Source organism: Oncorhynchus mykiss, chromosome Y (genome assembly GCF_013265735.2).
Source record: "Oncorhynchus mykiss isolate Arlee chromosome Y, USDA_OmykA_1.1, whole genome shotgun sequence".
NCBI lineage: Eukaryota > Metazoa > Chordata > Actinopteri > Salmoniformes > Salmonidae > Oncorhynchus > Oncorhynchus mykiss.
The window spans coordinates 4465024-4537112 of NC_048593.1; the positions used below are offsets into that span (position 1 = coordinate 4465024).

The window sequence follows — 72089 nt, forward strand, 5'->3', positions numbered from 1 at the left end:
GGCATGGGAAACATATGTTTACATTACCAAAGCAAATTAAATAGATAATAAACAAAAGTGAAATAAACAATAAAAAATGCACTGTAAATATGACAAAATAATAAAGCCATTTCAAATGTCATATGTCTATATACAGTGTTGTAATGATGTGTACAAAAATACAAAAGGGAAATTAAAAAAACATAAATATAGGTTGTATTTACAATGGTGTTTGTTCTTCACTGATTTCCCTTTTCTTGTGGCAACAGGTCACACATCTTGCTGCTGTGATCACACGTTGTGGTATTTCACCAAATAGATATGGTAGTTCATCTAAAGGATTTGTTTTCTAATTATTTGTGGGTCTGTGTAATGTGAGGGAAATATGTGTCTCTAATATGGTTATACATTTGTCTGGAGGTTAGGAAGTGCAGCTGTTTCCACCTCATTTTGTGGGCAGTGTGCACATAGCCTTTGTTCTCTTGAGAGCCAGGTCTGCCTTTGGAGCTTTTCTCAATAGCAAGGCTATGCTCACTGAATCTGTACATAGTCAAAGATTTCCTTAATTTTGGGTCAGTCACAGTGGTCAGGTATTCTGCCACTGTGTACTCTCTGTTCAGGACCAATTAGTATTATAGTTTGCTCTGTTTTTTTGTAAATTCTTTCCAATGTGTCATGTAATTATCTTTTTGTTTTCTCATGATTTGGTTAGGTGTAATTGTGTTGCTGTCCTGGGGCTCTGTGGGGTGTGTTTGTGTTTGTGAACAGAGCCCCACGACCAGCTTGCTTAAGGAGCTCTTCTCCGGGTTCATTTCTCTGTAGGTGATGGCTTTGGGATTCGCTTCCTTTAAGGTGGTTGTAGAATTTAACGTCTCTTTTCTGGATGTTGATCATTAGCGGGTATTGGCCTAACTGTGCTCTGCATGCATGTTTTGTTTTTTACGATGTCTCTCTCTTTCTCTCTCTCTCAAACACACACACACACACACACACACAGATACATACATCCGGTTCCTTCATTTCAGTTTTAGATTCACTCACAAGCGAGTTAATCAATTAAAGAAAACATGCATATCGAATAACGATATCTGGATGTAACCTAGTCGATGCCATTTAGGCCTACAAACAAAACAGTTGAGTTGATTCCTGATTGTAACCTAAGCAAATTAGGCTAGTTTATAGCAAAAAAAAGTGGCTCCCGGCGTTGATAATACATTTAATTGATGTATTTTTTATTCCATTTGAAATCGTTGAATATTCCATATGTTACGAGTATGTTATTATTAATTAGAATCTCCATATGAAGAAATATAAAGTATATATTAGCATCGGAATAGTACAACTGACATATGAATGCACTCGACCCAGAGCTTGCCACTGTGCCATATCTGGAGTGGAAACACGCACGCGGTCATCATGAATCCAGAGACCCCCAAAATTGCTAAAGCCTTGGTGCTAAAGTGCATCGCGAATTACGCGCGAAGGGAATCCAAATTGACTTTGACTTCTAGCGCAAAGGAGGTCAGAGCAAGCTTTTTGAACACACGCACTGAGATATTAAACAAAGCAATATCACTAGAGATAAACAGCAACATGAATACATAGAATACATGAATAACGGGTTTGAAAGAACTTTATACTTTTACCAATAACACATGAACTGACAAACAGGAGAGGAAGCTATTACTTTGGTGGTGGTAGTGGTGGTGGGGTGACGTGTGTGAAGGTCGACCAAGGTAATCTCTCGTTTATCCACGGGTGATTATTTATTTAAAGAAGACAAGAGCAAATATTGGAGAGCGAGGATACAAGATACCACTAAACTCTGTTCGACTGAACCTCACAATATCATATTTCATCCATGAGCACAGACGTGCTGAGCCACGCTTTGTTTAATGCATGAGCTTATTCCAGACAGACGACCTAGATGATAAATATGCATTTATTCAATTAAGGGTATTACATGAGTTTTTATTTGCATACGGATTTAGGACGTACCAAGGCTCTTTCGTGATTGTGCTGCGAAGGGGCCTTTTCGGCACCACGTTGTTTTAATGGAATAGATTATAGGCTCTATGTGTAACTACATCCTACCACGGTGCACCTTCATACACGTCGAAATCACGAGGTATTCAATGTAAAGTCCTTTAGAAATGTTGTGACGGTTTCTTTTAAACTGTTGTCGTTTCATTGTTACAGGTTAATGTATTTCACTGTTCTTCATTGGGTTCTTTGTTAAGCCTGCCTGCATAAGTTGTTGTAATAGGCTATACTACATATTGTTGACTGAACATAGAGTCAAATCATTAGTAAGTGATATCCGGGTCACTTATACCTGAAACAAGTGGAAAGGACTCGAAATGCTCATTCATTTAATCAGAGTTTTGCTTTAAAAAAATTCCGTCGTGCATCAAGTGGTTTTCGTTTGTTGTTTTGCAACTTCTTTCCAAGGCCAACTTCTATCCTAATAAATCAAATTTGACATTATTCCAGATGTTAGTTTATTGTCCCCTCTTTTAAACTACTAGTTGATAGCTGAAAATACGCACTTGACTTTTAACATCTCTCACATTCAAAGGCTCAGCCAATCACTGAAATAACCACAAACACGATATAGTCCCACAAGTTTCATGTCTTGGAATTAACATACAGAGTAGGATGAAATGAATATTCGATCATGCAAACAAACATGCGTTATGTTCTGAAACAAATCCAACAAATTAAATAATCCATGCTGTGTCATTTGGCATCCTGCAGCAGCCAGCTATTTCCGCAATATCACTCCTTGTGAGCGAACAAATACAGCCGCTGGCCCCCGCAAATCTGGTCTCCGATGCCAGCCTCCGATGCCAGCCTCCTATGCCAGGGCTCACCTCTGTGTTCAGCGGGTGACGCTGTAGCTTCACACACGCACACACGCGCACGCACACACACGCACACAAGCAGTAATTATTCAAATCAGAAGCGAGTGGTTGAAGTATTCAATGAAGAGGGAAATTATAAGCTACAAAAAGACCTCAGTTCACGTCGATTTGGAAACCAAAAGACACAGGCCATATTAAGGGCAAAAGTAAGTGTAATTTGCATCAAGCTATTTTGTGTTTGTTTAAGGATTAGTTCCAAAAATTTATTGCTACATCAAAACTACATCATTGTTACATCAAAAACCCAAATAAAATGTGGTAGGCCTAACTCTTGTGTTGAATGGTTGGATAAAAGCTTCACGGGTCATTATTTTTGTTTGTTTAATCGTTCTCCAACCCCGTTATTTTCTCAGACTCTTCGGGGGAGGTTAAGTGATACACAATAACATATCCTTTGAATATACGGCCTAAAATGTGGCATATGCTTCGCTAGTCTTGGCACTGGCAGCATACACTAGCGCCTTTGGCAAGCGCAAAGACTCCAAGCCTGCCAAAGTGAATGTGTTGGACATGCTTAAATGTTAAGCCTGCGGAGCAACACAGAATCAAAAACACATGTAACCTATCAATGCATTCACATCACAGACCAATTCTCTCGTTTGACATCGACCACGCCTACTTGAATAGGCCTAACCAAACAAATAGGCTAGTTCAGCAACATTTTACTCGGTGATTTAGCAAAACGTCATATAGCGTTTCCCCGCCCTTTCTTTCTCTTCACAGACGGGAAATCTTCCCTAGATCGATGCTGACAGTAAATATTAAGGATGTTAATACGCCACTTCTCGGCAAGATCAAATATCCTGTTTGAAGCGCGAGACCTGATAAATAAGGACCGGAGCCGCATACAGGCCACTAAAGATGCTCTAGCATATATTGCCTGAGAGGTGACGTTTCTGAGTTTGAAGAGAGTAGAAGAAACGTAAACAATGTGGTGGACATAACTGACATTATTCTACATTTAAAGTGTCAATCTGCATTTTTAAACAATAACTGCCACTGCCACTGTTTCGGTAAAAAGTTGAGTGATGGACCTGGAGAAATGTAACCACTCTCAAATTCATAGAGGATACAAGGACAAATAATCCATGAAATTAAAATTATAGTTTTCACCATGTTTACATTTACTTTGTTTAGAAACATTGGAATAAAACAAGCATATATTTTGGGTTCTGATGGGTTACAACAGTTGAGCTAAACTCATGAGGCATTTATAAGTTATATTCTTCAAGAATCACTTAATGTCATGACGTGGACGATGTAAATATGAAAATGACCCCAATTAGAAACTAATTTTGTAGCATAGGCTACGGCTTCCCTGACACGCTCATGATATACTAAACATCATTAAATACTTGAATGTTGATAGCCTACTGAAGCAAGTCATTACAGTGGTGATATAGGGAACATGTCTCGTGTGCGTTTTTTTCGCTAGATGTATGATAGGACATGATATTTAATGTGACATTAAATTGACCTAGATTCTGTATAAGGCAGATGATGGGGTATCCTCAAAATATCCGATTAATTTGATCATCATGAAGTAGAAAAATACGAACTGTGCCTTGCTGTTAATTTATTTACCACGAAACTGTAAGAAAATAATGCAAATTAGTCGATACATTTGGTTATAGCATAACCATGCAAATAAATAGGCTATAACATGGAAATATATAAACATAATCCACTACTTGATAATGTAACCCATACGATAATGGAACACTATAGGCTATTGAAAGACGATGTTTAGATATTATATATGATATGATATGATGGATATTATCAGCGATTAGTATGCTAAAACTATTATCTTTATAAGTCATTGTGTTGACTGTGGTCGCTACTGTGAAATGTAACTAATTGCAATTTAAAGGTACATCATGGATCTTGAGATCGCAGGGTCGTGAAGTAGCAGTATGTGCAATGTTCAGGGACTACAACATTGAGCATGTGAAATAATGGTGGTTGTACAAATAAGTTATGGTATAGGGAGGGGAGGGGTAAAAGTCCTTGAGATGTCAATTTTTGTTTTTGTTTGTTCATGAATGTGAATGTTTTATGTCATGAATTCGTTTCCTATCGCAGTGCATTTTCTTGTACTAAAACAAATAGCATATCTGTGAAAATCAGACACTAAACAAATACCTAATCTATCTAATCTACTGAAATTGAACATGTTTTTTATTTGTTTTATGGTACGCTGCATCTTACTCTGTTTGCATGCTATAGGCAGAATACTATTGTGCCATTATGGCGTTATTACATGTGCGGACACCGAAGTCCGGACCTTGGTAATTGTTTCTAATAATGATATAAACTATATATTTTGTACACAAAGAAACTAAACGACGGGTCAACATCAAACTATTGCTCCCAGCGTTGATCAAAGCTCAGAACGCTAATACTATCGATCTGCCTTTGCAAACGAGGGATATCATGATCAGTGATTTTTCGTTACATTCGCCTGCGTCCCCCGGATTTGCCTTATTAGCAGCACATTCACCACTCTCTCAAACGGTTTACTCCGCCCGCAGCTTGCGGTTGGCTCAAATCGGCACCTTGAAACGCTGCTGACAGTTTGTTGGCAAGATGCTGGACAAAAGGCCATTTTAAAACCATACTGCGACTGCTGCTATGGCTACAGACATCCCCCAAACAAACAAAAACCGACTCCCGGAGAATGAGTGCACAACTGGTGAATAGTCGCTTAAAAATAAAGTATGTCAGTCAGGTGGCTAGCTTCCGGCAGAGACTTCTATTGCAGTAATGTTGAGGGGTCTAGCTAGCATTACTTTGCCAGCTAGAAGGATGAACGAAGTAAGAAGCTAAAGTTTACATTAAACGGAGCCTCCTATCTCAGCAAGAGCAAAAAAATATGCTACTGTACTAAGTTCACATAACTTTGTAGGCTACAACAGTGATGTGGCGCTCAGTGTGTGTGTGTGTGTGGGGGGGGGGGGGGGGGGGGGGGGGGGGTGGGGGGGGGTGGGGGGGGGGGGGGGCAAGCTACAATGCATGCAGGAGGGTGCAGAGGAGACAGAGAGAGAGAGAGAGACATAGAGAGAGAGGAAGCAAGCAGAGAGAGGTTAGTACAGTGGTTCACAAACTCGGGTTCGGGCCAAATGTGGCAATCCCTGAGAATCTGTACTAATATTAACAAACACGTTTTGAACTTAAAAAGAAGATGGGCCATGTGGAGATGTTGATATTGAAGCATATCTTCCCTATAGGCCTACCTTACAAGGCAATCAAAATGCAAACAGTACAATTCTAAAAGTTTATCTCAATACTTTGTTATATACCCTTTGTTGGCAATGACAGAGGTCAAACGTTTTCTGTAAGTCTTCACACGGTTTTCACACACTGTTGCTGGTATTTTGGCCCATTCCTCCATGCAGATCTCCTCTAGAGCAGTGATGTTTTGGGGCTGTTGCTGGGCAACACGGACTTTCAACTCCCTCCAAAGATTTTCTATGGGGTTGAGATCTGGAGACTGGCTAGGCCACTCCAGGACCTTGAAATGCTTCTCACGAAGCCACTCCTTCGTTGCCCGGGCGGTGTGTTTGGGATCATTGTCATGCTGAAAGACCCAGCCACGTTTCATCTTCAATGCCCTTGCTGATGGAAGGAGGTTTTCACTCAAAATCTCACGATACATGGCCCCATTCATTCTTTCCTTTACACGGATCAGTCGTCCTGGTCCCTTTGCAGAAAAACAGCCCCAAAGCATGATGTTTCCACCTCCATGCTTCACAGTAGGTATGGTGTTCTTTGGATGCAACTCAGCATTCTTTGTCCTCCAAACACGACGAGTTTAGTTTTTACCAAAAAGTTATATTTTGGTTTCATCTGACCATATGACATTCTCCAAATCTTCTTCTGGATCATCCAAATGCTCTCTAGCAAACTTCAGACGGGCCTGGACATGTACTGGCTTAAGCAGGGGGACACGTCTGGCACTGCAGGATTTGAGTCCCTGGCGGCGTAGTGTGTTACTGATGGTAGGCTTTGTTACTTTGGTCCCAGCTCTCTGCAGGTCATTCACTAGGTCCCCCGTGTGGTTCTGGGATTTTTGCTCACCGTTCTTGTGATCATTTTGACCCCACGGGGTGAGATCTTGCGTGGAGCCTCAGATCGAGGGAGATTATCAGTGGTCTTGTATGTCTTCCATTTCCTAATAATTGCTCCCACAGTTGATTTCTTCAAACCAAGCTGCTTACCTGTTGCAGATTCAGTCTTCCCAGCCTGGTGCAGGTCTACAATTTTGTTTCTGGTGTCCTTTGACAGCTCTTTGGTCTTGGCCATAGTGGAGTTTGGAGTGTGACTGTTTGAGGTTGTGGACAGGTGTCTTTTATACTGATAACAAGTTCAAACAGGTGTCATTAATACAGGTAACGAGTGGAGGACAGAGGAGCCTCTTAAAGAAGAAGTTACAGGTCTGTGAGAGCCAGAAATCTTGCTCATTTGTAGGTGACCAAATGCTTATTTTCCACCATAATTTGCAAATAAATTCATTAAAAATCCTACAATGTGATTTTCTGGATTTTTTCTTCTTCTCATTTGTCTGTCATAGTTGTAGTGTACATATGATGAAAATTACAGGCCTCTCTCATCTTTTTAAGTGGGAGAACTTGCACAATTGGTGGCTGACTAAATATTTTTTTGCACCACTGTATATATAGCTTAATCTAAGGAAGTTGGATCAATATACGTTTTAATATATACCACTCGGGGAACATAAAGTTTAGAGAGAAAACATTTCATGAGTTTTTAATATATGTAGTACAATTTAAATTATATTTGGGGCAGAGCTTGCAGGTGTAGAAAGTGGATGTGGAGGTCCCTAGACTGCAGTTGTGAAGCCGGTTGGATGTAGATGCTCTGTATGTACAAAGCCATGGAACCTTATGACTATCAGATGAAATGAACTACATTTTTCTGAGGGAAAACTTGTAAATCGGTCCAATTCGACCGGAACACAGCAGGAGGGTTATTATTTAGCAGTCTTATGGCTTGGGGGTATAATTTGTCTCGGAGCCTGTTGGTCCGAGAGCGGATGCTCCAGTGCCGTTTACAGGATGTTAGCAGAGTGATGGCTTGGGTGGCTGAAGTCTTTGGACATTTTTCGGGCCTTCCTCTGTCATGTTGTTTCTATTGAGGATTATTGCAGTGACATTAACATGCTTATAGGCAATGTTTATTTGCATACTGATTTACCAATGTAAATTTGGCCATGAGTCCCAAAAAGATCACCAATGTAGCCACTCTGACAGATGAAGAAATATGGAGGTAAAACCAGTGTAAGGCAACGCTCAATGGCTGTTATTACATGGATTAAACAAAGTATTCTGCTGTAGCCCCCGCGCTGGTGGTAAAATGTCTGGGGTGACAGAGAGCCCTGTCCCCCGCGGCCGAAGGCGTTGTTCTTTGTTGGAGTTTAGTCACGGCTGTAGCGAAGGCGCTGGTCCAGGCATTGTGTTGTCCAATGTGCTGGTCGGGGTTGCTAACAGATGGAGTCAGCGGCTGCAGCGAGAGGATGACGTTGCTAAGAGGTGCAGTGAGGTAATGGGAGACCTGTGATTTGTTCACCTGTCACTTTCCCTTTGTTGAGATGAATGCGCTCCACGGTGGAGTCAGACACTGGCCGTTTGTTTGGGGTGTAGTCTGCCCTATAGTTTCATTTCGATTTTTGAATCAGTCTTCTATCACACAATCAATGGTACAAATTGGTATAATTATTTAAAGTAATTAAAACAACAATGGTGCTATTAATAATGTAGCGGTAATATCAATTACAATGACATAACAAGACAAGCACACACACACACACACACACACACTGTCCACGGCACTGTGCCAGCCATGCTATAGTGCACTCACCGTCCAAGATGATAAGCTCAGAAAGCGTGATAACATCCAATTTGAATCAGTCTTCTGGGTTCAAATTCAATCAGTAGGATTGATATGAACTCACTGTAAACAGTATTCTATTCGTTTCAGTCAAATACAATTGTTCGTAAGACTATTTCTAGACTAGTTAGACCCCTCATATGCCTCTAGTGTAGTTAGACAAAGACACAAATGGGAGTGTGATTGAATTCTAGCATCTATAAATGACTAATATGTATAGCCTTTGGTTTAGTGTATCGTTATGGTGGCATACACATTGGCAGCTATACGAGCTGAATTGCAGTGTACAGTCCATATCTAAACAAATAATGAAATAAACAAAATGTTTCTTCTGTAAGTGTGGATACCATGCTGCAAATATGTGTTCTGGCATCACACAATTTCCAATAAGTGAACGAGACATCAAAATAATATTTTACCCTCAAAATACCTGTTTTGAATAGGTTATTCATGTTCGCTAACTTGTATTCATTGTAATGTAACCATTAGTCTAAACGTCTGAGATTAAATTTCTTGAAACGACAAGTTTTTGAAAATGGTCAAAACATAGCAATAATCCTTATCCTATTAGAGAAATCATAATAAAGGTTTCTGACTCATCGATGCCACCACATAGGCTGTTTTCAAAAGAAGAATTTGCTTTATCGATTCAGTCGCTTTTGATTCAACCGCTCGAGCTACGGTACATTGTAATACGGATCATTTTGGTGACATTTGTAAACCAATGAACGACTGAAAGGGCTATACGTGACGTAGTCTACGAGTCCCCGTAGAAAGGCGCGGAGTGTAGCTATAGGTACGGAGGTGCGAAGCAAAACGAAGCTGAGACCGCTTCCGAGAGTCTTGACAAGGGATTTGTACACGTCGAATCAATAGTAATCCCCTCTCCCTAAATTGCACACATACATAGGGCTCAGTGCTCGCCTTGCCGAAGAGCTTGATACCCGTAGGAAAACAATGTATGTTTTGCAATAGCCCTTGAACTCGAACAATTGTGTGTTTTTGTGCATTCGTTCGTCGTCTTTGCTATTATTTTATTTTCGATTGATATTCGTTTTGGGTGTTTTGCGTCAGCATCCACGTGTAGCATTGAACGTCGCTGTTATGATTCGAGGCTTGGAGCAACTCAAGAGTGGAGGCCAGGATACCAACCACAAGTCATCTACAATTCTGCCGTGTTTTTAGTTTTCCCCCTCCTTTCTCTGTTGTTTCTGGAATACGTATTTACTCCTTCATTTATTCCTAATGCAAGTTGAACATTTGCAGTAGCTCTCGACCACTTTTGCCTGAAGACATAGAGAAAATGGTACATTTTTGTGCATCCTGAAATCTGCATATTGAGAGAGATTATTTGATTCAGAATTCACTTTGTGGTTTGCTGGTATGTTTATTTAATTATTCTCATCTATTGGTTGTAAATAGTAGGCTATTTTGTATTTGATCACGTGTTCAAATATGGTGTAAACTATAGCCTATACGCCATATAGAAAACGTAATATTTACTATAATCATGTCTGAAATTAAAGGCCTATATTTGAATACGAATCAAAATCACAGTGTTGGAAAGGAAAATATGTTTTTCGTAGCCTACCATCTTTTTTGGCTTGTATTTTTTGACTTCCTAAACCAATAGATGGGAGCCATTCACTTTAAATGCATGGGCGAGATTTGCGTCTCATGGAAGTTTTGGCTTGCAGATCTGAGGGAGACGCTTGCAAGTGTAGCTCTCCAGCCTCCACGATGCTCTTCCACGGGCTGCTCGGAGGCGAGATGCAGGGGGTTATCTACGAGATGGGCCGGAGGGCGAAGGGCGATTCTACCGCCATCAGTTCGGCTATAGACATGGGAGAAACCGAGACGGTGGGTAAATGCTCTATTAAAGAAGGACCTGTGCTGTTCAGACATGTGGAAGCACAAATAAAGCGTTCATTTCGAGGGACTACGGTCAGAAAGTAAACTGCGATTAAAATATATTTATTTATAAACTAGAAAGCAGTACATTGCTTGCATGTTAGCGTTCACATTTACTAACCATGTGTGCGTAAAGTGTAATTATTCATGGGCTACTGGCTACTATTTCGTAGTCCTACGAAACAAGATGTTACAATAACTAGAGAATTTTATTCACGAAGTTTCCTTTCAGATGCATGTTGACTACATAGGCCCACTTAGATAACAAAACAGATATATACAGTACAACCTCAAAACATTTGATTTTACACTGCAAGGTATGTCTGTTTGTCCGTTTTAAGGCCGTGCATGTTCATTCACAACCCAATAATTATTTCTAACAGATCATCTTGATCACTTTGATAGCCTATTTAGGTATGTTATCTAGGCCTATTGCTATAGCAGGATATAGGCAATCGCTGTCATTGGTAAGGGGAACGCAGCAAGGCACGAAACATATAGGCCTAACTTGTGAAACATAAACAGGCTTCTCATTTGTTGCAAAAACAAACTAGTCGTTGTTCAATAGGCCTAGCTCACGTCGATTGTCCACTAAAACAGGTCTTAAAGTTGTACATGCTCATGTCCATTCAACTCTCCAATTGAAATATAACACATCCAAAGGAAAATACGTTTATTTCACAGAAATATTAGAATTATAATGCTTAATCTGTGATGATTTTTTTATTCGTTTATTAGACCTAATCAAATACGTTTTGCAATATTTTGGTTGTCAACAAGATTCGTTTATTGATGATAATATTGAGTGTTTCACGTGAACTAATGCGCTCAGGAAAAATATTTGAATTTGACATTTTCCTTTTTATTTAGTTGTTATAATATATGTAGCGCATGCCTCAATAAAAAAATAAGGTTTCTGGTGCATTTACATGTTAGACCTGTTACGTCATGCCACATTTAGGTTCTATCTAGTGTTATCATTTTATCTATCGCTTTCATGACTGCAAAGTAGACCGAGGTATGAACAGGTATGGAACATGTGTGCGCAAAATATTCACTGTTATACAGTATTGGCCTTGACATCTCTTGGTGGCATTCTATCGAACGTGTTCTTATTGTAAACATAAAACTGATTTCCCTTTCCCTCTTCAGGGTATGAGGTCCATCAACAGCGACCGTGTGGCCTTATGCGCGGGCTGCGGGGGGAAGATATCTGACCGCTACTACTTGCTTGCGGTTGACAAACAGTGGCACATGCGCTGTCTCAAGTGCTGCGAGTGCAAACTCAACCTCGAGTCCGAGCTTACCTGTTTCAGTAAAGACGGCAGCATCTATTGCAAAGAAGATTACTACAGGTAACCATGATACAAGGCTACAGCTATAACAACAACAACTGGCCAAGCAAGCATATAAACGAGAGATATCCAATTAGGCCTAGGCCTACAGCTAGTATTCTATCTAGGCTACTTATTACAAACACTTCAACTCCCCAGCTACTGCTACTCCATTGGTAGGCTAATCTTCCCCAAAACCATTGGTAGGCTAATCCTCCCCAAAACACGGTAGCTTGTTATCCACGCCAATATGCCAATATGCTACTATTCCATATCTCTGGTAGACCTATTCTTGTTTTTGATGCTCTACTTAGTCTAAACCAAAACATCATATTTTTAAGTGGCAAAAGGACAATAATGAAACAAAAAAAAAACATGAAGATCTGAAGGCATTTAGCCTTTTACGCGTGATAATGAATATGCCTGTATTGACAACTTTACATCAACGTTCTTCTTCGGAATGTGCACAAACTAAAGTTTGTTGACCCTGGATTGAATCTATATTCTGTACGTGTTTGTGTCATCCGCTCTCTTCTCCCAAGCAGGAGGTTTTCCGTGCAGAGGTGCGCCCGTTGCCATCTCGGGATCTCGGCGTCGGAGATGGTCATGCGGGCGAGGGACTTGGTCTATCACTTGAACTGTTTCACCTGTACAAGCTGCAACAAAATGCTCACGACCGGAGACCACTTCGGTATGCGGGACAGTCTTGTGTACTGCCGGTTCCACTTTGAGACACTCATACAAGGGGAATATCAAGCGCATTTCAATCACTCAGGGGATGTAGACTCGGGCAAAGGACTTTGCGCAGGCAGCGCGGGAAACTCGCTGGGGCAGACCTACTACAACGGCTCCCGAACCGTGCAGAAAGGAAGGCCGAGGAAAAGGAAAAGTCCCGGGCCTGGAACAGATGTGGTGGCTTACAACGCAGGTAGGACGAGTATGTACCGGTTAGCCATGAATGATTATGGTCATTTAAATCTACAGAAAGTGCCACGAAAAGAAAATCTCACAATTGTAGGACATATTTTATTTCACAGTATGTGTGATATCTCTGTTGGAATGAAAGATAAGGATTGTTGGACTAATTTAAAATATTTTGGTTTGAAAATCTGCCCTTATTTCGACAGGCCTATTTTGTCTGCACCGTTTTGGGAAACATAGAATGGCCTTTTTGTCATTTTTAAACAAAGTTAATCAGTTTGATAAACTAAATGGTTACTTATTTTTTATAATCAAAAATATTTTCTGCTTTGGACGTATTTGTGCGCAGACTAGGCCTGACATGTTTTAAAACGGATCGATATGTATATGTTGATTTATTGAATAATTCGCCTTTCTGAGATAGCGTAATTTTAACAAGATTTAATGTTTGCTCAAAGATGTGAGGGAAAAGTGAGACGTTCAATGGAGGCCTCTGATGATTTGTGGAATGGGAGCGCTTGATCCACTTCCAATCTAATATATTTAGATAACATATCCTAAGAGAAATATGCAAGATGAACATGCACAGGCCACTAACTAACGCATTCAAGGAGAACCTGCTTCTGAAGGTCTACCCAATTCTCCATGTCCTTCTGCATGTCCCATTATAGGCTACAGAGAGACGATTGCGTAATAACATCTCTTGAAACACTCCATTTCATTCTTTTTTTTTAAAGTGTTTCAATTTTCCCACTGAACATTGCATTTGCAAGCTCATACACAGTCAATTTAGTCTTGTAAAACCTATCTCAAAACTTAAGAGTAATAAAATATTTTTTAGAAGACGACAGAAGCAGACAAGTGGAAAATAGTTCAGATGGGGGCTAGGACTTCAAAGAAGATGAGCGAGAGAGATGATCGAATTTTTCCCCAGTCCCACTTCACTTGGAGTCTCGCAGTTTGTTTGGTTTTCGGGTAAAAAAAACAAACAAAAAAAATCATTTTTGGGTCGGGAAATCAATGTTGGATTGCTTGTAAAACATGGGAGAACCCGTGTAGAATCCTGAATAAAACTCTCCCCTGTGAAATTTCGAGAGAAAGTCTCCCGCCGCCAGGAATATGTTATTCCGTCATAAATAAAGGACCGACTTGAGCGAGAAGCTCTTGGTGTGTGTTACTTTTGTGCGAAAAAAACAAACACTAGATTACTTTGACGTCTTGGTATTATGATTAGGCATTAATAAGCAATGTTTATACTTGTTATAGGCATATTATCATTCCGATAATAATATGAGTAGGAGTAGGCAAGGATAGGCCCAATAAGGATAGAGCCAGATTGTATAAGCCTGTCGGTTTTTCGAGAGTAGAGGATTTAATGATACAATTCCAGGTCGCTATAGCTCCATATTGTGGTGGCATATGGTGATTTGAATAAGAAAGGCGAATGGCAGAACGCTTTAGTAAGCACGTGAGTTAAACATGAATGGTAGGGATAATAGTTAAAAGATTAGGTTCTCTGCATTCTGCTTTGGGGAACGAGAATTTGGATTTTCGTTTCATAAACATTTAGAAATGTACCGTTCTGAGTGTGCTTCAATAACTATGAGCATGCAAATGTAATTACAATATTTATACTTTATTGTCAAGAACTATTTCATAAACAACTTACTTTTTTTGACAGGGTTGTCTGGTAAATGGTTATACAAATGGGCAGGGTTAATTGCACAGTTTCCCTCCAAATCTAAAAAAGCCAACATAAATAGAAGACATATAAAAGAAGAAAGCCTAATTGCATAAAATAAAACAAGGACTTCAATCTTAAACCAACTAATACTGTATATAGGCTTATACCTATCTTTCTTTGCATAATATTTTGCATTGTCCAAGATAACTTTTACCCACTTTTCCAAAATCTCATAACTAATGAAATTCGAATTAAATTATAGCCTGCAGTGTTATACAATATTGAATAAGGCATCATGTTGCCTTTTCTTTCTTTCAACCTTTCTGTTTTGGAGCTTTGCTTCCACCTGAGGGCATTTGTTGACATTCCTTTCACTATCATCTGGATTTTCTATCAAACCCTGACTGCACTGCATAACACTGTGAAAATACATGCCAATTTTATCCAATATAATATATTCTGCAATCAATCAAATGTATTTATAAAATCCTATATACATCAGCCAATGTCACAAAGTGCTGTACAGAAACCCAGCCTAAAACCCCAAACAGCAAGCAATGCAGATGTAGAAGCACGGTGGCTAAGGAAAAACTCCCTAGAAAGGCAGGAACATAGGAAGAGACCTAGAGAGGAACCAGGCTCTGAGGGGTGGCCAGTCCTCTTCTGGCTGTGCCGGGTTGAGATTATAACAGTACATGGCTAAGATGTTCAAACATTCATAGATGACCAGCAGCGTCAAATAATAATAATGTTTGTAGAGGGTGCAACAGGTCAGCAACTCAGGAGTAAATGTCATTTGGCCTTTCATAGCCGAGCAATCAGAGTTAGAGACAGCAAGTGCGGTAGAGAAAGAGATTCTAAAACAGCAGGTCCGGGACAAGGTAGCACGTCTGGTGAACAAGTCAGGGTTCCATAGACGCAGGCAGAACAGTTGAAACTGGAGAAGCAGCACGACCAGGTGGACTGGGGACGGCAAGGAGTCATCAGGCATGGTAGTCCTGAGGCAAGGTCCCAGGGCTCAGGTCCTCTGGGAGAGGAGGGAGAGGGAGAGAGAGAGAATTAGAGGGAGCATACTTAAATTCACACAGGACACCGGATAAGACAGGAGAAATACTCCAGATATAACAGACTGACCCTAGCCCCCCGACACAAACTACTACAGCATAAATACTGGAGGCTGAGACAGGAGGGGTCGGGAGACACCGTGGCCCCGGCCGACGATAACCCCCGGACAGGGCCAACCAGGCAGGATATAACCCCACCCACTTTGCCAAAGCACAGTCCCCATACCACTAGAGGGATATCTTCAAACCACCAACTTACTACCCAGAGACCTGGCTGAGTATAGCCCACAAAGATCTCCGCCACGGCACAACACAAGGGGGGGCACCAACCCAGACAGGATGATCACGTCAATGACTCAACCCACTCCAGTGACACACTCCTCCTGGGGACAGCATGGAAGCGCACCAGTAAGCCAGTGACTCAGCCCCCGTAATAGGGTTAGAGGCAGAGAATCCCAGTGGAGAGAGTGCAACCAGCCAGGCAGAGACAGCAAGGGCTGTTCGTCGCTCCAGTGCCTTTCCGTTCACAGTGTGGTGAATTCCATAACTATTGGCAAAAGTTTGACATGCAATTGACATTTCAATTTTTTTTTACTCACTTGAATATTTTGATATGACTTTGATTTCCCCGTTTAAGGAATTATTAGTAACACTTTAGAGTAATTATTCTAGTAAATACAATACTTACTGTACTTACAGAAGAAAAAAGGGAAAAAGTGTGTTCCAATAATGAGCAAATGCAATACTTTTAACACTGCACTACTTACAAAGTAATAAGAACACTTAAGGTAAGGTATTTGTTGTGTCCAGTCAATCTTGTGGGTTCACATTTTATTGATTTATTTAGGCATTTTCACTCAGTGTTGTGGGTATTTAGGAGTAATCACATTGATTATTTTTGTATTCAGTTTTGCAACTAACATGCTTTCTAATTTAGAGCTTCCAGAGTACTTGTAGATTGTCAGATGTGTTGTAGGTGTTTTGCAGACAGTTTTGCCCATGCTGTAAACTCCAGAATGTAAACATATAGGTTGTGCTCTTGCTTGATTCAATTTGATACAAAAGTTGTCATTATGAATTCATTGAAATTAGCACAATAGTTTATAGATATAGATAACTGTACTGTTACCAATAATAGTAATAATGATAATATAATCTGATTAGCTGGAAAGAAAATATTCTAGTGCAATGATTGCTCTGTAAAATTACCCCTTTAATGCATAATTTGCTCATTTTGACTTACATTTTCATTTGACATTTTAATCTCACAAGACTCAAAAATATTTCACTTTGATGAATGTATCCATTTAGCCTCCATTAACCACAACCTTGTAAAGTCCAGTCCGTCATGAGCTTTCCTGTCAACAAATAAGACACGCGGTCTGTCTGCCATAGCGTTCACAACGGCAACAAAACACATTGGAATAGTCTGAATACGTAATCCCAATGATGACATGATCGTAACCATAAACTAAATTCCATGAAAATGGTCACCAAAGTATTGTGTCATATCTTAACCAGAAACGAACCTGTGTGTGTTGTCCCTCCCCTCCAGCATTAAGTTGCAGTGAGGATGGGGACCACCTGGACTGTGACTCCCACTACTCCTCCAGCTCCAAGTCCAAGCGCATGCGCACCTCCTTCAAACACCACCAACTGAGGACCATGAAGTCCTACTTTGCCATCAACCATAATCCAGACGCCAAAGACCTGAAACAGCTGGCCCAGAAGACGGGTCTCTCCAAACGCGTGCTGCAGGTGAGAAAGAAGATTCCCTTCATAAGGACAATTACTTACACACAGGTAAAGGTAACTGCCAAAATAGTGGCTACCATGCCTATGCCCCCATAGGATGACAATGCGCCCATCCACAGGGCACGAGTGTCACTGAAAGTTCTCATGCTCATCAAACCAATGTAATCCATATGCCATTGGCAACTCAGTCATCAGATCTAAACCCAATTGAACACTTATGTGAGATTCTGGAGCGGTGCCTCAGACAGCGTTTTCCACCACCATCGACAAAACACCAAATGATGGAATTTCTCGTGGAAGAATGATGTCGCATCCCTCCAATAGAGTTCCAGACACTTGTAGAATCTATGCCAAGGTGCATTGAAGCTGGTCTGGCTTGTGGTGGCCCAACACCCTGTTAAAACACTTTATGCTGGTGTTTCCTTTATTTTGGCAGTTACCTGTATGTTATTGTATATAGTCCACTTCTGGGCTCATATTGAAAAAGTGTCTCAGAGTAGGATCAGTTTGTCCTTTTAGATAATAATGAATAAGATTATATGGATGGGGGGGACCTGATCCTAGACCAGCAGTCCTACTCTGAGACGAATACTGGCACTGATGCTCATTTGGTAAGTGAAATCTGCATCGCATTTCACCATTTACAAATACTGAAAATCATATTTTTTTGCTCTGGATATCTGTATGTTTCGGTTTAGTGCAAAATAAATTAATTAAATATACCATTTTACTTTTTTATTACATTATTACAATCCAATGCAAGTCACTATATTAGCATTTTTTGCACTTCATGTCCCATTGATCCTTAAGTATCTAAAATGGATTGTGTATCTCAGCAAAGTTAGTATTTGGAAACAATGTCCAGTTAAACAAAACCAAAGCATGGAGTGCTGTTATAACTTGCCCATAGACTGCTTACAGAGTAAGGAAACAAAAGTGATTTTGTAGTTTGGGTGAACTATCCCTTTAACTACTAACACTCAGCATTCACACAGAGGGAAAGTGATTAATCGGTGTAACAATAAAGGAATTAGTTTAGAGTAACAATGTTCCTTTTGGGAAACAGCTTGGATGCTAACGATGCAACTGACTGTAGGATCTACAAAAATAATTAACTTAAAGCTGCAACATGTACATTTTTGGGAGACCCGGCCAAATTTACATAAAAATGTCAGTTATAGATCTGTCATTCTCATTCTCATTGAAAGCAAGTGTAAGAAGTAGTAGATCTGTTCTATGCTTCCCGTTCTTAAGTTTCGTTTGTGCATCTGACTTTGGGTTTTGAACACCAGCCTAGAACAGCTGAAAATACTGTTTTTGGTTATAGAAAATATATTTCACAGCGGTTTAGATGGCACAATGATTCTCTACACTATTCTTTTGTTTTTTCACATAAACTGAAATTAGATGAACAATTAGAATTTTATCAACCAGGAAATGGCGAAGCGATTTCTGTATAGTGCATCTTTAATGTTACACAAACTATGAAAGCTCTTGGGATACTAGGCCCTGTACAATAGTACTTGACTGTGTGGCAAATGGAAACAGTGGTTTATGCTTGTGAGGTTATTGCCAAGTGTTGTACATTGATGATGGTACCTGCAGCCCTTGTAGAAACATGTATTTGTGTGGCTATGTACTCAGTTGTTTTACATGTAGTAATTAGTGACAATATTTGAAATTCCATTCTTTGTATCTGTGGTAATAATGAACTTAATAATAGTGCAAAATGCCAGAGAAATCTATCAGGGAAGTTTTTGATTAGTATAATTGCTCAAGTGTTATGATTATCCCAAACAAATTGTAAATTGAAAAGACCCACGTATTTCCATCCCGTTGAACATAATTTTCACAAGAGTCAAAACATTTAGTCCTCACACAGTCAGTATAGATATCCCTTGATCTAAGTCATGACCTATTTTTTATTTTTTTTAAGAAAGTGTCACCGAGTTATCATATTTAGCATTCGATATGGCAATTCAAAAACACGCAACGGACCATTTGCAAAAGTATAAACAACTGCAAATTATGTTTTTTTAAAACAGACAGGCGTAAAACACGGATTTAATGAACAAACTGAAGAAAAACAAAGCCGATGCTTTGCTTTGATGAATTCCATTTTCATGTTTGTCATTTTGATTTGAACCCCCCTCTCCTTAGGTATCTCTCTGTTTCTAAACCTTTCCCTCCACAGCCCAGGCTTCGGTTCACCACACTTACACTATCTATTGAGCTTTTTTTCTCCCTTCTCTTTCTGTGAAGGTTTGGTTCCAAAACGCCCGGGCCAAGTTTCGACGGAACATTCTACGTCAGGAGAGCACAGGACTGGACAAGCTGTTGGATGGGTCCACTCTATCAGGGGGTTCGCCTTCAGGCCCCCCCTCCGAACTGTCCAGCTCCTCAATGAGCCCTTCCAGTACCCATACCACCCTCACGGACATGACCAGCCCCTCTATGACATCGGCTAACCCTGTACTGACCGCCGTGCCGGGGGGCATGGACCTACATGACTCCATGAGTGTGAGCCCTTCCCAGACCACCCTTACCAGCCTTTTCTGATGTCACCCACCCCACCCGATCCGCCCATAAACCCATCCACCAGCTCACTCAAGAGGGAGTCACTTATATAAATGATATTCCCCTGGACCTTAGGTTTCCACCCTGTCACTCCATCCTGACCATTCTGTTTCTAGGGAGGGATTTGTAAAAGAAAAAGGGAAAAGCATTGGGGAGTGTAAAATGCAGATGCAAAGTACTGTAGCAAGGTTATCCGGAAGACTCTAGCGTGCCTTATACATTTTAATCACACGGAGGAATCCCTTCTCTGATAAATGTCTCATCTAGGTGGCATATTTCTTAAAAGATTTTGTTAAAGGACGGTTGCCCCACTGACAACTGCATTTGCTTAAGACATGGCCAACAAAGCGGATCTACTTTACAATTCAGTCTGTACAGAGTAAGGGTCTGATGTCAACAAGAACATGTATATTGATACATAGGGCATAGATGAGAATTAGAATTAAACTGATACAGTTAATATGAAGATATCATGGTCACTATCCTTTACTCAGACTTTGCTTTAATATTTTGTAACAATAAACTGTCATACACAGAAATGAGATATAATATATATTGATATCTGACTCATTGCTGATGGAATTGCATTGATTCTATTTGCAGTCACCACTTAATATCTCAGTAACACATACATTTTAAGCAAAAATAGCTACAACATATCTAGTGCTTTTTGAGCATCACACTCTTTGGATTATGAATTGATAGGAGAAACATATGGATTTAGATTGTGGAATAATGTCTGGCTATTTGAATAGTCACATTCATCACTACATTTGTAGTTTGTTTCAGCACTTGTGTACCAGAACTTGTGTACCAGATGCACTTCCACACGGCAGTCATGCACACACACACACCATACTTACCTCAGTCTAAATGTCTTTCTATGTTCTTGTTTCTGAAAACCAGCACTCTGATTTAGAGGTAGATACCAAGGTTATGGCTCTGTTTGCATGGTATCACATTTTGAAATTCTAAAAGTCCATACAATGTAGGAATTTAACACAAAATAAATATATTTAAAACTTAGATGCTGTATGGGAGCATCCAACAATGGTACCAGCAATCAAAAATAAATCCAAGACACCACTTCTAAATACTTATTTGGAATTGTCCCTACAAAACGGTTCCTTGTGGGGACCTGCCTGAATATTGGTGTTGGCACAGAGAAACTAATCAGGGATTTGTGAAGTTGGCAAATAAACCAACTTTACCTGGGTCCTGCTCATTAGGACCGTACAGTAGCAACATATTTTGTAATGGAAAACGTAAACGAGTGTTTCTTATTGGACAAATTCAGATAGTACTTCCTTGTTTCAAACTGTTTTCTTCCACTTGGTGCCTACGGAACATTACCCTGAAAGCTGGTAGGACTATAAGGGTTTCTGACATGGAGAATCAAGCTGCCTTCCTTTTGACTGTGATTACCTTCACTCATGAGGAGGGTGGGTGGGTGCTCTTACTTTCTTTACACTTGTGTACATGGACAACTGCTGTTTGGGATTCATCATCCCTTTAACCACAGTATTTTCTTTGTTTGTCCTCCCATTCTTGTGCAGTTTCCCCCTTTTGATGTAATTAAGCATTAATTTATTTCAAAATGTAAAATGGTGAGCAAGAGTTGACCTGGTCTCTGTTGTTTAAAAAAAAAAGTTACTACCTATAGGATATGATCATATGACAAACGCACACATGTACAGTTGAAGTCGGAAGTTTACCTACACTTAGGTTGGAGTCATTAAAACTTGTTTTTCAACCACTCCACAAATGTCTTGTTAACAAACTATAGTTTTGGCAAGTCGGTTAGGACATCTACTTTGTGCATGACACAAGTTGTTTTTTCAACAATTGTTTACAGACAGATTATTTCACTGTATCACAATTCCAGTGGGTCAGAAGTTTACATATACTAAGTTGACTGTGCCTTTAAACAGCTTGGAAAATTCCAGAAAATGATGTCATGACTTTAGAAGCTTCTGACATAATTGATGGTGTACCCGTGCATGTATTTCAAGGCCTACCTTCAAACTCAGTGCCTCTTTGCTTGACATCATGGGAAAATCAAAAGAAATCAGCCAAGACCTCAGAAAACAAACTGTAGACCTTGCTCCCAAGGTTCATCCTTTGGAGCAATTTCCAAATGCCTGAAGATACCACGTTCATCTGTACAAACAATAGCACACATGTATAAACACCATGGGACCACGCAGCTGTCATACCACTCAGGAAGTTGACGCTTTCTGTCTCCTAGAGATGAATGTACTTTGGTGCGAAAAGTGCTGATCAATCATAGAACAGCCGCCAAGGTCCTTGTGAAGATGTTGGAGGAAACAGGTACAAAAGTATCTATATCCACAGAAAAACGAGTCCTATATCGACATAACCTGAAAGGCTGCTCAGCAAGGAAGAAGCCACCGCTCCAAAACTGCCATAAAAAAAGCCAAACTACGGTTTGCAACTACACATGGGGACAAATATTGTACTTTTGGGAGAAATGTCCTCTGGTCTGATGAAACAAAAATAGAACTGTTTGGCCATGATGACCATCGTTATGTTTGGAGGAAAAAGGGGGAGGCTTGCAAGCCGAAGAACACCATCCCAACCGTGAAGCACGGGGGTGGCAGCATGTTGTGGGGGTGCTTTGCTGCAGGAGGGACTGGTGCACTTCACAAAAGAGATGGCATCATGAGGTAGGAAAATTATGTGTATATAAATTGAAGCAACAGCTCAAGACATCAGTTAAAGCTTGGTCGAAAATAAGACATCCAAATGGACAATGACCCCAAGCTTACTTCAAAAGTTGTGGCGAAATGGCTTAAGGACAACAATGTCAAGGTATTGGAGTGGCCATCAAAGCCCTGACCTCAATCCCATGCAAAATTTGTGGGCAGAACTGAAAAAGCGTGTGCGAGCAAGGAGGCCTACAAACCTGACTCCATTACACTAGCTCTGTCAGTAGGAATGGGCCAAAATTCACCCAACTCATTGTGGGAAGCTTGTGGAAGGCTACCTGAAATGTTTGACCCAAGTAAATTGTTTAAAAGGCAAATTCTACCAAATACTAATTGAGTGTATGTAAAACTTCTGACCCAGGGACCCTGGGAATGTGATGAAAGAAATAAAAGCTGAAATAAATCATCCTCTCCACTATTATTCTGACATTTCACATTCTTAAAATAAAGTGGTGATCCTAACTGACCTAAGACAGGGAATTTTTACTAGGATTAAATGTCAGGAATTGTGAAAAACTGAGTTTAAATGTATTTGGCTAAGGTGTATGTAAACTTCCGACTTCAACTGTACGTATGCACACACATGACCACACACACCCGTGCGTGCACACACACGATGCATGTGCACGAGCAATATGTGTTACATTTTCACATGGCACCAGCGTCATCCAAACCAGCAGTCAAATGACTGTTGTCTGAAAAACGTTCTCTTGAAAACATATTCAAATAACTTTTGTAAAATAAATAAACTGAAACTTTAACAGTCAAGCTTTTCAAAAAAAAATGCAAAAAAGAAAGGAAGTTAACAGTTTGTCACGACTTCCGCTGAAGTCGGTTCCTCTCCTTGTTCGGGCGGCGTTCGACGTCACCGGTCTTCCAGCCATCGCCGATCAACCTTTCATTTTCCATTTGTTTTGTCTTGTTTTCCCACACACCTGATTTACATTCCCTCATTACTTGTCGTGTATTTAACCCTCTGTTTTTCCCCTTGTCTGTGTGTGGAATTGTTTGTTGTAAAGTGTTTGTGCACTGACTGGTTCGCGACAGGTTATTTTTTACTCATATTTTGTTGTTCTGGGTGCCGTTGGTTTTGCATATTAAACTGCTCCGGTTATTACCCAGTTCTGCTCTCCTGCGCCTGACTTACAGTTGAGGTATGGTAAACAGCAAAAGGTCAAAAGTACAGGTAATTGCTAATGTACCACAATATATTAATCATAATAATCATAATAATAAGAATACATGCAATTTTACTTATCTGGGGTCTATTAAGAAGTTCTAATATTATGGGAGGACATTCCTAATGGTCCTGTTTTTGGGACTATTGGTTCTACTATACCTGGCAAGCTAAAATGTAAGATGGCGTTGATGGAGAAGGGCGACATTTTAACAGTTCCAACCTGTCTTGGCTATTTAGTGACTTTTTTCATGTTTATCTTTAATTTTGTACAGAGAGATCATAATATTATCACATACGGCCACCAAGCTCTTCTGGCAGATTGACAGTTACTAACCTTGATTTCTACTTCAAATCCGACTTCAACTCCAACTCAGGTGTTCCCTTGTTCATGCCAGACCCCATTCCTTTGTTTCATAGGCTACTAAAACGCTGTAGGCGTAGACGCTAAGGACGCAACCTGATCCAAAGTTTTACAGCTGCACCCCCGAGAGCATCTTTATTTTTTGTTCTTCTTTAATTTTCTATTATAATCTATGTCCTGACCAGGTGCGATTTTCGCATTTACATCTTGGTGGGGGAAAACATTTTTTTTTAGGATGCAAGCCAGCAAAGCCACTACACAATACGTTAATTGCACTATAACGGTAACAAACGGTGCACACAAACCTACATAAAGCTGTCAGAGTCCCAAAAGCAGAGTCCCAAAAGTACTGCTACACCTCGCTATCAGCGGAGCGTTGTCTGGCAGCAAAACAATTCATTCAGCCTCATTTACTGCCTTTAAAAAAAAAAACATAGCTGATATGGCTGACTTGCTTAAACAAATGTGGTTTCTACTGACAATTGAGATATGCCATAGATTGTACAAGGGGAAGACAAGCGGATAAGAGGCAATCTGTAATTTTGATTAAGACATTAATGAGCGAGCTAGGACAAACGTAGTCAGTATAACCATTTTTTCATCACATTTGAAATGTACAGCGACAGAATTCAGAACCTGGGTCATTATTACCGTGTTCTCCCTTTACACCAAGTCAGAACCATAGGATAAATAAAGGGGGCGTAAAATCAGATAATGAAAGTTCTTACAATTTTTGATAAAGACATTTCTCTAAAACAGGTTATAGGCTACATTTGCACCACCAAGTCAAAACATTAGGCTAATTTAAGAGGGGAAAATAGACCAAATTATTAGGGTGAAGCACATGGGATAGTAACAGCTTACTACACAACATACACTTAGCATTACTCTCTTAGCTACAGTATACATATCTGCCTGGCATATTGTATCATTTATGCAGCAGCATACGAGGCCTTTTTGGACTCACCTTGTTGTCCTGTGCTCACTTGAATAGGAAGGTTGTAACGCTCGTCGTTGTTTGAAGAAGAAGTGGACCAAAGCGCAGCGCGTACGTGTTCATGATAATTTATCTAAACTGAACACTGAGACAAAATAACAAAATGGAACAAAACGAAACAGTTCACAAAACTACCCACAAAACACAGTCGGGAAAAAGCTGCCTAAGTATGATTCTCAATCAGAGACAACGATAGACAGCTGCCTCTGATTGAGAACCACACCCGGCCAAACACAAAGAAATACAAAACATAGAAAATGAACATAGAATGCCCAACCGAATCACACCCTGACCAAACCAAAATAGAGACATAAAAAGCTTTCTTAGGTCAGGGCGTGACATACAGGAGAGTTTGTTCTAGGCTCAGGCACAGGGCTCACCAGACTGGTGAGACATACAGGAGGCCCTGTCCTAGGCAGAGGCACCGGATACACTGGGCTGTGGAGGCGCACTGGGGGTCTCGAGCTAGGAGCCTGCACAACCCGTCCTGGCTGGATGGTTACTTTGGCCCAGCACGTGCGGGGCGCAGGCACAGGACGCACTGGGCTGTGCAGATGCACTGTAGACACAGTACGCAGAGCCGACGCAGGGTATCCTGGGCCGTAGAGACGTGCTGGAGGTCTGGAGAGCAGGGCTGGCACAATCCGTCCTGGCTGGATAATCACCCTAGCCCGGCAGATGCGGGGAGCTGGGATGATGGGGGGAGCTGGCTAAGAACGCGTACTGGAGACACCGTGTGCTCCACCGCATAACACGGTGCCTGATAAGTACGACGCCCGCCACGGTAAGCATGGGGAGTTGGCTCAGGTCTCCAACCTGACTCTTGAAAATAAAAGAGAGCCGCACACTCTAGGAGCTCAGATGCAAAAATGTAATACCAACGTTTCGACAGCCAAGCTGTCTTCATCAGGGTACAATCACAAACACTGTGGGATGACTCATTTATATAGTGTCAAAAGACACAGGTGTCTGTAATCATGGCCAGGAGTGGCCTAATACCATAGGTTAATAATCAAATATTAAAATGTCATACAAAGAACAGCATACAAACAAATGGATAGCATACGATCATAGATTAATTTGACTATACAAGTTTACAAACAATAACAATGGCAAAGTCACAATAATCACAAGACTGGCTTCAGATCAAAGTCTACGTTAAGACCGAAGGGCGCAAGGGTCTTTAAATTAAAGATCCAGGCAGCCTCTCATTTTTACAATAAATTATCAAGGTCACCCCCTCTCCTAGGGAGGGTGACATGTTCGATGCCAATATAACGCAGAGACGAAATCGAGTGGCCTGCCTCCAAGAAGTGGGCCGCAACTGGGTAAGTAAAGTTTTTACACCTAATGGTGCTACGATGCTCTGAGATACGTACTTTTAATTCACACTTTGTTTTACCCACATCATCAAGTTATAAGATAAATAACTGCCTTAGTGGAGCACGTAATAACACCTTTTATTGGGATCGATCTCCCTGTTTGTGGGTGTTTGAAGGATCTACATTTATAAGTGCCATTGCATTGAGCACAGCCATTACATTTGTAATTTCCATCCAGTAGGGGCACAAATAGACATTGTTCAGGAATATCTTGGGGTGGTAAATCAGAGTGTACCAATTGGTCTCTGACATTTCTGCCCCGCGGGAATACGACCAATGGAAGGTTCGAAAACACATTATCAATACTGTCATCGGATCTTAGGATGTGCCAATGTTTGTGAACGATTCCCTTAATTTGTTCAGAGCACTTTGAATAGCGGGTAGTTAGAACGCAAGAATGCTTCTTTTTGCGAGACTGACCTTGAAAAAGGTCTCGTTTTGTTTTGAATTTTCTCAATGGCAATATTAATCTGATCATTCTTGTAGCCCCTCTCCTAGAACTTTCCCGTCTCAGCCATATTTCAGTCGAAATCGGATTGTTTTTTGCAAATTCTTTTGATTCGACAGAATTGGCTGTAGGGCAAACTTTTTTTTCAAGGGAAGTGGGTGACAACTATCAGCCCTCAACAAACTGTTACGATCAGTAGGCTTCCTGTAAAGATCAGTGTATAGAACATTATCTTCACACAAGATCAGAAGATCAAGAAAACTGATTTGACGTGTATCAGATTGCATAGTAAATCTCAGATGATCAGAACAGGAGTTAAGAAAAGCATGGAACGCCTGGAGCTGTTTTGCATCACCCCTCCATAGAACAAAAATATCATCAACATACCGTTTCCAAATAATGATGTTAGGCAAGAAAACATTTGAGGTTTGAAAATGGACTGTTTCTCCATGTAACCCACATACAAATTAGCATAGTTAGGAGCCATGGGGGATTCCATAGCAGTACCTTTAGTCTGAATAAAGAAATCATTTAGAAACATGAAATAGTTATGCGTGAGTACTATTTCAGCCAATGTTACAATGCATGCACTGGAAGGTAGTTCATTAGGGTCACGTTGCAGAAGAAAATGTTCCATAGCTTCAATACCGCCCTCGTGTGGAATATTAGTGTATAATGACTCAACATCAAAAGTAACTAACAAAGTGTTCTCGGGGAGAGGATCAAGAGATTCAATGATAGAGATCATACTGCTGGTGTCCTTTACAAAGGAGGGGAGCTGTTCTGCGAGTGGTCTAATAAAGAAGTAAACAAAAGTAGATAGAGGGGCCATTACTGCATCAATGCCCGCTACAATAGGGCACCCTGGAGGTTGTGTAACATTCTTGTGTAATTTCGGCAAAGTATAGAAAGTGGCAATTTTAGGGTGTTGAAAATAGCCAAAAAAGCATGTTCTTTTTTGGTTATCTGACCAGAACTTAAATACCCATCTAGGACAGACAAGATCATATTCTGAAATTGGGAAGTGGGGTCACTTCTGAGTTTTGTAAAAGGTGTTGTCAAGCAGCTGTCTATAACACTCATGTACATAAGCTGTCCTATCCATGAGTACAACCGACCCACCCTTATCATTGGGACGAATAAGGACTGACGTATCAAATTGTAAATCAAGCAAAGCTTGTTTTTCATTCTTGGGTAAATTATGGAAAGATTTGGATCCCTGTTTATTCTTAAGGAGAAGTCCAACATCATTTTCCACAAGTCTGCAATATGTCTCCATAGAGTGATTGCGATTGGCTGGAGGTATAAAATAACTCTTGCTTCTAAAAGGAGTCGGAGTATGTGCAGGAGAGCAATCTACTGGTTCAATAGAAGTGTCAGAATTAGGGGAGCTAAAGTATTCCCTTAAACAGATGTTTCTAAAACAACTTAAACATGTCTACCTTAACATCAAAACCAACCTGACTCTGCCACACTCCCCGTGTGCCACCCCCCAAAACATTTTTGGGGCTGCCTCTCGGGCTTCCTTGCCAGCCGTGTTCGTCCTTCTATGCACTGTTTCATTGACTCCCAGGCGGGCTCTGGCACTCTCCCTGGGTCGACCGACCACCTCCTCCCAGGTTGTCTCATACCTCCGACCACGCTGCTTGGTCATTTGGTGGCGGGTAGTTCTGTAACGCTTGTCGTTGTATGAAGGAGTGGACCAAAGCGCAGCGTGGTACGTGTTCATGACAATTTATTTAAACTGAACACTGAGACAAAATGGAAGAAAAAACGAAACAGTTCACAAAACAGAAAACAACTACCCACAAAACACAGGTGGGAAAAAGCTGCCTAAGTATGATTCTCAATCAGAGACAACGATAGACAGCTGCCTATGATTGAGAACCACTTCCGGCCAAACACAAAGAAATACAAAACATAGAAAATGAACATAGAATGCCCACCCAAATCACACCCTGACCAAACCAAAATAGAGACATAAAAAGCTTTCTTAGGTCAGGGCGTGACAAAGATGGCATGGCGGTTCTTTGTGGAAAAGCAATTAAGGTCACAGTTATGAAAACTTAGGACACTAAAGAGGCCTTTCTAATGACTCTGAAAAACACCAAAAGAAAGATGCCCAGGGTCCCTGCTCATCTGCGTGAACATGCCTTAGGCATGCTGCAAGGAGGCATAAGGACTGCAGATGTGGCCAGGGCAATATATTGCAATGTCAGTACTGTGAGACGCCTAAGACAGCGCTACAGGGAGACAGGATGGACAGCTGATTGTCCTCGCAGTGGCAGACCACGTAAAAATAAAAACAGAGGAAATGATTTTATGTAGAGGTGCTGACTATTAGCTATCAGCTATAAAAGTAAGGAGAGTCACACTACATATATAAACTCACATTCATTTATGGGGTAAATCACCAATGTTTTCGGCATCACTGTGCCTTCTTTATGGTAATGTCATGAATGCTTGAACCGGGTTATGTAGACAAAGAGTGCAATTAGTGCAACCAATGATAATAGTGAGGGGTGTGTCATAATTATTATTAAGTTAATTGGAATGAATTGAGTGAAACTGTTAAAAAACAATTGTTTATGGCATATTGAATATACTAGGCTATTGTTATCATATGGAAACATAATTGAATATACCTGGCTATTGTTATCATATGGAAACATAGTTGAATATTGTAAATATTAGCATCAACATACATTATTTTTTATTTCAATTTCACATATTTAATTGTTTCCTATTTCATTAAAAAAATTGTTACAAGTAATCTTTTGGTTCAAACATAATGCATAATAAGCATCATCAAAACAGGGGGAACATATTGGGTGTTCGCTGATAAGCTGATATAAGGAATATATCAATTCATAAGGCTTGTTCATAAAAGAGAGAATTGTTCATAAGAAAGTCCTGAGATCAAAGTCATTATTCAGACCACTATTGGTCAATGTTTTTAGATAGGATATACAGTAAGCCTCAATTTGTAGTATAAGGTTATGGCTATAAGAACTGGTTGTTTAGTGCGTTCGGAACAGAGTAGAAGGGTGTGGTTTTTCTGGGCGTTGAAGAATTGATTCAAGGCATAATGTACAGACAAGGGTATGGTAGAATGTGGGTACAGTGGAGGTAAACCTAGACATTGAGTGACAATGAGGTTTTGTCTCTAGAGGCACCAGTTAATCCAGGTGAGGTCACCGCATGTGTGGGGGGTGGGACAAAAGGGCATGTTGGGCTGGCCTGGGGGCTCTACAGTGAAATAAGACAATAATCACTAACCAAAACAGCAATAGACAAGGCATTTTTTACTTTTTATTTTACCTTTAATTAACTAGGCAAGTCAGTTAAGAACAAATTCTTATTTTCAATGACGGCCTAGGAACAGTGGGTTAACTGCCTGTTCAGGGGTAGAACGACAGATTTGTACCTTGTCAGCTTGGGGATTTGAATTTGCAACCTTTCGGTTACTAGCCCAACACTCTAACCACTAGGCTACGCCTGCAAGACCAAGGGAGTAATCTATCTCATCACCTGTTCATGTGGGAAAGCCTACATATGACAAACAAAAAGACAATTAAAACAACGCATAGTTGAGCACTGCAGCTCAATCAGGTGTAAGAACATTGAATATCCAGTAGAAGCTCACTTTGTTGAAGCTACCCATCCCATCTCTTCGCTCAAATACACAGGCATTGAGCATGTTACTGTACCAAGGGGAGGAGGTAACATTGAGATCCTACTACTACTTCTCCTCTGTTCCTCTGGTAATGTAGAGGTTAACTCAGGCCCTGTAGCCCCCAGCACCACGCCCATTCCCCAGGCAGTCTCATTTGTTGACTTCTGTAACTGTAAAAGCCTTGGTTTCATGCATGTTAACATCAGAAGCCTCCTCCCTAAGTTTATTTTATTCATTGTGTTAGCACCCTCCGCTAACCCTGATGTCCTAGCTCTGTCTGAATCCTGGTTTAGGAAGGCCACCAAAAATCCTGAAATTTCCATCCCAAACTACAACATTTTCTGACAAGATAGAACTGCCAAAGGGGGCGGAGTTGCAATCTACTGCAGCGATAGCCTGCAGAATTCTGTCATACTATCCAGGTTGAGCTTCTACTTTAAAAATCCACCTTTCCAGAAACAAGTCTCTCACCGTTGCCGCTTGTTATAGACCCCCCTCAGCCCCTAGCTGTGCCTTGGACACCATATGTGAATTCATAGCCCCCATCTATCTTCAGAGTTCGTACTGTTATCAAGGAACCTACCAGGTACAGCCCTAAATCCGTAACCATGGGCGGATATCATCATCATCATAGATATCATCCTGACCAACTTGCCCTCTAAATACACCTCTGCCATCTTCAACTAGGATCTCAGCGATCACTGCCTCATTGACTGCGTCTGTAATGGGTCCACAGTTAAACAAACACCCCTCATCACTGTCAAACGCTCCCTAAAAAATGTCAGCGAGCAGGCCTTTCTTATCGACCTGGCCCGGGTATCCTGGAAGGATATTGAATTCATCCCATCAGTAGAGGATGACTGGTTGCTCTTTAAAAGTGCTTTCCTCACAATCTTAAATAAGCATAGCCCATTCAAAAAATATAGAACTATGAACAGATATAATCATTGGTTCACCCTAGACTTGACTGCCCTTAACCAGTACAAAAACATCCTGTGGCGTTCTGCATTAGCATCGAATAGCCCTCACGATATGCAACTTTCCAGGGAAGTCAGGAACCAATATACACAGTCAGTTGGGAAAGCTAAGGATAGCTTTTTCAAACAGAAATTTGCATCCTGTAGCACTAATTCCTAAAATTTTGGGACACTAAAGTCCAAGGAGAATAAGAGCACCTCCTCCCAGCAGCCCACTGGACTGAGGCTAGGAAACACTGTCACCACCGATAAATCTGAAAGAGCTGCAAAATCTGGATCCCTACAAATCAGCTGGGCTAGACAATCTGGAGCATCTCTTTCTAAAATTATCCGCCAAAATGATTGCAATCCCTATTTCTCTCTTTCGTATCGTCTGAGATCCCCGAAGACTGGAAAGCTGCCGAGGTCATCCCCCATCCCCCAAAAACTGTTATAGATCTACATCCATCTCGCCCTGCCTTTCTAAAATCTTCAAAAGACAACTTAACAAACAGATTACCAACCATTTCGAATCCCACCGTTCCTTCTCCACTATGTAATCTGGTTTCCGAGCTGGTCATGGGTGCACCTCAGCCTCGCTCAAGGTCCTAAACGATATCATGTGCAGCCATCTTCATTTCTCTTGGCCAAGGCTTTCGGCTCTATCAATCACCGCATTCTTATCGACAGACTCAACAGCCTTGGTTTCTCAAATGACTGCGTCGCCTGGTTCACCAACTACTTCTCAGATAGAGTTCAGTGTGTCAAATCTGAGGGCCTGTTGTCCAAACCTCTGGCAGTCTCTGTGGGGGTGCCACAGGGTTCAATTCTCAGGCCGACTCTTTTCTCTGTAAATATCTATGATATTGCTCTGGCTGCTGGTGAATCTCTGATCCACCTCTATGCAGACGACACCATTCTGTATACATCTGGCACTTCTTTGGACACTGTTAACAAACCTCCAAATGAGCTTCAATGCCATACACCACTTCTTCCATGGCCTCCAACTGCTTTTAAATGCTAGTAAAACTAAATGCATGCTCTTCAACCGATTACTGCCCGCACCTGCTCGCCCGACTAGCATCACTACTCTGGATGGTTCTGACTTAGAATGTGGACAACTACAAATAACTAGGTGTCTGGTTAGACTGTAAACTCTCCTTCCAGACTCACATTAAGCATCTCCAATGCAAAATTAAATCTAGAATTGGCTTCCTATTTCGCAACAAACTATCCTTCACTCATGCTGCCAAATATACCCCCGTAAAACTGACTATCCTACCGATCCTTGACTTCGGTGATGTAATTTACAAAATAGCCTCAAACACTCTACTCAGCAAACTGGATGTAGTCTATCACAGTGCCATGCATTTTGTCACCAAAGCCCCATATACTACCCACCACTGCGACCTGTATGCTCTCGTTGTCTGACCCTTGCTACATATTCGTCGCCAAACCCACTGGCTCCAGGTCATCTATAAGTCTTTGCTAGGTAAAGCCCCGCCTTATCTCAGCTCAATGGTCACCATAGCAGCACCCACCCGTAGCAAACACTCCAGCAGGTATATTGCACTGGTCACCCCCAAAGGCAACACTTCTTTTGGCCGCTTTTTCTTCCAGTTCTCTGCTGCCAATGACTGGAACGAATTACAAAAATCACTGAAGCTGGAGACTTATATCTCCCTCTTTAAATTTAAGCATCAGCTGTCAGAGCAGCTTACCGATCACTGTACCTGTATATAGCCATCTGTAAATAGAACACCCAACTACCTCATCCCCATATTGTGTTTTATCTTCTTGCTCTTTGCACCCCAGTATCTCTACTTGCACATAATCTGCACATCTGTCTCTCCAATGTTAATGTTAAATTGCAATTATTTCACCTCTATGGCCTATTTATTGCCTTTTACCGCCCTACTCTTCTACATTTGCACACACTGTACACAGATTTTTATATTGTTTTATTGACTGTACGTTTGTTTATGTGTAACTCCATTCTGTTGTTTTTGTTGCACTGCTTTTCTTTATCTTGGCCAGGTCGCAGTTGTAAATGAGAACTTGTTCTCAACTGGCCTCCCTGGTTAAATAAAGGTGAAATAAAAAAATAAAAAAATAAGTAAAAATGTGATACCTCTAACAGGGATTTTTCAACCTGTATGTGGTTTTCTGAAGAAGGATGTTTTTATAGTGCTATTGCACTGTGTATATGAGCCACATTTGTAGTTCCTATTTGGAATGGATGTCAAGAGTGTCTGAGTGGGCTCAGGGGGCATGTCAGATCTCACCAAGTTATCACCAATATTGTGACCACGCTTATAGACCACCAGTGGGGGTTCCTTGAAGAGGTGTGCAATTTTTTTCTGATTGCAGAATATGACAGTGCTTTTTCAGGACTGCTTTAATTTTCTCCAAAAACCTGGTGTACTTGATGCCGAAGACAGTTGCGTTGTTTTCTTCTTTGGTTGAGTTTTTAGCAATTACTCTCTTGGTTTTTGAGATATTTTCATCATTACAGCATCAGGAGTTTTGTCCTTGTAGCCTCTCATTTTGAATTTATCTATAATTTTTTTTGCATTGGTGTCAAAATCTGTCTGGTGGCCACAAATTTGTTTAACCTTGCATAACTGGCTATATGGTAGACCATTCCTGAGGGGAAGGGGATGAATACTATCCACACATAGCAGGGTATTGCGGTCTGTGTGTAATGCATCATTCTCTTTGATGATCCATAAGTACAGGTAGTTTATTTTTCTCATCAGTCTGCATGGTTAATTTGAGGTATTCAGAGCTCTCGTTTAGTAGAGTTTGGAATTAATTTAGTTCCTGCTCACTTCCTTCCTAGACTACAAATACATAATCTACAATGCCTTGCGAAAGTATTCGGCCCCCTTGAACTTTGCGACCTTTTGCCACATTTCAGGCTTCAAACATAAAGATATAAAACTGTATTTTTTTGTGAAGAATCAACAACAAGTGGGACACAATCATGAAGTGGAACGACATTTATTGGATATTTCAAACTTTTTTAACAAATCAAAAACTGAAAAATTGGGCGTGCAAAATTATTCAGCCCCTTTACTTTCAGTGCAGCAAACTCTCTCCAGAAGTTCAGTGAGGATCTCTGAATGATCCAATGTTGACCTAAATGACTAATGATGATAAATACAATCCACCTGTGTGTAATCAAGTCTCCGTATAAATGCACCTGCACTGTGATAGTCTCAGAGGTCCGTTAAAAGCGCAGAGAGCATCATGAAGAACAAGGAACACACCAGGCAGGTCCGAGATACTGTTGTGGAGAAGTTTAAAGCCGGATTTGGATACAAAAAGATTTCCCAAGCTTTAAACATCCCAAGGAGCACTGTGCAAGCGATAATATTGAAATGGAAGGAGTATCAGACCACTGCAAATCTACCAAGACCTGGCCGTACCTCTAAACTTTCAGCTCATACAAGGAGAAGACTGATCAGAGATGCAGCCAAGAGGCCCATGATCACTCTGGATGAACTGCAGGGATCTACAGCTGAGGTGGGAGACTCTGTCCATAGGACAACAATCAGTCGTATATTGCACAAATCTGGCCTTTATGGAAGAGTGGCAAGAAGAAAGCCATTTCTTAAAGATATCCATAAAAAGTGTCGTTTAAAGTTTGCCACAAGCCACCTGGGAGACACACCAAACACGTGGAAGAAGGTGCTCTGGTCAGATGAAACCAAAATTGAACATTTTGGCAACAATGCAAAACGTTATGTTTGGCGTAAAAGCAACACAGCTGAACACACCATCCCCACTGTCAAACATGGTGGTGGCAGCATCATGGTTTGGGCCTGCTTTTCTTCAGCAGGGACAGGGAAGATGGTTAAAATTGATGGGAAGATGGATGGAGCCAAATACAGGGCCATTCTGGAAGAAAACCTGATGGAGTCTGCAAAAGACCTGAGACTGGGACGGAGATTTGTCTTCCAACAAGACAATGATCCAAAACATAAAGCAAAATCTACAATGGAATGGTTCAAAAATAAACATATCCAGGTGTTAGAATGGCCAAGTCAAAGTCCAGACCTGAATCCAATCGAGAATCTGTGGAAAGAACTGAAAACTGCTGTTCACAAATGCTCTCCATCCAACCTCACTGAGCTCGAGCTGTTTTGCAAGGAGGAATGGGAAAAAAATTCAGTCTCTCGATGTGCAAAACTGATAGAGACATACCCCAAGCGACTTACAGCTGTAATCGCAGCAAAAGGTGGCGCTACAAAGTATTAGCTTAAGGGGGCTGAATAATTTTGCACGCCCAATTTTTCAGTTTTTGATTTGTTAAAAAAGTTTGAAATATCCAATAAATGTCGTTCCACTTCATGATTGTGTCCCACTTGTTGTTGATTCTTCACAAAAAATACAGTTTTATATCTTTATGTTTGAAGCCTGAAATGTGGCAAAAGGTCGCAAAGTTCAAGGGGGCCGAATACTTTCGCAAGGCACTGTATCTCAAGGTCTAATTTGTGTAATCTAGTTGTTTCAGCAGGGTTAAAACAGCCTCTTGCTCCTGGGAAATGTAGACAGGTGTTAGTACCACTACCATTGGTTTGCACTCGGTTAACAAATAGCTGACTCTCCAGGGCTGTGTTCATTAGGTAACGCAACTGAAAAGGTTAACAAATAGCTGACTCACCAGGGCTGTGTTCATTAGGTAACGCAACTGAAAAGGTTAACAAATAGCTGACTCACCAGGGCTGTGTTCATTAGGTAACGCAACTGAAAACTCAAATTGAGGGTCCAGGTAGTCAGTCTTCCATTTGGTGTCTAATAAACAATTGGGGTCCATAGACTACTTCCTTGGTATCCATAATATGAGGTAGACCCAAATCCTTGGAGAGGGCCTTCTTCAACACCCATCCTACCATATCAGTTAATCATATGCATTTATAAGATGTCATAAATTGCTTATTCAGAACCCAGCCTAAAACCCTAAACAGCAAGCCATACAGTATTACTACACAGTCTTGTTATACTTTGGACTTGTAACTTGGTAACATTCGAATCTGTAACGGCATTCGTCCTCCTCTGATAAAGAGTAAGAGAGGTGAACAAACGAAACAGTCCCGTGTGGGAACAAACACTGACACGGAAGACAAACACCCACAACTCAAAAGTGAAATCAGGCTACCTAAGTATGATTCTCAATCAGGGACAACGATTGACAGCTGCCTCTGATTGAGAACCATACTAGGCCAAACACATAAATCCCAAAGTATAGAAAAACAAACATAGACAACCCACCCAGCTCACGCCCTGACTATACTAAAACAAAGATATAATAACAGAACTAAGGTCAGAACGTGACAGAATCAAATCCATTTTTATTTGTCAGATGCACCGAATACAGCAGGTATCACCCTAGAGTGAAATGCTTACTTTACAAGCCCTCAATAAATCCTGTTGGTACTTGGGGGCATTTTTTTTTCATTTTTGGAAGAAAAACGTTCCCGTTTTAAACGGGATATTTTTTCAGGACAAGATGCTAGAATATGCATATAATTGACAGCTTTGGTTTGAAAACACTAACGTTTCCAAAACTGTAAAGATATTGTCTGTGAGTATAACAGAACTGATGTTGCAGGCGAAAGCCTGAGAAAAATCCACTCCGGAATTACCCCAGGTTTTGAAAGCGCTGCGTTCCAATGCATCCCTATTGAGCTGTGAATGTGCTATCAACGAGCTTACGCTTTCTACGTATTCCCCAAGGTGTCTACAGCATTGTGACGTAGTTTTACGCATTTATGTTGAAGAATAGCTGTAGGCGGCTACATTGCGTAAGTGGTCACATGGTGGCTCCGGGAGAGATTCTCTCCTAAAATACAGAGGTAGCCATTACTCCAATCGGTCCTACTGAAAAACGAATTGTCCCGATGGATATATTATTGAATAGATATTAGAAAAACACCTTGAGGATTGATTATAAACTATGTTTGCCATGTTTCTGTCGATATTATGAAGCTAATTTTGAATATTTTTTGCCGTTTTCTTGACTGCAATTTTCCTGGGCGATTTCGCCTACAAAAATAATATTTTGGCTATCTACCTGGGAGTCTCGTGAGTGAAAACATACGAAGTCAAAGGTAAACGATTTAATTTGATTGCTTTTCAGATTTTCGTGACAAGGTTGCCTGCTGCTAGGAAGGCATAATGCTATGCTAGTCTATGATAAACTTAATAACAGAGAGTAGCAGCGGTGTGAAAGGGAGGTGGGTAATGCAAATAGTCTAGGTAGACATTTGATTAGCTGTCCAGGAGTCTTATGGCATGGGGGTAGAAGCTGTTAAGAAGTCTTTTGGACCTAGATTTGGCGCTCTGGTACCGCTTGCCGTGTGGTAGCAGAGAGAACATTCCATGACTAGGGTGGCTGGAGTCTTTGACAGTTTTTAGGGCCTTTTTTTGGGACTGCCTGGTATAGAGGTCCTGGATGGGAGGAAGCTTGGCCCCAGTGATGTACTGGGCCATACACAGTACCCTCTGTAGTGCCTTGTGGTCAGAGGTTGAGCAGTTGCCAAACCAGGCAGTGATGCAACTAGTCAGGATGCTCTCGATGGTGCAGCTGTAGAACTTTTTGAGGATCTGAAGACCCATGCCAAATCTTTTGTGTCTCCTGAGGGGGAAAAGGCTTTGTCGTGCCCTCTTCACGACTGTCTTGGTGTGTTTGGACAATGATAGTTTGTTGTTGATGTGGTCACCTGTGCTCCACTACATCCCTGTCGATGAGAATGGGGGCGAGCTCGGTCCTCCTTTTCCTGTAGTCCACAATCATCTCCTTTGTCTTGATCACATCGAGGGAGAGGCTGTTGTCCTGGCACCACACGGATAGGTCTCTGACCTCCTCCCTATAGGCTGTCTCATCGTGTCAGTGATCAGGCCTACCACTGTTGTGTCATCTGCAAACTTAATGATGGTGTTGGAGTCATGCCTGGCCATGCAGTCATGAGTGAACAGGGAGTACAGGAAGGGACTGAGCACGCACCCCTGAGGGGCCCCCGTGTTCAGGATCAGCTTACCACCTGGGGGCGGCCCGTCAGGAAGTCCAAGATCCAGTTGCAGAGGGGGGTGTTTAGTCCCAGGGACTTTAGATTAGTGATGAGCTTTGAGGGCACTATGGTGTTGAACGCTGAGCAGTTGTCAATGAATAGCATTCTCACATAGGTGTTCCTTTTGTCCAGGTGGGAAAGGGCAGTGAGGAGTCCTGTGGATCTGTTGGGGTGGTATGCAAATTGGAATGGGTCTAGGGTTTCTGGGATAATGGTGTGGATGTGAGCCATGTCCAGACTTTCAAAGCACTTCATGGCTACAGATGTGAGTGCAACGGGTTAGTAGTCTTTTAGGCAGATTACATTAATGTTTTGGGGCACAGGGACAATGGGGGTATCTGTTTGAAACATGTTGGTATTATAGAGTCAGTCAGAGACAGGTTGAAAATGTCAGTGAAGACACATGCAGTTGGTCAGCGCATGCTCACAGTACGTCTTGGTAATCCGTCTGGCCCTGCGGCCTTGTGAATATTATCCTGTTTAAAGGGCTTACTCACATGGGCTACGGAGAGCATGATCACACAGTCGTCCGGAACAGCTGATGTTCTCATGCATGTTTCAGTGTTACTTGCCTCGAAGCGAGCATATAAGGAACTTAGCTTGTCTGGTAGGCTTATGTCACTGGGCAGCTCACAGCTGTGCTTCCCTTTGTAGTCTGTAATAGTTTGCAAGCTCTGCCACATCCAACGCGCATAGGAGCCAGTGTTGTATGAATCAATCTTAGTCCTGTATTGACGCTCTGCCTGTTTGATGGTTTGTCGGAGGACATAGTGGGATTTCTTATAAGCTTCCGAGTTAGAGTCCCGCTCCTTGAATGCGGCACTCTTCCCTTTAACTCATTGCGGATATTGCCTGTAAACCATGGCTTCTTGGGGTACGGCGTCATCAATGCACTTATTGATGAAGCCAGTGACTAATGTGGTTTACTCCTCAATGCCATCGGAAGAATCCCGGATATTCCAGTCTGTGTTCGCAAAACAGTCCTGGAGCTTAGCATCTGCGTCATTTGACCACATCTTTATTGACCAAGTCACTTGTGCTTCCTACTTTAGTTTTGCTTGTAAGCAGGAATCAGGAGGATAGAACTTTGGTCCAATTTGCCAAATGGGGGGCGAGGGAGAGCTTTGTATGCGTTTCTGTGTGTGGAGTAGAGGTGTTCTACAGTTTTTTTCCCCTCTGGTTGCACACTTAACATGCTGGTAGAAATGAGGTAAAACAGATTTAAGTTTCCCTTCATTAAAGTCCCCGGCCACTAGGAGCGTCGCCTCTGGATGAGCGTTTTCCTGTTTGCTTATGGCCGTATACAGCTCATGTGTGCGGTCTTCGTGTCAGCATCGGTTTGTTGGTGGTGAAGACAGCTACGAAGAATATAGATTAAATCTCGCTTGGTAAATAGTGTGGTCTACAGATTATCATGAGATTTTCTACCTCAGGCGAGCAAAACCTTGAGACTCCCTTAGATTTCATACACCACCTGTTGTTTGCAAATATACATAGACCGCCACACCTAGTCTTACCAGAGGCCGCATTTCTAAAGCTGTATGTGATTCATGTCGTTCATGTTCACCCACGACTCAGTGAAACATAAGATATTACAGTTTTTAATGTCCCGTTGGTAGGAGATACATGCTCATTGTTTGTCCGTTTCTTTATCCAATGATTGGATGGCTAATAGGACCGATGGTAAAGGCAGATTACCCACTCGTGGTCAGATCCTTACAAGGCACCAATACCTACCTCCCCAATATCTCTGTCTCTTTCTCATGTGAATGACGGGTCATTAAAGTGAGCATCTTCATCCACTACGAAGTGAGTAATCACTGTTCTGATGTCCAGAAGCTCTATTTGGTCATACGGGCCGGTGGCAGAAACATTATGTACAAAATAAATTACAAATAACGCGAAAAAACACACACAAAAGCACAATTGGTTAGGGGACCATAAAACCATTGGGACTAGTGTGTGGGACCAGCGCAGTGTTGAACGCTGGCCTTACATACACCTGTCCCTCATTTCTGAAAGATACATGTCAACAAACTCTTTGCACAGCACTCCCACTGACAGGCATCCCCATTTCCAGCAGCATACCACCCTGCATCCCACTGCTGGCTTGCTTCTGAAGCTGGTCATGGTCAGTCCCTGGATGGGAGATCAGACGCTGCTGGAAGTGGTGTTGGAGACACTCTTTCCTCTAGTCTACAAAATATCCCAATGCCCCAGGGCAGTGATTTGGGACACTGCCCTGTGTAGGGGGACGTTAAACGGGTGTCCTGACTCTCTGAGGTCATTAAAGATCCCATGGCACTTATCATAAGAGTATTGGTGTTAACCCCGGTGTCCTGGCTAAATTCCCAAGCTGTCCTTCATACCATCATGGTCACCTAATCATCCCCAGCTTACAATTGGCTCATTCATCCCCCTCCTCTCCCCTGTAACTATTCCCAAGGTTGTTGTTGCAAATGAGAATGTGTTCTCAGTCAACAACAAAATAAAAATAAATATGCTTACCAACTGTAAAAGGCATCAAAGTGGTAATTGTTTGATAAGTATCCAGCTAGCACATAATGTTCTGAGAACCATATGTTTCTTAGAACGTGGTAAGAAAGTGGTTGTCCTATGGTTGGTTTGCATACAACATTCTGGGAATGGTGCCAGATACCCAGTTACCACATAACATTCTGAGAACCATATGTTTCTTAGAACGTGGTAAGAAAGTGGTTGTCCTATGGTTGGTTTGCATACAACATTCTGGGAATGGTGCCAGATACCCAGTTACCACATAACATTCTGAGAACCATATGTTTCTTAGGTGGGAATTTCAGTACTTCAGCATAATGTTTCTGCAGGTTTCCTCATGGTTCTATTTAAAGTTATGTGCTCAGAACATAAAGATTTTTGCCAGAGTCACCCGTCTGTCCTGAGCTGCCAGAGTCGCCCGTCAGTCAGGCGCTGCCAGAATCGCCCGTCTGTCCTGAGCTGCCAGAGTCGCCCGTCTGTCCTGAGCTGCCAGAGTCGCCCGTCTGTCCTGAGCTGCCAGAGTCGCCCGTCTGTCCTGAGCTGCCAGAGTCGCCCGTCTGTCCTGAGCTGCCAGAGTCGCCCGTCTGTCCTGAGCTGCCAGAGTCGCCCGTCTGTCCTGAGCTGCCAGAGTCGCCCGTCTGTCCTGAGCTGCCAGAGTCGCCCGTCTGTCCTGAGCTGCCAGAGTCACACGTCTGTCCTGAGCTGCCAGAGTCGCCCGTCTGTCCTGAGCTGCCAGAGTCGCCCGTCTGTCCTGAGCTGCCAGAGTCGCCCGTCTGTCCTGAGCTGCCAGAGTCGCCCGTTTGTCCTGAGCTGCCAGAGCCGCCGTCAGCCAGGAGCTGCCAGAGCCGCCCGTCAGCCAGGAGCTCCCAGAGCCGCCCGTCAGCCAGGAGCTGCCAGAGCCACCCGTCAGCCAGGAGCTGCCAGAGCCGTCCGTCAGCCAGGAGCTGCCAGAGCCGTCCGTCTGTCCTGAGCTGCCAGAGTCGCCCGTCTGTCCTGTGCTGCCAGAGTCGCCCGTCTGTCCTGAGCTGCCAGAGTCGCCCGTCTGTCCTGAGCTGCCAGAGTCGCCCGTCTGTCCTGAGCTGCCAGAGTCGCCCGTCTGTCCTGAGCTGCCAGAGTCGCCCGTCTGTCCTGAGCTGCCAGAGTCGCCCGTCTGTCCTGAGCTGCCAGAGTCGCCCGTCAGTCAGGCGCTACCAGAGTCGCCCGTCTGTCCTGAGCTGCCAGAGTCGCCCGTCTGTCCTGAGCTGCCAGATCCGCCCGTCTGTCCTGAGCTGCCAGAGTCGCCCGTCTGTCCTGAGCTGCCAGAGTCGCCCGTCTGTCCTGAGCTGCCAGAGTCGCCCGTCTGTCCTGAGCTGCCAGATCCGCCCGTCTGTCCTGAGCTGCCAGATCCGCCCGTCTGTCCTGAGCTGCCAGATCCGCCCGTCTGTCCTGAGCTGCCAGAGTCGCCCGTCTGTCCTGAGCTGCCAGAGTCGCCCGTCTGTCCTGAGCTGCCAGAGTCGCCCGTCTGTCCTGAGCTGCCAGAGTCGCCCGTCTGTCCTGAGCTGCCAGAGTCGCCCGTCTGTCCTATGCTGCCAGAGTCGCCCGTCTGTCCTGAGCTGCCAGAGTCGCCCGTCTGTCCTGAGCTGCCAGAGTCGCCCGTCTGTCCGGAGCTGCCAGAGTCGCCCGTCTGTCCGGAGCTGCCAGAGTCGCCCGTCTGTCCGGAGCTGCCAGAGTCGCCCGTCTGTCCGGAGCTGCCAGAGTCGCCCGTCTGTCCGGAGCTGCCAGAGTCGCCCGTCTGTCCGGAGCTGCCAGAGTCGCCCGTCTGTCCGGAGCTGCCAGAGTCGCCCGTCTGTCCGGAGCTGCCAGAGTCGCCCGTCTGTCCGGAGCTGCCAGAGTCGCCCGTCAGCCAGGCGCTACCAGAGTCGCCCGTCAGTCAGGAGCTACCAGAGCCGCCCGTCAGCCAGGAGCTGCCAGAGCCGTCCGTCAGCCAGGAGCTGCCAGAGCCGTCCGTCAGCCAGGAGCTTCCAGAACCGCCCGTCAGTCAGGAGCTGCCAGAGCCGCCGTCAGCCAGGAGCTGCCAGAGCCGCCCGTCAGCCAGGAGCTGCCAGAGCCGCCCGTCAGCCAGGAGCTGCCAGAGCCGCCCGTCAGCCAGGAGCTGCCAGAGCCGTCCGTCAGCCAGGAGCTGCCGGAGCCGTCCGTCAGCCAGGAGCTGCCGGAGCCGTCCGTCAGCCAGGAGCTGCCAGAGCCGCCCGTCAGCCAGGAGCTGCCAGAGCCGTCCGTCAGCCAGGAGCTGCCAGAGCCGTCTATCAGCCAGGAGCTGCCGGAATCGCCCTTCACTCCTGAGCTTCCGGAATCTCCCGCCTGTCCGGTGCTGCCGGAATCTCCCGTCCATTTCTGACCCATTGCTAGGGTCCCAGTCCGAGGTCGGCGGCGAGGGTCGCCGAAAAGAGGCCTCGAAAGAGGCCACGGAGGCGGTTGAGGAGGCGGACAAAGACTATGGTGGAGTGGGGTCCACGTCCCGCGCCAGAGCCGCCACCGCGGACAGATATCCACCCAGACCCTCCCCTATAGGTTCAGGTTTTGAACCTATATGGGGGGGGGGGGGGGGGTACTGTCACGTTCTGACCTTAGTTCCTTTGTTATGTTTTTGTTTTAGTATGGTCAGGGAGTGAGTTGGGTGGGTTTGTCTATGTTCCGTTTTCTATGTTGTGTTTTGAGTTTGGCCTGGTATGGTTCTCAATCAGAGGCAGGTGTCGTTAGTTGTCTCTGATTGAGAATCATACTCAGGTAGCCTTTTCCCACTTGTGTTTCGTGGGCGTTTATTTTCTGTGTCTGTGTGTTCCACACGGAACTGGTTATTTCACGTGTCGTTTATTGTTTTGTTTTAGTGTTCGCTTGTTTTAATAAAGAGCATGAACACGTACCACGCTGCGCATTGGTCCTCCGATCCTTACTACTCCTCCTCGTCATCGGAGGAGGAAGACAGCCGTTACAGTCAGCTGCATGATCCCAATGATCATCATTGAGATGTTTCTACAACTTTGGATTGGACTCCACCTATTGTAAATTCAATTGATTGGACATGATTTGGAAAGGCACACACCTGTCTTTATAAGGTCCAACAGTTGACAGTGCACGTGATAAGGGAATTATATGCTTAAAGGTAATGAATAAAGAAATTCCACCCTGAAACGTAATTATGACATGATGTAACAGATATAATGAATAATTAGACAAATGTAACTATTAGTAATCATTCGATTCTGTAACATGTATAATTAATTAGAATGGTAAACTTCAGTGTGACTAAGGAGAGACCGAGAACCATTGAACTATGCATGACCTGACCTGGCTAGAACTCTGAGAAACTTATGGTAGGACAGGGAGTCCTTTCAAGGTTCCTCTAATCTCAGGGGAATGGAACAGCCGGCTTGGTAGTGATAAACAGTGGATACAACTCACCAAATGTTCATGTGTATGTATGTGTGTAGGATATCTACTGTTCGTGTGTATGTATGTGTGTAGGATATCTACTGTTCGTGTGTATGTATGTGTGTAGGATATCTACTGTTCATGTGTGTTACAACTTCTACAATGGTGAGTGGAGGAGTCAAGCGCAGAGAGCAGGTAATTCAGTTCGTGGATATTTTATTCCATAGACTGTGGAGCCACCCGACATGCAAAACACCAGGGCGCATGAAACAACCCGTCCCAAAATACAACGGACTAAACTGTCCAGAAAAAAATACTCTTTACACTCATACACCAGATAACAGAAAACAAGCCCGCACAAATACCCAGCGGGCCTAGTGCCCTTAAATAGCCTACAAACAAACACTAACTCAAAACAGGTGTACCCAATTACCCAATAAACAGAAACAAACGGAAAGGGAATCGATGGCAGCTAATAGGCCGGCAACGACAACCGAACAGGAAGAGGCACCATCTTCGGCGAGATTCGTGACAGTACCCCCCCCCTGACGCGCGGCTCCCGCAGCGCGCCGACCCTGGCCTCGAGGACGACCCGGAGGACGAGGCGCGGGGCGAATCCGGGTGGAGGCGGTGGAAATCCCTCAAGAGGGAAGGATCTAAAATGTCCCTCCCCGGTACCCACCTACCCCTCCCAGTCAACAAGGTACTGCAGGCCCCTCACCCGGCGTCTCGAGTCCAGAATAGCTCGTACTGTGTACGCCGGGGACCCCTCGATGTCCAGAGGGGGTGGAGGGACCTCCGGCACCTCACTGTCTTGTAGGGGACCAGCTACCACCGGCTTGAGGAGAGACACATGAAACGAGGGGTTAATGCGATAGTAAGAGGGAAGTTGCAATCTATAACACACCTCGTTTATCCTCCTCAGGACTTTAAATGGCCCCACACACTGCGGCCCGAGCTTCAGGCAGGGCAGGCGGAGGGGCAGGTTTCGGGTCGAGAGCCAGACCCTGTCCCCTGGTGCGAACACCGGGGCCTCACTGCGGTGGCGGTCAGCGTCTCTCTTCTGCCGTTCACTGGCCTGCCTGAGAGAATCCTGGACTGCCCGCCAGGTCTCTCTAGAACGCTGTACCCACTCCTCCACCGCAGGAGCTTCGGTCTGACTCTGATGCCACGGAGCCAGGACCTGCTGGTAGCCCAGTACGCATTCGAATGGCGACATATTCGTGGATGAATGCCGAAGTGAGTTCTGGGCCAACTCTGCCCACGGGACGTACCTCGCCCATTCTCCTGGCCGGTCCTGGCAATACGACCTCAGAAACCTACCCACTTCCTGGTTTACTCTCTCCACCTGCCCATTACCTTTGGGGTGATAACCAGAGGTAAGGCTGACCGAGATCCCCAGACGCTTCATAAACGCCTTCCAAACCCGGGACGTGAACTGGGGACCCCGATCAGATACGATATCCTCTGGAACCCCAGAGTGCCGGAAGACGTGGGTAAATAGAGCCTCTGCAGTCTGTAGGGCCGTAGGGAGACCAGGCAATGGGAGGAGACAGCAGGACTTAGAGAACCGATCCACAACGACCAGAACGGTAGTGTTCCCCTGAGATGGGGGAAGATCAGTAAGGAAATCTACCGAGAGATGGGACCATGGCCGTTGTGGAACCGGGAGGGGTTGTAACTTCCCTCTAGGAAGGTGCCTAGGAGCTTTACTCTGGGCGCATACCGAACAGGATGAGACAAGGAGCTTCACATCCTTAGCTAAGGTGGGCCACCAGTATTTCCCCCTAAGATCCCGCACTGTCCTATCAATCCCCGGATGACCCGAAGACGGTAGTGTGTGAGCCCACCGAATCAATTTATCACGGACACCAAGCGGCACGTACCTACGACCGGTCGGACACTGTGTAGGCGCGGGTTCAACCCTCAACGCCCGCTCGATGTCCGCGTCCACCTCCCATACCACCGGGGCCACCAGCCGAGAGGCTGGAAGGATGGGAGTGGGTTCGATGGACTGGTCCTCGGTGTCATAGAGACGGGACAGCGTCGGTCGGCTATCTAAGGAGTGCATGGGGACAGGTGGGTCTATCTGCACTAACGGAATACCCAATTTACGGGCGAGTCCGCGATCCATAAAACTCCCAGCTGCGCCTGAATCGACTAGCGCCTTCTGCTGAAGAGAGGGAAAAAACGCAGGGGAAAAAATAAACAAAAACATGTGACCAACAGGGAGCTCTGGGTGAGTTTGGTGCTTGCTCACCTGGGGTGGCCGAGAAGTGTTCCACCGGCCAGCTCGACTCCCGGAGGAACTCCTCCAGCACCGGTCCGAAGTGTGTCCTCTCCGTCCACAATAGGCGCAGGAGGAGCCTCCTCCTCTGGTCTCCCTAGATGCAGCTCCTCCCAACTCCATCGGAGTGGGAGCGGGAGGGCTGGAAGGTGGAATTGACAGGACCCCTTCTGAACGCCCGCGGGCAGCTAGCAGGTTGTCCAATCGAATCGACATGTCTATTTGTTCATCCAGGGAGAGAGTTGTGTCCCGACAAGCTAGCTCCCGGCGGACGTCGGTAATGGTCCATCAGGGCCCTGTCATTCCACCCAGCACCAGCAGCTAGGGTCCTGAACTCCAACGCGAAGTCCTGCGCACTCCTCGTCTCCTGTCTGAGGTGGAACAGTCGCTCACCCGCCGCTTTGCCCTCTGGTGGATGATCGAACAAAGCTCGGAAACGGCGGGTGAACTCCAGGTAGTTGTCCCGAGCCGAGTCTGGGCTGTTCCAGACAGCGTTGGCCCAGTCCAGGGCCCTACCCGTTAAACAGGAGACGAGGAGGCTCACACTCTCCTCACCCGAGAGAGCCGGACGCACGGTAGCCAGGTAGAGCTCGAGCTGGAGCAAAAATCCCTGACACCCAGCTGCCGCTCCATCGTACTCCCTCGGGGGGAGAGACGCAATGTGCTGGACCCAGAGGACGACGTAGGTGGAGTAGGTGGCATCGTCTGTGGGGGAGCTGGGGTAGACGTCGGTAGACCACTCCTCTCCCATCGTTCCATCCTCTTCATCATCTGGTCCATCGCTGTACCGATCCGATGGAGGACAGCTGTATGGTGATGAACGCGCTCCTCCATAGTTGGGAGATGGGTGGTCGCTGCTCCTGCTGACTCCATTTAGGTGGTGCGGGCTTCTGTTACAACTTCTACAATGGTGAGTGAAGGAGTCAAGCGCAGAGAGCAGGTAATTCAGTTCGTGGATATTTTATTCCATAGACTGTGGAGCCACGACATGCGAAACACCAGGGAGCATTAAACAACCCGTCCCAAAATACAACGGACTAAACTGTCCAGAAAAAATACTCTTTACACTCATACACCAGATAACAGAAAACAAGCCTGCACAAATACCCAGCGGGCCTAATGCCCTTAAATAGCCTACAAACAAACACTAACTCAAAACAGGTTTACCCAATTACCCAATAAACAGAAACAAACGGAAAGGGAATCGATGGCAGCTAATAGGCCGGCGACGACGACAGCCGAGCGTCGCCCGAACAGGAAGAGGCACCATCTTCGGCGAGATTCGTGACAGTGTGTATGTATGTGTGTAGAATATCTACTGTTCGTGTCTATGTATGTGTGTAGGATATCTACTGTTCATGTGTATGTATGTGTGTAGGATATCTACTGTTCATGTGTATGTATGTGTGTAGGATATCTACTGTTCGTCTGTATGTATGTGCGTAAGTAGGTAGTGAACTATAAAGTGGATGTCTTTGTATTACGGACTTCAGAGCATTCTCGTGAATAAACTGTAGGAACATTTTGCATAAGCTGAGTCTTTGCCTAATTATTATTAAACCCAGGGTCTTACAAACCTCTGGATTGGTCAAAGCTTATTGATTGTTAGTTATTATCATTAGGATTGAAAATTCTCGTGACAGCATGTCAGGTCAAAAACCAAGCCGGTCTGTCTGCCCAATATAAAGAATCAAAACTGGCGGAGGAATAAAAATAGCATAAATAGGAAAGTATACCAGTTTTTTTTGAAGACCAGGATGTTGACAACTGTGCCATACAGATTGCAAAACAGTTGGGAAGAGATTTTTGATGTACCAATTCCATGGTAGGAGTTGATATAGAAAACAACGCAAGATTCAAGACTTTGTGCTTTTCAGCTAAAATTATTATATAGAATGTTGAATATTTGGGGCATAAAATCATCGAAGCTCTGCAGATTTTGTTGTGAGGAAACAGAATCAATTGACCATTTATTTTGGTATTGCCCTCAGGAAGCCTGTTTCTGCTCTCCGGTTCAGGAATGGCTGAAAATGCATAGCATTGATTTAAAATTGACCCTAGAAATAGTACTGTTAGGAGCTCTGGAGAGACCGTGTCAGTCAATTACTAATATACTAATACTCTTAGTAAAAGTATTTTCAACTCGCAATATGTGGAATCCATTTGATTAGACAGATTGAAATTGTATGTTAAACATCACTGCATAGTTGAAAGATATATGTTTCGTAGAAATCAAAAGAGGGTGGCCAGCAGAGATAGATGGGATGGGCTGAGGGAAGCTGAGGGTTGGGATGTGGAATTGGAGACAAGTGGGGGTGGAGTTGCTGTGCGGGAGATAGAATGATGGTCAAAGATAAAGTCAAAATAAAACATAATAAAAGTATGTTTGAATGATACTGGGGGGCAGTGTTTTTACAGCTAATGCCGGTTTGCCTGAGGCTGATGCCGTGCAGGTGTTTGTATACATACATATACACACACTTTCATTCAAATGAAAGCATACAAGAACACATACATACATGTAATAGTGCACACAAACATATACAGTTGGCATTGCTGTTATGATTTTAGTTGTTCTTGATGTCCTTTGTTTTTTTTATTTGTTTTTTTAGTGTTGTTTGCTGTTTTCTGTCTTTCTTTCTCCTTTTTAGTTAATTCTCTTGGTTGTTGGTGCATTGGGGGGTTCTTGGGGGTAGGGAATGGGATTCATCAAATGTTTTATTTCATGTTGTGGCGGGACTGTGGGAGGGGTCTCGAATGGTTGAGGGATAGCTATTGGGGAACTGTGTGGGGATCTTGGAGGGTTCAGGTTCACGTTTTTTGGCCTGGTGGGAGATCTGTCAACGTGCCCTTGAGCAGGGCATTGACCCTGGATGCTTCTGTGTGTCGCTCTGGATGGGAGTCTGTTGGATGACTGGTATGGTGTAGTTGTTGAGTGGCTTCACTGCAAGTATATTGTATGTTTCAGATATTCAATAAAATAAAAAATAAATACAAATAAAATAAAAAACAAGCCGTGAGGTAAAAGGAATTGTCAATAGAGCTATGCGACAGAATAGTGTCGAGGCACAGATCTGGGGAAGGCTACCAAAACATTTCTGCAGCATTGAAGGTCCCCAAGAACACATTAGCATTTATCATTCTTAAATGGAAAAAGTTTGGAACCACCAAAACTCTTCCAGGAGCTGCCGCACGGCCAAACTGAGCAATCGGGGGAGAAGGGCCTTGGTCAGGGAGGTGACCAAGAACCCGATGGTCACTCTGACAGAGCTCTAGAGTTCCTCTATGGAGATGGGAGAAACTTCCAGAAGGACAACCATCTCTGGAGCACTCCACCAATCAGACCTTTATGGTAGTGGCCAGATGGAAGCCACTCCTCAGTAAAAGGCACATGACAGCCTGCTTGGAGTTTGCCAAAAGGCACCTAAAGACTCTCAGACCATGAAAAACAAGATTCTCTGGTCTGATGAAACCAAGATTGAACTCTTTGATCTGAATTACAAGCATCGCATCTGGAGGAAACCATATGCTGAAGCATGGTGGTTGCAGCATTATGTTGTGGGGATGTTTTTCAGTGGACGGGACTGGGAGACTAGTCAGGATCGAGGGAAGATGGAACGGAGCAAAGTACAGAGAGATCCTTGATAAAAACCTGCTCCAGAGTTCTCCGGACCTCAGACTGGGTTGAAGTTTCACCTTCCAAGAGGACAACGACCCTTAGCAAACACCCAAGACAATGCATTTAGTGGCTTTGAGGCAAATCTCTGAATGTCCTTGAGTGGCCCAGCCAGAGCCAGGATTTGAACCTGATAGAACATCTCTGGAGAGAACTGAAAATAGCTGTGCAGTAACGCTCCCCATCCAACCTGACAGAGCTTGAGAGGATCTGCAGAGAAGATTGTGAGAAACTCCCCAAATAAAGGTGTGCCAAGCTTGTAGCGTCATACGCAAGAATACTCGAGGCTGTAATCTCTGCCAAAGATGATTCAATAAACGACTGAGTAAAGGGTCTGAATACCTACACTTCCGGTCAAAAGTTTGGGCACCTACTCATTCAAGGGTTTTTCTTTTTTGAACTATTTTCTACATCGTATAATAACTATGAAATAACACAAACGGAATCATGTAATAACCAAAATAAGTCTTAAACAAATAAAAATATTTAAAGTTGAGATTCTTCAAAGTAGCCACCCTTTGCACACTCTTGACATTCTCTCAACCAGCTTCATGAGGATTGTCACCTGGAATGAATTATTAAATTAACAGGTGTGCCTTGTTAAAAGTTAATTTGTTGAATTTCTTTCCTTCTTAAAATAAAACAAACTGATAATCTAGTCTTGTACTGCGCGCGTTGACGACGTGTACTCTAGTAATATGAGGAGATGAGGCGTATACACTGTGGGGATGACGTCATCAATGCACATATTGATGAAGCCAGTGACTGATGTGGTGTCTGGTTCCATTTTCAATGCCATCGGAAGAAATCCCGGAACATATTCCAGTCTGTGCTAGCAAAACAGTCCTGTAATTTTTTATTGGCCGAGTCACTGGTGCTTCCTGCTTTAGTTTTTGCTTGTAAGCAGCAATCAGGAGGACAGAATTATAGTCAGATTTGCCAAATGGGGGGTGAGGGAGAGCTTTTTACGCATCTCTGTGTGTGGATTAGAGGTGGTCTAGAGTTTTTTTTCCCTCTGGTTGCACATTTAACATGATGGTAGAAATTAGGTAAAACGGATTTAAGTTTCCCTGAGTTAAGGTCCCCAGCAACTAGGAGCACCAACCCTGGATGAGAATTTTCCTGTTTGCTTATGGCCGTATACAGCTCATTGAGTGTGGTCTTAGTGCCAACATTGGTTTGCAGTGGTAAATAGACAGCTATGAAGAATATAGATGAAAACTATCTTGGTAAATAGTCTGGTCTACAGCTTATCATGAGGTACTCTACCTCAGGTGAGCAAAACCTTCAGACTTCTTTAGATTTCGTACACCAGCTGTTTACCAATATACATAGACCGCCACCCCTTGTCTTACCAGAGGCCGCTGTTCTACCCTGCCGATACAGTGTATTACCCGCCAGCTGTATGGTATTCATGGCGTCGTTCAGCCACGACTCGGTGAAACATAAGTTTACAGTTTTTAATGTCCTGTTGGTAGGATATACAGTGGGGCAAAAAAAAGATTTATTCAGCCACCAATTGTGCAAGTTCTCCCACTTAAAAAGATGAGAGAGGCCTGTAATTTTCATCATAGGTACACTTTATCTATGACAGACAAAATGAGAGAAAAAAAATCCAGAAATTTTTTTAATAAATTTATTTGCAAATTATGGTGGAAAATAAGTATTTGGTCACCTACAAACAAGCAAGATTTCTGGCTCTCACAGACCTGTAACTTCTTCTTTAAGAGGCTCCTCTTGTCCTCCACTCGTTACCTGTATTAATGACACCTGTTTGAACTTGTTATCAGTATAAAAGACACCTGTCCACAGCCTCAAACAGTCACACTCCAAACTCCACTATGGCCAAGACCAAAGAGCTGTCAAAGGATACCAGAAACAAAATTGTAGACCTGCACCAGGCTGGGAAGACTGAATCTGCAATAGGTAAGCAGCTTGGTTTGAAAAAATCAGCTGTGGGAGCAATTATTAGGCAATGGAAGACATACAAGACCACTGATAATCTCCCTCGATCTGGGGCTCCACGCAAGATCTCACACCGTGGGGTCAAAATTATCACAAGAACGGTGAGCAAAAATCCCAGAACCACACGGGGGACCTAGTGAATGACCTGCAGAGAGCTGGGACCAAAGTAACAAAGCCTACCATCAGTAACACACTACGCCGCCAGGGACTCAAATCCTGCAGTGCCAGACGTATCCCCCTGCTTAAGCCAGTACATGTCCAGGCCCGTCTGAAGTTTGCTAGAGAGCATTTGGATGATCCAGAAGAAGATTGGGAGAACGTCATATGAATGTTTTTCTGCAAAGGGACCAGGACGACTGATCCGTGTAAAGGAAATAATGAATGGGGCCATGTATCGTGAGATTTTGAGTGAAAACCTCCTTCCATCAGCAAGGGCATTGAAGATGAAACATGGCTGGGTCTTACACTATGACAATGATCCCAAACACACCGCCCGGGCAACGAAGGAATGGCTTCGTAAGAAGCATTTCAAGGTCCTGGAGTGGCCTAGCCAGTCTCCAGATCTCAATCCCATAGAAAATCTTTGGAGGGAGTTGAAAGTCCGTGTTGCCCAGCAACAGCCCCAAAACATCACTGCTCTGCATGGAGGAATGGGCCAAAATACCAGCAACAGTGTGTGAAAACCTTGTGAAGACAGAAAACGTTTGACCTCTGTCATTGCCTACAAAGGGTATATAACAAAGTATTGAGATAAACTTGTTATTGACCAAATACTTATTTTCCACCATAATTTGCAAATAAATTCATTAAAAATCCTATAATGTGATATCCTGTTTTTTTTTTCTTCTCATTTTGTCTGTCATAGTTGATGTCACGAGTCCAACCGAGGGTGGCTCCCCTTCCCATTCGGGTGGCGCTCGGCGGTCGTCTTCGCCGGCCTGTTAGCTGTCACTGATTTCCTCTCCTCCCCGTCCTTGTATGTTTATTGTTAGCACCTTAGTTAGTAATTAGTTGGGCTTTATTAGACAGCCGGCCCGCCTGTTTCTTTGTGCGGGATTAATTATTGTCACCTTCGTGTATGAAGTAGACAAACGTGTTTGTTCCTGGTCGTGTATTCTGCTGTACTGTTTTCGTTTGAGGCATTTGTTTTTGAGCACCCAGTGTTTCGTGAGTTCATTAAATAGCACAGTATTGAACTCTGTTTCCTGCGTCTGACTCCACACCCACGACACCTGGAGCGTTACAGTTGAAGTTTACCTATGATGAAAATTAAAGGCCTCTCATCTTTTTAAGAGGGAGAATTTGCACAATTGGTGGCTGACTAAATACTTTTTTGCCCCATTGTAAGTGATCGTAGTTGCTCTATTTTATTATCCGTTGGCTAATATGACCGAAGGTAAAGGGAGATTACCCACTCGCTGTCGGCTCCTTACAAGGCACCCAGACCTTTGATCTGATATCTCTGTATTTTTATCCTGTGAATGACAGAGATGAGGGCCTTGTCAGGCGTCTGAAGTAAATCCTTCCTGTCTGACTCGTTGAAGAAAAAGTATTCGTCCAGTATGGGGTGAGTAATCGCTGTCCTGATATCTAGAAGCTCTTTTCGGTCATAAGACACTATTATTATGTACAAAATAAGTTACAAATAATGAGAAAAAACAGACAATAGCACAATTGGTTAGTGGATCGTAAAACTGCAGCCATCTCCTCTGGCACCATTATAACACCCTGTGTCGTTCTTGTGTTGGGTTGCAACTTGCAGAATCCTTCCAAGACTGAACCCACCAGATGGGGACTGTCATGACTCTCATGTGAGGATCCAGTTGGGCAATAAATAACTTCAGCCAGACCCCCTCTCACCCACAGAGGGTGGGGGTTTGACAGTTCAGTTCACACCCTGTTGTAAATCAAGAATTAGAACTTTCAGCCATCTCTCTCCAAATTCACACAGGAATGTGCCTTTGTTTCACAGACGTTTGCCCACCTAAACTCTAAAGTGAATACTGGAACAATATTTATTAAATAGAACAGGGGAATGGTCAGAGGTGATCTAAAGCATAATAATGTAATTTCGGTTGTTATTTTGTGATGTCATTAAAAATGTTATAAAGGAAATACTGTAACTTGAAAGGTATATACACTACATGTACGAAGTCTCCATCCTCTAGGTTGTGTATGAAATATGAAACATTATGAACGTTTTTTTGTTAAGAGGGATGTGATCTTGGAAACTATAAACAATTGTTTCTATAACTTTGTACAAGTGAGTAGTCACCGCCCCTTGAGTGAGCCTCACGAACCATCACTTTTGAATGAACTGTAATAAACGGTTGATTAATATCAAAGTGGTTCGAACTCTGAATATCAACAGTAGAGGCGAGAAGTGAATTTAAGTGGGACCATTCTACTCCTCTCTTCAAACCATCATATTCTACTACTCTCATCACCCCACTGGGAACCATTGACACGGCTGGGTTGCCTATCTTCAAATAATCAGCTTCAGGAGCAAATGGAAAGTAGAATAAGCTCTATAGTTCTGTTCAGGACTACACGACAAGTCAACGGATACCGGATGACGGCAGAGGAGGACAACAGTAGAAGACGTGTGGGGACACCTTTTGGACAATCAGAGCATTACAAGCATACCACGGAAAAGCCCAACAAAACCCCTTTCCAAGAAGGCTTGGTTCCGACAGAGATACACGGAGAACTAAGGCATTTACATCTAAATACATTCATGATTTCTTACTCCAAACGGTCAGTGGTTCGTGTCCCTCTCTCTTTCTCTCTCTCTTGCCCTCTCCATCTCTTATGTAACAAGCCTCCATATTGTGTCGGTCCGGTAAGGACCTGATTTAATGTATTAAGTGTGTATGTTTATCCTGTGTTACCATTTAGTAAATTAATAATTAAACCAATTTGTGTAGTACTTTGTAGTACTTAGTGTCCACCTCAACAACAAACTAGAATGCTCCAAACACCAAAATGGTCGTGAAGAGGGTACGACAAAGCCTATTCCCCCTCAGGAAACTAAAAAGATTTGGCATGGGTCCTGAGATCCTCAAAAGGTTCTACAGCTGCAACATCGAGAGCATGGTTGCATCACTGCCTGGTACGGCAATTGCTCGGCCTCTGACCGCAAGGCACTACAGAGGGTAGTGCGTACGGCCCAGTACATCACTGGGGCTAAGCTGCTTGCCTGCCATCCAAGACCTCTACACCAGGCGGTGTCAGAGGAAGGCCCTAAAAATTGTCAAAGACCGCAGCCACCCCAGTCATAGACTGTTCTCTCTATTACCGCATGGCAAGCGGTACCCGAGTGCCAAGTCTAAGACAAAAAGGCTTCTCAACAGTTTTTACCCCCAAGCCATAAGACTCCTGAACAAGTAATCAAATGGCTACCCGTACTATTTGCATTGTGGTCCCCAACCCCCCCCCCCCCCCCCCCCCCCCAAACCCCTCTTTTTACGCTGCTGCTACTCTCTGTTTATCATATATACATAGTCACTTTAACTATACATTCATGTACATACTACCTCAATTGGGCCGACCAACCAGTGCTCCCGCACATTGGCTTCCGGGCTATCTGCAATGTGTCCTGCCACCCGCCAACCCCTCTTTTTACGCTACTGCGTAACGCTACTCTGTTCATCATATATGCATAGTCACTTTAACCATATCTACATGTACATACTACCTCAATCAGCCTGACTAACCAGTGTCTGTGTGTAGCCTCGCTACTTTTTTAGCCTGTCTTTTTACTGTTGTTTTAATTCTTTACTTATCTATTGTTCACCTAATACATTTTTTGCACTATTGGTTAGAGCCTGTAAGTAAGCATTTCACTGTTGTATTCGGCGCACGTGACAAATAAACTTGATTTGAATCATACGTAAGGCTGGGTTTTTTGCAGATGCAGGAGGTTACAATTGTTCAGAATGATGATATGATACAAGGTTATGATTAATACACTGACTGTTTAATGGACGTGATAGGTAAAGACCTTTAGAGTTTAATTCGGGAGATGGTAACTCTTTAAACAACCGCTCTCATGGTGCCCCAAATTACTAATGAGTTAATTGTGACATGACTAATTTAATTGGGTAACAATTAAACAAAGTTAGTTGATTAGATAATTAACAGTCATCAGATTAATGAAAGTAAATTCATGACAATAAAAACAGCCTAACCAGCTCTGCTGAGGCAAGTAAAATGGTCATAGTGGGCTGTTCCGTGCTTCTACACCTGCATTGCTTGCTGTTTGGGGTTTTAGGCTGGGCTTCTGTACAGCATTTTGAGATATCAGCTGATGTAAGAAGGGCTTTATAAATACATTTGATTTAAATTTGATTTGTTCTATCATTTGTGTCTGGAAGTACCTAGCAAGCTAGCCAATGTTAGCCAGTTAGCGTGGGTCAGAACGCTCGGATCAACCATATTTTTCGGCCAGTGTGCGCTCTGAACGCCCCGAGAGCGAGTACACTCCGGCACTCCAGATTAAATTTACGAACACACCCGTAGTATAAGCCAGCCTTTAGTCTTGAAATCTTTGTTTTTTTAGTGCATCGCCTCACATGTGAATCCTTAAAACCTCCTGACTCCCCATCCCACATGAGGGAGCGTGATCATCGACTGACACTAATTAGCATAACGCAACGGACATAAATATTCCTAGAAAATATTCCTATTCATGAAAATCACAAGTGAAATATATTGAGACACAGCTTAGCCTTTTGTTAAACACCCTGTCATCTCAGATTTTCAAAATATGCTTTACAGCCAAAGCTAGAGAAGCATTTGTGTAAGTTTATCGATAGCCTAGCATAGCATTTTGTCCAGCTAGCAACAGGTAACTTGGTCACGGAAATCAGAAAAGCAATCAAATTAAATAGTTTACCTTTGATGAGCTTCGGATGTTTTCACTCACGAGACTCCCAGTTAGATAGCCAATGTTCCTTTTTTCCAAAAATATTATTTTTGTAGGCGAAATAGCTCCGTTTGTTCTTCATGTTTGGCTGAGAAATCGCCCGGAAATTGCAGTCACGAAAACACCAAGAAATATTCCAAATTAGCTCCATAATATAGACAGAAACATGGCAAACATTGTTTATAATCAATCCTCAAAGTGTTCTTCAAATATCTATTCGATAATATATCCACCGGGACAATTCGTTTTTCAGTAGGACCGATTGGAATAATGGCTCCCTCTGTATTTTACGCGAGAATCACTCTGGGAGCATCAGCTGACCACTTGTGCAATGTAGCCGCTTACGGGTATTCTTCAACATAAATGCGTAAAACTACGTCACAATTCTGTAAACACCTTGGGGAATACGGAGAAAAAGTAATCTGGTTGATAGCCCATTCACTGCTCAATAGGGACGTATTGGAACGCAGCGCTTTCAAAACATGAGGCACTTCCGGATTGGATTTTTCGCCTGCAACATCAGTTCTGTTATACTCACAGACAATATTTTTACAGTTTTGGAAACTTTAGAGTGTTTTCTATCCTAAGCTGTCAATTATATGCTTATTCTAGCATCTTGTCCTGACAAAATATCCCGTTTACTATAGGAACGTTATTTTTCCAAAAATGAAAAAACTGCCCCCTAGTCACAAAAGGTTATTAAAGAGATGGGTGGGGCTAAAACTTAAAAGGGTGTGAATGATGCTGAATGGGTGTAGACAAAGAAGAGCTCTCCAATAGGTACCAAAACATTCAAGGGCCAAAAGTGAGGTTACAAGTTTATCAACTATCAAAGCAGAATTCCTTTCCCATTGTTCCTCAACTGTAGTGTATGATATACCATTTTCTAGCTCTGAGCCTCTACTTTTATCCAATGTAAAAAGCACAATTTCAACTACATATGACCGAATCGAGCCGATTGGTCACAAATGGGGTTTGAAAATGCTTGGGGACTTTGGAGTAGGAGTCTGGGGGAGTTAATGATTTGGGCAGCGGTGCCATTTAGTGAGCTCTGAAATGTAAACTGATTATGAAGAAATAGGATTCTATTCTGAAAAACATTCTGTATCAGCTTCCTGTGGATCACTCTTTGTTGAAGGTGTAGAGAGATGTAAGGCGAAGACAGACACCTGCAATTTGTCAGATGTTGTAGGCCTACATTTGTGCATATCATTTCAAAAGCTTCAACATGTGATGCATATAACCCGACACCAGGCTGACATCTCCTATTGTAATATATGACTATAGGTCCATCAGCATACTCTGAGGAAACATCCAGAGAACAACATTGAAAAAAAGCTATATAACCTCTCATTAGGAATTAATTGGTCTTGTGCTCAGTATCATCATATACAAATGTCGGATCTTAATTTGACCCGTTTCGTCGCAGGAGGAAAATAATCCTCCAGCAAGAAAATTTGAATATCTGAAGAAATATTTAGAAGCACCGACAGGGGGCAGCTGGAAGCTGTGTTTGTATACATTGCAGTCCCATACCTACATTGTACCTTAGACTCTAGGTCCACTGGGCGCCAAGTAGTGTATGTAACTGTGGAGGCTGGTAGGATGATATATAGGGAGGACCGACTCATTGTAATGGCTGGAATGGTATGAATGGAACGGCATCAAACATATGGAAATTACGTTTGACTCCGTTCCATTTATTCCATTCTAGCCATTACAATGAGTCCATCCTCCTATAACTCCTCCCACCAGTCTCCTATGATATTTAGACTACATGCAGGCTACAGTGCATCTCGTATGAATTCTTATGTGGATTATAATAAATTGACATATTTGTAGGGGGTAGATGTATCTCTCGTTAGGGGAAATCTTTTTTTTGTCAACTGTTTTAATATACAGTGTGTTCAAGGCAAACCATGGGTGGCCTCAATGCCTGTGGGGTCCATCGGTTACAGCCGCTGGACCCCACTACACATACTGTATGCCAGAGTTGGCATGCGTTCAAATCTGGCCCACTGCCCTTTGACTCACCTTCCCTTGTCTTTCCATCTCTTCAAAAAAAAGTAATATAATGACTTAAATTAGTTTAGAGAGACTATAGCCTACGTTAGGCCCACAAGTTGATTGCATTAATCAAAATGTTTTCAAGAAGTAAAACCAATAGTCTAATAATTGACAAGTGCCTCAGCGCAATAAAATAATCTTTGGAATTGCTCAAATGCATAAACATCTGACCAGCTTTACGAAATGACCTACAGTATTAAAGCCACACAATACAGGCTTTCAATCCACAACAAGGATGACTTCAAATGCAGGCATCAAACTGAAAGTGCAGTAGGCCTATGCTACTGTAGCCAGTGCATAACAGCTTAGCAATGGAAATAACACCTACTGTAAGGGCCCACCAAAGATCCTTTAACCATATTGACAAATGATACATAGCCTAACTATAAAACATGAAGGAGCATCCACACTGGAGTAAAATGTATCGTTCTACAGTAGGCCTACATCCGTCAATCAACTGACGGCCCAAATCAGCTCATCAACTCAGCCAGGGAAACACAAACAGTAGCATGTTATCGGTTTTCACACCGTTAATGATGTGACAATGGGTAGGCTAACGGTAGCCTACAGAATGTATTGGAATATTATCAAATAACAAGGGGCCTATTGCAAAAATTGATGGCATGTTAAACCATCAATACGCAACCTATTTTGGAGTATGCTGATACCTAGCTAGTAACTGAGATTAACTAAGATTAAGCTACATACAATATGTTTATCTTATATGCACATTACCATAAATTCAAATGTTGGGGTATGGCAATCATTTTTTATATGCAATGCAATGATCAAGCACATTTCAACCACATTTTCAACAGCATTTTAACTAGCCTAGCACATTTTGTTGATGGTTTCTGGTGTCCTTAGCTTTTCCATTCCTCCCTATGTTCTATCTCAAAACCAATACACAGCAGGGGTAAAATAGATGACAGAATGAAATCAATGCAAATCTCCTTAAGCCTATTATCATGTTAAACTCTCTAGTTCAGAGGCAAGAAAGGAGAACAGACTGGACATTAGAAATGCACTGAGCCTTAGGTCTCAGCTCACTACTACCATTGTGTAGCTTTGTGTAGCTTTGTGTAGCGGATGGGGGCCATGGCATAGCATAGACACACACACACAGAGGCACCCACGCACCCATGCAGCCACACACACACTACAGGACACACACTGGGGGGGGGGGGGGGGGTAAATCTGCATTGTCAGTCAAGCACGCAGATGTAGCTGAAGAGTCTACCCCCCTCCCCCTTTCCCCCCATCCCTTCAACCCTTCACTGTCCACTGGGCCCCAATCATGTGTATAGAAGTATGGGGGAAAAGAGAGAGAGAAAGAGAGCATGGCCACAGCAATTAAAAACCCTGGCCGCCCAATTGACTGTGCTCATAGAGGAGGGGAGAGAGGGGGTGGAGTGGGTCTTGGAGTGTAATGCGTAATGAAAAAATGAGGGTGTATGCAGATCAGGGGGCCGAGGCCATTAACTGACCATTTAGGGGCGATTAGGACTCTTATCCTCCAAGCCGCAAATGTTTCCCCTGACCCCTGGGTTCATTAATTAGAGACTCCAAATAGGCACACACACACAGACGTGTTCAAACCTACAACCCAGAAACACAAACACGTGCGATAGGGTTATGTGATGCATACATACAGCCTTGACAAAATTACAATGATAAATTGGTTTTTGGCACACAGCCAAGCAGTTTTACGATTCACCCTCCTGTCACATCGCTGACAATCTCTGGGCGGGAGAAGTGATCGCGGAGGCCCTCCGAGTGGGACTGACCCCTAGGAGGGGAGGCAGTGTTTCGTTAATGGCAATTATGCCTAATTAGGTGAGTGGGCCATTCCTGTAAGGGACTAAGGGAACGCACCCTATTTTGGACTACGCTGATACCTAGCTAACCAGTAGGGTGTGGGTCTGTTCACTTTTACACAGGAGAAGTGGATTCTTGCACATTTCTCTGCATGCTATCAGAATGCCTGCTATAGTTTTTTTCTTGCTATGCATCGATCTTGACATTGCTTGCTTATGATTTTTTTGTCCACTAACAATAACGTCTATGCAATACCATAATTATTGGCATTGCATGTATGGCTAACAGATTAGAATCCTTTCTACACACAATAGTTTATACCATAGGCATTTGTTTGAGAAATGTGTCGTCACTGTACGTGGTGTTTGTGTCTATCCAGTTATGCACAGAGTTATGCTTGTCCATACTCTTCTATTCTCCCACTGTTCCCTGCCTTCAGTCATTAGTGACGTCTAGTGTATTAGTGCTGAGCTGGAGAATGTTTTTTGTAGAGAAACTGCCGTGGAAAGCCTCCTCTTGCATGGTGGTGTATCCACTGTAGCTGCAGGCAGTAGTGTTGTCTTTGGGTTGTGTTGAGATGACCTCTACTGGTCTACTGGGTGAATGGCATCACCAAGGCCTGGGCCCAAACTCAGTGTTTCAGATTAGGAGTGCTGACCTAGGATCTGTTTGCGCTTTAGATCATAATGAATTATATTATATGGACAGTTTGGACCTGATACTAGATCAGCACTCCTAGTCTGAGACACTTTATGAATACGGGCACAAAGCTCAGATACTAATGAGTCAGGGGTTCCAAGCTCGGATTAATTCTCTCGTCACCAAACGGAAGCTAACGGGGCGAAACATGGAGGAACCAACCTGAACTTGTCCAATTAGAAACTCTCATTTTCGTTGCAATTTTTTTTCTACGGTTTGATATAGTGTACACTAGAGAATGCACCCAAAGGTTTTTAGAATGATCCAGATTGAGTTGTTTCACAGTATTTACAGGTTAGCGTTACCTGTTAGCTGTTTACCGAGCATTGCTCATGCATAGTGGAATACACCATAGATAATTGTTTCTATAGATTTCTTCTATGCCAAACAGGAGAAACAAAGCATTTCTATTCATCAAATCAGTTGCCAGTCCGATAGATAACTACAAGAAATGCCATCACAAGAATCATATAAAGGACGCTTAACTTCCTTATTATTATAAAATTATATTTTGTCGCATTCCAATGCTGAATATCAGAAGCTAAACATGCAAGTAATTTCCACCAAGCTAAAGACATGTAAATAAATTGACTTTAATCAACATAATAATGTCAATTGTAACATTATCCCATTATTATCAACGAACCAGAGACCATAACTTTATGATACATAAAGCCATCTCCTCAGCCTCAGGGTTGCTTCAGAGGATCCGATGGCACCGGTAGTTTATGAGGAGCTTGTTGGCACATTATAAATCAATTGAACTAGCGACACATGAACTTTAAGATTTAAAGGCCATAGGTACACAGTGCCTTCGGAAAGTATTCAGCCCCCTTGGTTTTTCTTTACACATTTCATTACGTGACAGCCATATTCTAATATGGATTCAATAAAAAACTAATCCTGAGCAATCTGCACACAATACCCCATAATGACAATTCAAAAGCAGGTTTTTAGAAATGTACATAAATATTCATATCCTTTGCTATGAGACTCATAATTGAGCTCAGGTGCATCCTGTTTCCATTGATCATCCTTGAGATCTTTCTAAAGCTTGATTGGAGTCCACCTGTGATAGATTCAATTGACTGGACATAAATTGGAAAGGCACATACCTGTCAATGTAAGGTTCCACAGATGACAGTGCTTGTCAGAGCAAAAACCAAGCCATAAGGTTGAAGGAATTGTCCGTAGAGCTCCGAGAGAGGTTTGTGTCGAGGCTCAGATCTGAGGAAGGGTACCAAAAATGTCCTGCAGCATTGAAGGTCCCCAAGAACACAGTGGCCTCCATCATTCTTAAATTGAAGAAGTGTGGAACCACCAAGACTCTTCCGAGCGCAATTGGGGGAGAAGAACCTTGGTCAGGGAGGTGACCAAGAACCCGATGGTCACTCTGACAGAGCTTTAGAGTTCCTCTGTGGAGATGGGAGAACCTTCCAGAAGGACAACCATCTCTGCAGCACTCCACCAATCAGGCCTTTATGGTAGAGTGGCCAGACGGAAGACACTCCTCAGTAAAAGGGACATTACAGCCCGCTTGGAGTTTGCCAAAAGGCACCTATATGACTCTCAGGCCATGAAAAAAAAGATTCTCTGTTCTGAGGAAACCAAGATTCAACTCTTTGGCCTGAATGCCAAGCATCACTTCTGGAGGAAACCTGGCACCATCCATACGGTGAAGCATGGTGTGGGGGTATTTTTCAGTGGCAAGGACTGGGAGACAAGTCAGGATCAAGGCAAGGATGAACGGAGCAAAGTACAGAGAGATCCTTGATGAAAACCTGCTCCAGAACACTCAGAATCACAGACTGGGACAAATGTATGGGAAATTATGTAAAATATATCACTAGCCACTTTAAACAATGCTACCTAATATAATGTTTACATACCCCACATTATTCATCTCATATGTATATAAATATATACTGTACTCTATATCATCTACTGCATCTTTATGTAATACATGTATCACTAGCCACTTTAACTATGCCACTTTGTTTACATACTCATCTCATATGTATATACTGCACTCAATACCATCTACTGTATCTTGCCTATGCCGCTCTGTACCATCACTCATTCATATATCTTTATGTACATATTCTTTATCCCCTTACACTTGTGTCTATAAGGTAGTAGTTTCGGAATTGTTAGCTAGATTACTTGTTGGTTATTACTGCATTGTCAGAACTAGAAGCACAAGCATTTCGCTACACTCGCATTAACATCTGCTAACCATGTGTATGTGACAAATAAAATTTGATTTGATGTTCACCTTCCAACCGGACAACGACCCTAATCACACAGCCAAGACAACGCAGGAGTGGCTTCAGGACAAGTCTCTGAATGTCCTTGTGTGGCCCAGCCAGAGCCCGGACCTGAACCCGATCGAACATCTCTTGAGAGAACTGAAAATAGCTGTGCAGTAACGCTCCCCATCCAACCTGACAGAGCTTGAGAGGATCTGCAGAGAAGAATGGGAGAAACTCCCCAAATAGAGGTGTGCCAAGCTTGTAGCATCATACCCAAGAAGACTCGAGGCTGTAATTGCTGCCAAAAGGTGTTTCAACAAAGTACTGAGTAAAGGTTCTGAATAATTATGTAAGTTATATTTTCATTAGATTTTTTTTTAACAAATAAGTAAACATTTCTAAAAACATGTTTTTGCTTCGTCATTATGGGAAATTGTGTGTAGAATGATGAAGAAAAAAACAATTTAATACATTTTAGAACAAGGCTGTAACCTAACAAAATGTGGAAAAAGTCAACTGGTCTGAAGGTCTCTCTCTCGCAGTGCATGCCGGGAGTTTTTTGGAGTATGAGTGTTTGGTGTGGAGGGCTCTGTCCTAACTAACTTTCTTGATTCTGTTCTTGGTCTTTTCTTTCAATTTAATTTTCTATGGTGGAGGGTTAATGCAATATTTGTTTTAGCGGTATCCACAGTTTTTTCAAAGTTAGGGTGGAAGAGGACAGAATGCGTTTCCTGGGGGTTTGCAAGGTGTGGTGTGCACGATGGCTTCTCAGCCTAGCGCGGAGGAGACGCTGTCAATGCGGCATTGATTCAGGTGTGTTCCTGAGAATGGAGTTAAGGTGGAAGAGGTTCTGTTCACGGTCGGAGAACAGGTAGGAGCTGAATTAATACATTCTGCTTCTAGAATGAACAAAGCTGTGATTGTGTTCATGAAAAGAGCAAATTTGGTTGGTAGGCAAATTGCTAGTGGAATATTTGTAAGGGGTCTGTTGGTGCCAATTTCACCTCTCTCTACCCCTTCGACAAGAATGGTAGTTGCAAATTTGCCTCCGTTTCTTACGGATGATCAAATCAGGGAAGAGCTCAGTCATTTTGGTAAGTTTGCTAGCGGTTTCCGTGTACTGGTCGACAGGTTTTCAGGCAGATACCGTTAAGCAACTTGTTTCGTTCCGGAGGCAAGTGTTTATGTTTCTGAATAACAATGAGCAACAACTAAATGTGCATTTTAAAGTGAGGCATGGGGAGGGGCTCTATGCAGGGTTTGCCAGTACAGATAGTCTACAGTGTTTTGAGTGTGGGAATTTGGGGCATAAGAGCTTTCCATTCCCACATAAAGGCAGTAGACAAGGTGAGGATACAAGCTCCAGTGGGGGAAATCGAAGTCAACGTGCAGGGGGTAAGGAGATGCAGACAACAGAGGCTGGGCCTAGTCATGCCAGGGATGGTGGTGTAGATGAGGCTGGGCTTAGTCATGCCAGGGATGGTGGTGTAGATGAGGCTGGGCCTAGTCAGGCTAGAGATGGTGGTGGCTGGGTCTAGTCAGGGTATGGATTGTGGTGTAGCGGAGGCTGGGTCTAGTCAGGCTAGAGATGGTGGTGAAGCGGAGGCTGGGTCTAGTCAGGCTAGAGATGGTGGGGTAGCTGAGGCTGGGTCTAGTCAGGCTACAGATGGTGGGGAAGCTGAGGCTGGGTCTAGTCAGGCTAGAGATGGTGGGGTAGCGGAGGCTGGGTCTAGTCATGCTATGGATGGTGGTGTAGATGAGGCTGGGTCTAGTCATGCTCTGGATGGTGGTGTAGCGGAGGCTGGGACTAGTCAGACTAGAGATGGTGGTGTATTTGAGGCTGGGTCTAGTTATGCTATGGATGGTGGTGTAGATGATGCTGGGCCTAGTCATGCTATGGATGGTGGTGTAGATGAGGCTGAGTCTAGTCAGGTTATGCTAGTGGATGAGGAGAGTATAGTGGGGAAGTGTAAGAGACTAGGGGGGAGGAGGAGGAGGGTGTCAAGCGGAAAAGGAAAAAGGGTGTGGTCAAAGGCACCATGGAAACTTTGCCTGGTGCTGTGGGGGAGGGGGGGGTTGCCCTGACCAGAGAGGAAGGGCAGGTGATCAGGATGGGAGATGGAGACGAGGAGGAAAGTGAGTATGAGGAGTTGTTTTTGTCAGACTCCTCTTCAATGGGCCCAGTGCTGACTGCCAATTCAAGCAGAGGGGTCAAAGTACACATTGAGAGAACTGACAAGGTTCCTGAATGAGACCAAGGTGGAAAAAGTTAATCTTGAGGCTTTTTTTTCTGATCCGAGAAAGTTTGTAAGATCAGTACAAAATGTTCTGAAAAATGAGGGGCATGGTGTCCTCTCACCCAGGAAACGGTTTAGGTTGAGGAAGTGGGTCACAACAGTGAGTAAAGGTTTACCTTCAGACACTATTTAGATGTATATTTTCTTTCTGACACTGGGGCTTTTTGAGCTTTGCTATTGGTCTCTTTCTTTGCTGGCTTTTCTCCTACTTCTTATGGAGACTCTTTGGGTACGCTCGCTCAATATAAATGGCGCCAGAGATGCGGGAAAGAGGAGTGAGTTGGGTGAATATGTAAAACAAACAAAAAAGTACAGGTGTTGTTTCTGCAGGAGACGCATAGTGATGTGTTGAATGAAGTCGATTGGGGCCTCTGGTGGAAAGGGGCAAGTGTGTTGAGCCATGGGACAAATTTTAGAGCAGGGTGGCAGTCCTTTTTGCACCGGGTCTGTCTGTAAAAATTTGCTCCTCAAAGGAGGTGTGTAGGGGTAGGCTGCTTGTTGTAAAAGCAGAAATAAGCAACATGGGTTTTGTCTTTATAAATGTGTATGCACCTAATACATGCAGAGAGAGTGGGGTTCTATTTGGGAGTCTTAGACAGGAACTCTCACAGGTAGCGCCTGAGGAGACGCTGGTGGTCGGAGGGGACTGGAACTGTACAATGGATTTTACGAAAGACAAAAATGGGGAAGAGCCTTATTCAGTGTCAGTGGGAGTGTTAAGGGACATCATTAATCAGTTTGACCTAGTGGATGGTTGGAGAACTAAACATCCCAACACAAGACAGTAGACATGGGTGAAGGTTTTTGGGGCCAGGGTAAGTGCAGCCCGACTTGATCGGTTTTACATGTCTAGGAATCGGGGCAATAGGCTGTTGGGCGCTACCATTCTCCCGGTGGAGTTTTCGGATCACCACCATGGCTCGGCTGTCTATTTCACCAGGCATCCTATTCGAGTTCAATGTAAAGCTCTTACAAGATGCCACTTTTTGCTCAGGTTTCCAGACCTTTTGGGAAAGGTGGGGACAGCGTAGAGAGGAATATGAGTCTCTGAGTCAATGATGGGATGTAGGGGAAAGTCGGCTTTTCTGTCAACAGTACACAGCTCTCTCATCCTCAGAGGCTAGGAGAGTATTGGGGGAACTAGAGCGTTGTATTAGTGAGATGGAGGTAGAGATGGTGGGGCAAGGCAATATAGGCCTCCAGACTAATTTAGCTGAATTACTTAGGGACCTGGGCAGTTTTTTCCAGGTTAAAGCAAAGGGAGCACTTGTAAGAGAGAGGTTCTCTATGATCTATGATCAAGGAGATGGATGCTCCCAGCTCCTTCTTTGCTTTGGAAAGACTGAGCGGTGAAGCCAAGGGTATGCATTGTCTACCGCTGTCTGATGGGCGGGTGACCTCTGTGGTGGGGGAGATGCGGGAGCGGACTGTGGAGTTTTATACTGAGTTGTATAGGGCAGAAGTGTGTGATCCAATATGTGCTCAGGTCTTGTTCGCAGGACTCCTCCCTAAGCTCTTTCTGGCACAGAGGGATAACATGGACATTCCCCTGTTGTCCCATGAACTGGCAGAGGCCATAACCCAGATGTCCCCCGGTCGTGCACTGGAGGTTGATGGACTTCCAGTGGAGTTTTATAAAAAATTCTGGGGAATAATTGGACTGGACTTCTTTTGCGTGTTGCGTGAATGCGTCGGGGTAGGAGAGTTGCTGATGAGCTGCCGTCGGGCGGCTCTGGCTCTCCTGCCCAAAAAAGGGGACTTGTGTGAACTTAAGAACTGGAGGCCTCTGGCATTACTCTGTGCGGACTACAAAATATTTGCCAATGTCCTCTCTAACAGACTGAAGTCCCATTTGGACTCGATAGTACATAAGGACCAAACATATAGTCTACCGGGAAGCTCAATCACGGACAACTTGTTCTTAATCAGGGACATGTTGGACTTGTAGAGAGGTTCTAATGTGAACTTTGGACTGGTCTCTTTAGATGAAGAGAAGGCTTTTGATAGAGTGGACCATGAGTATCTGTTTAATGTGATGTCTGTGTTTGGGTTTGGGGAAAGGTTTTTGACCTGTGTGAAGCTGTTGTATGCTGGGGCGTCATGTATGGTCAAGGTGGGAGGGGTGCTCAGTAGGCCAATCTGGGTGAGACGGGGCATTAGATAAGGATGCCCTCTATCTGGGCAGTTATACACACTAGCCATTGAGCCTTGTTTGGGACTGCTACGCAGGAGACTGCAGGGAGTGTGCTGGACAGGCATGGATGTAGTGACAGGCATAGCAGTGTCAGCATATGCAGATGATGTTTCTGTGATGGTCGGGATATGCAGGCACTAGAGACTAGTCTGAAGGTGTACGAGGGAGCTTCTTCAGCTAAGGTGAACTGGGGCAAGAACAAAGCTCTGTTATGTGGGGCATGGGGGGATATGGCCCCTCTGCTTCCAGGGGGTTTGCAGTGGGGTTGTGAAGGGCTTAAAGTGTTGGGGGTGTACCTGGGCTCGGAGAAGTGGGTCTGGAAGAACTGGGAGGGGCTGTCACAGGCAATGGTGTCAAGACTGTCCAGGTGGAGGTGGCTCCTGTCCCAAGTGTCATATAGAGGGAGGGTGCTGAAAATCAACAACCTGGTGGCATCTTCCCTGTGGCATAAACTGGATGTCCTCAACCCCCCCTCCCCCTCCGCTGGTCTGCTCGCAAGCTGGTGGACTTTTTCTGGTCGGGCCGTCACTGGCTGAGGGCGGCAGTGTTGTACGTGACAGTCCACGAAGGAGGATAGGGCCTGATGGAACTGGAGAGCAGTATGGCTGCTTTCCGGCTAAAGGCGGTGCAGAGACTGCTGTACCATTCTGGTGTTGGCTGGAGGGAACCAGCATGCACACTGCTGTATGGAGCCTGGGCTGTGGGAGGAGCCTATCTTCAACAACCCAGCCATCCCTTTGAGATCGGTTCAGTCGGCCACCCTGCAGAGAAAACTGATGGGTTTGCAAAGGCTGGGTGACCTGAGACTGCTGGGAGAGGGGTGGAAAACCCCGGACCTCTTGGCACAACAAACAAGAATAACGTATCTTAGGCTGCTGGAGGAGGTCTAGGAGGTACTGTCTGAGCTGGTATGTGGGGTGTTTGAGCGGCCAAAGTGGGAGGGGCCACCAATGTTTCCGCCACTTCAGGTGACGGCAGAGACTGGAGACTGGCAAGGGGGTCTGGAGGACTTGTTAGATTTTAAAACACCGAGCCTGGGGGAGTTTGAAGGGGTGGGAGGTAAAGCCCCCTACAACCTCTGCATTAAGGTAAGGAACATTAGGAGCCTGACAGGAGTGAAGGCACATCAGTGGCAGGGGGTGGTGTGGGGCAGAGAGTATGATGGGTTTTAGATGGAGGGGGCTCTACAAACCCCCAGTAAAAAAGACGTCAGGGGACCTACAGTGGAGGGTTCTTCATGGAGCCCTGGCCAGTAACAGCTGGTTGGCACGGGTTGAACCGGGAATCGGGCAGCGGTGTCCTTTCTGTGTAATGAAAGAAACTGTGATTCATGTGTTTTCTGTGTGCCCCAGGTTAATGCCATTAATGTCTCTGTTGGAATGTCTGTGTGAGAGGTTGGGGGTGGTTTTTACTGTTGGGATGTTCATAATGGGATACAGGTATTCTGTTTGCTCAGGCGAAGTTGGTTATTTGGCTAGCAAGGAGGAACAGGGTCAAAGGTGGGTGGATAACAGATCCTTTACTATTATTTAATGGGATGGTCTCTGCGCGCCTTAGGATTGAGTACCATAGAATGATAAAAAGTGTGGAGATGTTCCAGGAGATATGGTGTGTTGGGGCGGCTGTCTGTATAGCTGGGGAAGATGTTTTGGATATACGGTTGTAGAAGTGGGTATTGTTTTGCGTATTGTGATGTTGGTTTGTATCATGTGGTATATGGAAAGTTGAGTATGGTACACGTATGCAGTACAGGATATGTTTGTGTTTTATTTTTAAGGGAGGGTGAGTTTTTATAAATGAAATGAGAAAGTCTCTCTCTCTCTTTCTCATTTGTGAAAAAGCTCACGTATGCACTGTGCGACTGTGCCTTCAGAGTGTGTGTTATGTTGCATGTCCTTGGCACAGCATAGCAGGCTACATGGAAATAAAAAGGTACCCTAAGTCTTTTATCCCATCCAAGTTGTATCAAACTCCGGACTTTATGTTTCAGTGTCAAGCTACACACTTACAAGACAACACAAAAATCAAGGCCTAAAATGACACATGTTGATCAAAAACATACTACTGTATGTTTGTAAAATCTTACCCTTTGATGTGTCTATGAGACATACACACGCTCTTGATGTATCTGGTTTCATAGGGTTGGCCCTCTCTCTCCCTCCTTCTCACTATCTTTCCCCTCTCTCTCAAAGCTCTGGGCTGCCTCCCCGCCTGCCACAAAGCTTGGGGGCTGCTGCCCCCTTTAGTCCTGTCACTCACTCAGGTGAAGGGATGCAGGGGTGTTCTGAAAGGGGGTTAGGGTTAGGGTTATAGTAGCTCCATCAAGCCCTCTATGCTCCAGACTCCTTCAAATGGGCCACACCGGGAGGAAAGGCTGTCAAATTGTATTGGCCATTGTCCCCCCCAACAACCCCCTCCAGCCCTCCCTCCTTTGGCCCTGTCTGTCTGTGATAATGTGAAAGACCCCTGGCAGTCAGAGAATGAATAGACAAGGATGTTCATCTCTATTAAGGGACATCTCTTCAGTCTGCTGCCCAACAAGGCATCACACAAAGGACGAGAAACTTTTAATTCACAGGGGCAAGCTTTTCTACTCCTCCTCCATCTCCTACTCCTCTTCACTTTCTCTGACTGTCCTCTTCTATTGCTCTCTGTCACTCATTCTCTTCTGAGAAGAATTGTAGCCATTTTCAACGGACAGGGAGATTTTTGGGTTGTCTTGGGGTTGGCTAATTCTGCTGTTAAGGTTTCTTAAGGTTGTGAATGAGTTTAATTGAGATTTTCTGTCTGCAGGGTGAGGTAATGTGTTCTTTTTGTTTAAGCTTTTCTGGTGTTTCAGAGAAAGGCTGCAGACAGGGTCAAACCGAGGTCTGTCCATTGTGAGACACACAAACGGCCTTGTGTGTGTGCATGTGTCTAACTTTGTTGATTAATAGTCCAGAACACTGCGTTTCCTTGGAGCTATTCAAAGTGTTATTATTCATTATTGGAGTTATTCGAAGTGTCTCTTAAAAAATGCAATATTCAAAGTTATAAATGCCTATTAAAATACCCTAGATTGCTACTAATTTAATTGACGTTCATAGCCGGGCATCTAACAAATACTGTCATCTTATAC

The 72089-nt window shown here is 43.6% G+C and overlaps 1 protein-coding gene across 4 annotated transcripts; it reads left to right on the plus strand.

Annotated features, from left to right (window-relative positions):
• Positions 1-9610: 9610 nt before the first annotated feature.
• LOC110509532 (LIM/homeobox protein Lhx2-like) lies at positions 9611-20610 on the plus strand. 4 transcript variants are annotated; one of them, XM_036968132.1, is made up of 6 exons: positions 9611-10119; positions 10511-10673; positions 11877-12079; positions 12601-12986; positions 17283-17485; positions 19745-20610. In XM_036968132.1, exons 2-6 carry the CDS (start codon positions 10554-10556, stop codon positions 20039-20041), a joined length of 1209 nt encoding a protein of 402 aa, XP_036824027.1. In that variant the 5' UTR covers positions 9611-10119; positions 10511-10553; the 3' UTR covers positions 20042-20610. The 4 variants fall into 4 exon arrangements, with proteins under 4 accessions (XP_036824027.1, XP_036824026.1, XP_021446124.2 ...); XM_036968131.1 differs by having other exon boundaries at positions 9612-10194; XM_021590449.2 differs by lacking the exon at positions 9611-10119 and having other exon boundaries at positions 10476-10673.
• The last annotated feature ends 51479 nt before the right edge of the window (positions 20611-72089 follow it).

What these genes read in the sequence shown, in the direction of transcription:
- LOC110509532 (XM_021590449.2), top strand. Translation starts at nt 10,491, where the DNA reads ATGGAAGTTTTGGCTTGCAGATCTGAGGGAGACGCTTGCAAGTGTAGC. An exon ending in ACATGGGAGAAACCGAGACG is followed by an intron (nt 10,674 to 11,876) that starts GTGGGTAAATGC and finishes TTCCCTCTTCAG; the next exon opens with GGTATGAGGTCCATCAACAG. An exon ending in TGTGGTGGCTTACAACGCAG is followed by an intron (nt 12,987 to 17,282) that starts GTAGGACGAGTA and finishes CCTCCCCTCCAG; the next exon opens with CATTAAGTTGCAGTGAGGAT.